The following is a 72,089-nucleotide window of genomic DNA, read 5'->3' as shown; positions in this document are numbered from 1 at the left end:
AATTGAATAGTCATGGGGGACTGGAATTCGATAGCAGGAAAAGGAAGACAAGGAAAAATAGTAGGTGAATATGGACTTGGGGAAGGAGTGAAAGAGAAGCCGCCTGGTAGAATTATGCACAGAGCATAATTTAAACATAGCTAACATCTGGTTTAAGAATCATGAAAGGAGGTTGTATACGTGGAAAAGTAGAAATACTAAAATGCTCGAACCACGATGGAATAAGAGAAATATTGAGGTTATGTAATAAAATATATGACAGTGGTGAATGGCCTGAGGACTTTCTGACAACAGTAATGATTCCATTACCGAAAAAACAAGGAAAGAAATGCAGCGAGCACAGGACAATCAGCCTCATTTCACATGCAGCCAAAGTGATGTTAAGAATAATTAATAAAAGACTTGAAAAAGTAATGGAGGAGAATCTTGGCGAGGAGCAGTTTGGCTTTAGACGGAATACTGGCACCAGAGATGCAATAGGTCTTCTACGAATCTTGGGAGAAAGTTTTATTGAAAAAGGAAGAGACCTATATATGTGCTTCATCGATCTAGAAAAGGAATTTGACAATTTGGTTTGGGACAAGCTGGCGACTATAATGAGGGAAAAGAGAGTGGACTGGAAAACCAGAAGACTTATAAACTCATTATATCTTAATCAAAAAGTTTCAGTTAAAGTGAGAGGAGAAAGTAAAAACTGGATCAGACTAGGAAAAGGAGTAAGACAAGGATGCTGTTTATCACCTACTCTTTTCAACCTCTACTTGGAAAATATGATTGACCAATGCTCATTAGGTGACAAAGGAGTAGAAATTGGAGGAAGAAGAGTAGGGTGTTTGAGATTTGCTGATGACATGGTCCTTCTAGCCACAGGGGAAAAAGAATTACAGGATTTGGTGGACACCATTGCAACTAACGGAAAAAAATATGGAATGAAAATTAACACAAATAAAACAAAAGTATTGGCACTAGGAGGAAATAAGGAAATAAAAATTATGCTGAATGGAGAAACACTAGAACATGTGCAAAATTTTAAGTATCTTGGAAGCAGGATAGACACCGACTGGAAGTGCACCACAGAAATTAAAACAAGGATAGCAATGGCAAAAGAGGCGTTTTATATGAAAAGGATAATCTTCTGCAGCAGTCTGGCCAGAGAACTCAGAAAGAGACTCATAAAATGTCTTGTATGGAGTGTTCTTCTATATGGCGCTGAAACATGGACTATGAGGAAAAAAGACAGAGAAAGGCTGGAGGCTTTTGAGATCTGGACATGGCGGAAGATGGAAAGAATAAGTTGGATGGAGAGAGTAAAAAATGAAGAGATACTGAGAAGAGTGGGAGAGAAAAGACAGTTACTAGATGTAATAAAGAGAAGAAAAAGAAATTGGATTGGGCATATATTAAGAAAGAATGACGGACTGATAAAAACAGTTTTCGAAGGTTATGTAGAAGGGAAAAGGAAGCGAGGAAGGAAGAGATTCCAGATACTGGATGACATGATGGATGGTACAATATACAGCTGCCTTAAGAAGGAAGCAATGGATCGCAGAAAATGGAGAGGCAAAGGACCTGCTAATATAGATAACTGATGATGACGTGGAAAAGACGTGGAGATACTGGATGATTCCAGGTTGATTTCATAATCGTTAAGACAGAGATTTTGGATCAGATTTTAAATTGAAAGATATTTCCAGGGGCAGATGTGGATGCTGACCACAATTTATTGGTTATGAACTGTAGATTAAAACTGAAGAAACTGCAAAAGTGTAAGAGTTTAAGAAGGTGAGACATGGATAAAATTAAAGAACCAGAGGTTGCAGAGTGTTTCAGAGGAAGCATTAAGGACTGATTGACAAGAGGAGAGAAAAGGAATACAGTAAATCAAGCATGAGTAGCTTTGAGAGATGAAACAGTGAAGGCAGCAGAGGATCAAGTATGTAAAAAGACAAGGATTAGTAGAAATTCTTAGGAAACACAAAAAATACCAAATTTAATTGATGAAAGGAGAAAATATAAAAATGCAGTAAATGAAGCATGCAAAAGGGAATACAAACGTCTTAGAGATGAGATTGACAGGAGGTGCAAAATGGCTACGCACGAATGGCTAGAGGACAAATGTAAGGATTTAGAAGAAGATCTCAGTAGGGGAAAGACAGATGTCGCCAACAGGAAAATCAAAGAGACTTTTGGAGAAGGGAGATCCACCTGCATGAATATCAAGAGCTCAGATGGAAAACCAGTTCTAAGCAAAGAAGGGAAAGCACAAAGATGGAAGGAGTATATAGAGGGACTATACAAGGGAGATGTACTTGAGGGCAATGTTATGAAAATGGAAGAGGATGTAGGTGAAATTGGAGATATGGTGCTGTGTGAAGAATCTGGAAGTGCACTGAAAGACCTAAGTCAAAACAAGGCTCCAGTAGTAGACAGCATTCTCTTACAACTACTGATAGCCTCGGGAGAGCCAGCCATAACAAAACTCTTCCATCTAGTGAGCAAGATGTATGAGACAGGCAAAATCCTCAGACTTCGAGAAGAATATAATTCCAATTTCAAAGAAATCAGAGGCTGACAGGTGTGAAAATTACTGAACTGTCAGTTAAATAAGCCACAGTTGCAAAATACTAACACGAATTCTATACAGATGAATGGAAAAACTGGTAGAAGCTGACCTCGGGGAAGATTAGTTTGGATTCTGGAGAAATGTGGGAACACACAACGCAATACCGACCCTACAACTTCTCATAGAAGATAGGTTAAGGAAAGGCAAACCTACATTTATAGCATTTGTAAACTTAGAGAAGTTTTTGACAATGTTGACAGGAATACTCCTTTTCAGTTTCTTAAGGTGGGAGTGGTAAAATACTTGGAAGAGCAGTTGAATGAAGTGGACAGTGTCTTGAAAGGAAAATATAAGGTGAAAATCAACAAAAGCAAGAAGAGGACAATGGTAGATAGTTGGATCAAATTAGATGATGCTGTGAAATGACACACTTAATGCAGTAGATGAGTTTTGCTATTTGACCAGCAAAGTAACTGATGATGGTCAAAGTAGAGAGAATATAAAATGTAGACTGGAACTGGCAAGAAAAGTGTTTCTGTAGAAGAGAAATTTGCTGACATCGAGTAGAGATTTAAGTGTCAGAAAGTCTTTTGTGAAAGTATTTGCATGGATTGTAGTCATGTATGGAAGTGAAACATGGATGATAAACAATTTAGACAAAAAGGAATCGAAGCTCTTGAAATGTGGTGCAACAGAAGAATGCTGAAGGTTAGATGGGTAGATCGTGTAACAAATGAGGAGGTATTGAACAGAATTGGGGAGAAAAGAAATTTGTGGCACAACTTGACTACAGGAAGGAATCAATTGGTACGAAACTTTCTGAGACATCAAGGGATCACCAATTTAGTACTGTAGGGAAGTATGAGCCAGGTGGGGGGGGTGTAAAAGTTGCAGAGGAAGACCAAGAGATGAATACAGTAAGCAGATTCAGAAGGATGTAGGTTGTAGTAGCTACTTGCAGATGATGAGGCTTGCACAGGATAGAGTAACATGGAGAGCTGCATCAAACCAGTCTTTGGACTGAAGACCAAAATCACCAGTGTTACATTCTAGATGCTGTGTGTTAGTAAACATTGACTTACACGGGTCTTTGAATACTTTGCACAACACTGGACCTGTAAGCACACTGCCAGTAATATTAACAGTTTACAGACCAATTCCAAGACAAGCTTTAAGTATCAAGCAGTTAGAGAGTGTTTTATTAAGTTCATAGACTTGACGATATACACTCCTGGAAATTGAAATAAGAACACCGTGAATTCATTGTCCCAGGAAGGGGAAACTTTATTGACACATTCCTGGGGTCAGATACATCACATGATCACACTGACAGAACCACAGGCACATAGACACAGGCAACAGAGCATGCACAATGTCGGCACTAGTACAGTGTATATCCACCTTTTGCAGCAATGCAGGCTGCTATTCTCCCATGGAGACGATCGTAGAGATGCTGGATGTAGTCCTGTGGAACGGCTTGCCATGCCATTTCCACCTGGCGCCTCAGTTGGACCAGCGTTCGTGCTGGACGTGCAGACCGAGTGAGACGACGCTTCATCCAGTCCCAAACATGCTCAATGGGGGACAGATCCGGAGATCTTGCTGGCCAGGGTAGTTGACTTACACCTTCTAGAGCACGTTGGGTGGCACGGGATACATGCGGACGTGCATTGTCCTGTTGGAACAGCAAGTTCCCTTGCCGGTCTAGGAATGGTAGAACGATGGGTTCGATGACGGTTGGATGTACCGTGCACTATTCAGTGTCCCCTCGACAATCACCAGTGGTGTACGGCCAGTGTAGGAGATCGCTCCCCACACCATGATGCCGGGTGTTGGCCCTGTGTGCCTCGGTCGTATGCAGTCCTGATTGCGGCGCTCACCTGCACGGCACCAAACACGCATACGACCATCTTTGGCACCAAGGCAGAAGCGACTCTCATCGCTGAAGACGACACGTCTCCATTCGTCCCTCCATTCACGCCTGTCGCGACACCACTGGAGGCGGGCTGCACGATGTTGGGGCGTGAGCGGAAGACGGCCTAACGGTGTGCGGGACCGTAGCCCAGCTTCATGGAGACGGTTGCGAATGGTCCTCGCCGATACCCCAGGAGCAACAGTGTCCCTAATTTGCTGGGAAGTGGCGGTGCGGTCCCCTACGGCACTGCGTAGGATCCTACGGTCTTGGCGTGCATCCGTGCGTCGCTGCGGTCCGGTCCCAGGTCGACGGGCACGTGCACCTTCCGCCGACCACTGGCGACAACATCGATGTACTGTGGAGACCTCACGCCCCACGTGTTGAGCAATTCGGCGGTACGTCCACCCGGCCTCCCGCATGCCCACTATACGCCCTCGCTCAAAGTCCGTCAACTGCACATACGGTTCACGTCCACGCTGTCGCGGCATGCTACCAGTGTTGAAGACTGCGATGGAGCTCCGTATGCCACGGCAAACTGGCTGACACTGACGGCGGCGGTGCACAAATGCTGCGCAGCTAGCGCCATTCGACGGCCAACACCGCGGTTCCTGGTGTGTCCGCTGTGCCGTGCGTGTGATCATTGCTTGTACAGCCCTCTCGCAGTGTCCGGAGCAAGTATGGTGGGTCTGACACACCGGTGTCAATGTGTTCTTTTTTCCATTTCCAGGAGTGTATATTACTTGTGAAGAATTTTAAAATTAAATTTCTGTCTGACAGTACTGATAAGGAACATGTAGCATTATTGACATTCTATGTTGGGTTATTTTCTACATTAATTTTCCCAATGAAGATTAACAGTTAGAGTATAACAATAGCTGAAGACTTGTTCAGTCCAAGAACTCTCAGTTATTTAGATGTGAAAGTCACAGTAAGCAGTTCCTCTGACCAAGTCAGAAGCTGGTAATAAAATATAAGAAGTTAAGTCCAGATTAGAGATGGGCAAACTCATTCATCCTTGGGAACTAGTTCACTGCTGATGGTTCTCTTTTGGGAACCGTTCATTTTTACTCGTTCACCGTTCATTTGTGCTGGGTATATGGTTCTTATGAAGAACTGAAAACTAGTAGTGTAGGTGACTGAAGGATAGAGGGCACCAAGAGGGGGCACTTGCCTCCCCCCTGGAGTATAGAGTTTTTATTCATTACAGAATTCTTACACACTTTTAGAAGTAATTTCTGTGATTCTGCAGAACCTCTCGTTTAGCCAACTGTAGCATTCAGGGAAATAATATACGGTGGCGCACGGAAAACCGGCCCGGAGTACAGACTGCTCGCCAATTACGGATGATGTGTTGCCCGTTACGAGCAGATACAACAAGCAGACAAACATGTAATAATTAGGCAGTGAAGAAATAACAAGCTAATGAAGCAACAATGGCGAAACAGTCGATGACGATGTGTAGAGAGATGGAGAAGAGAACATGAAAATCTCACGCAACGCGCATGGGCTATAGCACATGTAGTCTTGGAAACCTGTTGGTGGCTGTTTCTCAACTCAATAGACCACAAGTGTCTTGTATAAAATTCTTTGTTTCGACTTCCACTACATAGCTATGCTACGTTGTAAACAATAATCGTTTACACCCTATATATACTTCACATTGTCTCTGAGTTCGTAGGTGATGTAGACTTTATGGAAGCATAAAATAAAATGTGATTTTCTCATCATACTCGCGTCACACGCTTAGTAAAAATTAGGTTTTTATGTTGCATTATTAAAGTTAATGCAGCAATAATAATAATAATAATAATAATAAAGTTCGCAGTTGTAAAGTTTTTGTTTGAAAGCTCCTTCTAAACGAATGTTTTTGAGATAATAAGTAAACACGATTTTATGGCAATCTATGTCTTTTCAAATGGCGAGGCACCGCTTTTCTTACTGAGCCAAAGTGACCCCCCCCCCCCCCGAAGCAGGTAATGCAAATTGCAAACAACCAAACTTAAAAATAATTAGAGCCTTCCTAAATGTAATGTTTCGTATATGAAAGATACACGAAAATCTTTTTATATGAATTTTCTTACACTAAAAATTAAGCAAATTATTGAAAGTTAGTTGCTAAATCTAGGCGAAGAAACCAAAAAATACATTAATATCAAAAAAACTTGCCTTGTTATAAGTATGTCTTCTGCTGTTCATCGATATAATGAAGTGCGCTGATATGCCCTTTTGTTACCTGAAAAGATGTACCTATTACATACAATGTAATTTTTATGTAATTTATGTAAATATAAAATACTTTTTGATATCCAGTTGTGGACACTGAATAGCCAGACCCAAGTGCAAGAACAGTTTGGAACACATGTAAAATGGGTGAGCGCAGTGAACGAAACAACAACTGGATATTGAACTAACTAGGAGCAGTCGGCAGTGGAACTGCGACAGGTGGTCATGTGAAGAACGACGGGTGCGACCGAGGGACCAAGGGAGACCGAGACTGAGATGAGCACGCGACTGAGGCTGAAACGAGAACTGCCGAAGTGACCGTTGCGACCGAAGTGAACTAGTGAACTATGAACCAATCGTTCCTCTTTCCCGGGAACTATAAGTAGACCGCCATGACTGAAGTGAACTATGAACCGATCGTTCCTTGGAATTCGTTCCTCGGTCCTTTCGTTCATCTTGGTGAACCGTTCCTTTGCACCCGTTCGTTCGCTAGACCAATCCCTTCTTCTAGTCAAGTTGTGCAACAAACTCCTCTTCTCCCCAATCCTATTCAATACTTGCTCATTGGTTACATGATCTACCCATCTAATCTTCAGCATTCTTCTGTAGCACCACATTTTGAAAGCTTCTATTCTCTTCTTGTGCAAACCATTTATCGTCCACATTTCACTTCCATACATGGCTACACTCCATACAAATACTTTCATAAACGACTTCCTGACACTTAAATCTATACTCGATGTTAACAAATTTCTCTTCTTCAGAAACACTTTCCTTGCCATTGCCAGTCTACATTTTATGTCCTCTCTATTTCAACCATCATCAGTTATTTTGCTCCCCATATAGCAAAACTCCTTTACTACTTTAAGTGTCTCATTTCCTAATCTAATTCCCTCAGCGTCACCCGACTTAATTCGACTACATTTCATTATCCTTGTTTTGCTTTTGTTGATGTTCATCTTATATCCTCCTTTCAAGACACTGTCCATTCCGTTCAACTGCTCTTCCAAGTCCTTTGCTGTCTCTGATATTAAAACAAAAATATTGTATAGAAGAAATGTTGTGACTTCCTCTGATAGTGTTGATACTGATATGTTCAGCAGTCATGCTGCCACTGTTATCACCAGCAATGCCCTTTGCTGTTAACTAGAAACTTAGGGTCAAAGAACACCACCACATCAACTACATTGCCCTAGATGTGTTCTTCGGGCCTTAGATCAAGACCGATAACTACAGCCAGCTACTATTTGGGTGTCACCAGGAAGCCATTCTTACTGTGGCTATCACTATGGATCTGTCTATAACCACACAATGGTTCTGGTTGGACTTGTTCATGTATCATGTTGGTGACTAGGAAAGTCCAGGATGGAATAACAACAATATTATGAAAAGGATACATTTCCTACTCACCACACAGAGGAGGCAGCATGCAAATAGATACAATGAAAAGACTGCTAAACATTTAAGCCTTCAGACAAAAAAACCCTTCTTTGGAAATAGAGACAGGACACACATTCGTACAAGCACAACCCATCAACACTGGCTACTGTGGTTTGAAGAAAACAGACACACATTCATACAGCCACAACTCACACACACACGGACATTGTCTCCAGTCATTTTGGCCCAACAGTCGGGCCACAGCTGCCAGAGAGAGTGGCCATGTGTATGAGTTGTGGTTATGTGTGCACGTGTTTTCTTTTTCCAAAGAGAGACTTTTTTTGCCCAAAACCTGAAATGAATAGCAGTCTTTTCATTGTGCCTGTCTGTGACTCAGTACCCCCTCTATGTGGCGAGTAGCAATCTATTCTTTCCAAAGTATCGCTGATGGTGACTACGTTACTCTACTGTTATTGGTATCAGATGTATTCTGATTCCTGTTCAACTATTGTGTTGCACTGATACCAGTACAGTACTGGTGACTGGGGGCTATGAATCCACTTGGTCTAACCACACCAACACAGAAGCTCTCACTTGATCCTACTAATTCTGTTTCATTTAAACAGCGACACTTGTTCTACTATTGATTTCTTTGTAGTATTTCCATCTGTAGTCATCTCTGAAACTATCAAATCTCAGACAAACCCACCATTCAGGTGTTATTTCTCACTACATCATTATCTGTCTCTCAAACAATTATTCTGCTCTCTACGTAATCCAACTTTCATCCAGTACAATCTCCCCTAAGCTCTGTCTGCATACCTTTCTTTGTTTTACACAATGGGTATTGGGGAGTTAGTTGCAAGAAAACATTGACTCATTGTCATATCTATTGGCAAGCCAGTTACTCAGATCTCAATCATCTGATTCACTCCACCATGACCTGTGTTTCCAACCAAGTGGCAAAAGTTTTTGCTCATGGCCTATGCCTACTGCACATGGGAATAAATTCTTGTGGACTTTACAATCTCCTTCTTTAATCATATGTGGCTTATAATTATTGATCTAAATTCTCATTTTCCATATGCATGTAAGATGGCTACTACATCCTCCGACAAAATAATCACGGGGTCTTTTCCAAGTTTTCACTATCAAAGGCCTTCCCAATTGTACTGCAATGAGTAATGGTCATGATTTATACCTCATGAACTCTTCATACATTTTGCAAACAATAAAGGAGCGCCTATCTTCTCATGGCACATTTCCCTCACATGATCCCCAACTTTAAAACTACAATGCAGACTCTTTTAAGCTCTAATACTATTTCTATGGGAATACATCTTGCAGGGACAAGTGTCTGGCAGAACTCTTACATGGTGCCAAGCCCACAGACTGCTGCACCTGCTAGTGCTTACCACGTCTGCTCCTATCATCATCATTGCAATGATGCTCTTCTGTGCTGTATATTCTGATCTGAATCCACCACTACAGCAGGCACCGAGAATAATTGCCACGAGGGGTCCTTGAATTTTTTCCAGTACACATCAGACTTGGAGGAGCAACCAAAACCAGTAACTAACTGACTAGTTCTGACTTCTGGACACATTTCAGGCCTCACCTAGTGCTTGCACCAACTTCACTGTACAGCTTACAGCGTAGACTGGAGGTCTCACCTTGCTGCCACAAGTCGAGTTGCCTTATAGAGTAGATACCCCAACCTGCAACGTGTCCATTTCATGGTGTTTAGAGGTAACATACAGATATAACACTTGCAATAATTTTACTAAGCCGATGGTTTTGCTGAAAAATTTAAATTTTTCTTAAACGTACTCATGTAACACTTTCAGCTCTATTTTCCCCACATGCAAATACTGGATGAAATGAAACAGAGACAAGGGATTGATAAAAAGTGTGTTTAATGCATTCAGTGCTAAGAAAATAAATCTGTATCCAATTAATTTGTAACCAAGAGACAAACACAATAGTTTAAGTTCTCTAACAACCTCTACCCATACACTGAAAAAGCCAAAAATGTGCAACATCCACAGAAAATAACATGTTGTGATATAAGACAACAAACAAACAAAAACAGTGTTGCAAATGAAATTGTGTTCCCATAGACCTTTTGCATAAATGTTGAGACACTGAAATCAGTGACCGCAAATTTCAAACATCGCCACCTCATGGTAGCAGCACCTCCTAATAACCAATAAAAAACAGATGCATTACTTACTCTGGTTGATTTTCTTTACACCACCAACAGATACTAGTATTAAACTTTGTACATGGAAACTCAAAATGAAGAGTCAGTATCGGACCTGCTCCTACCCTATATTGCTAACCATCCAACAATGGGAAACCTGGAATTGAAGATAGGATGGAATCAGGCCTTAGTGCCTGGAGAAGACAGTGTCCATGTGTATGTGAATTGCAGAGGTGTGTGTGTGTGTGCACGCGCGCGCGCCCACGTGTGCATATATTTCTAGATCTGCAGGAGGACTTTGATAGCTTATAATATCTAACAGTGTTCTTCCAACATGTCTCTGCCATTCAACATCCCCCTATGTGATGACTAGCAGTCTATCTTATTTCATTCTGTCACTAACCATCTAATGCATGTAAGGATTTGTTACTGAGAGAGACAGGCACAGTTCTTAAGACATTTGCATTTGGTCCAACAGTGGCTCAAATCCTCATCTGAGCATCCAGATTTAAGTTTTCTGTGATTTCAATAAAGCAATTACACCAAATGCCAGATGGATTTTTTGAAAAGAATATGGCCAGATTCGTTCCCAAAGCTGAACTTGTGCATCATCTCTTGTTACATTAAACTCAAATCTTCCTTCCAGTTTTAAAGACTGTTCAAAAACTGTGGTGTTTGCGGACGACACAAAAATTATAAAAAAGAAATCGGAACAAGCATACCACAGAGATTCTAAATGATAGATGATCTAAACTCATTATCAAAAGTACAATCATATGGGGTATTAAGGGAAATTTGTGACTGGACTGAGGGGGGTTAGGTAGGGAGAATGCTGCAAATTATGTTGGACAGAGAATCATTGAAAGATGTAGAAGTAGAAGTAACTTCCAGTGGCCCCCAGCGAAATGTGTTAGGACCTTTTCTGTTTGTATTGTATATTAATGTCCTTGAAGACATTACTAATACATTGGTCTACAAAAATTAAGGACAGAAGTAACTTTCACATGAAGTGACATTGTCTAGCAGCATAGCTCGATAAAAATTGGACCATAAATAGAAGGAACTGCTACATTACAGCACATAAGGAAACTGAAAGAAATACACAATGAAATGAACAGAAATGACACTTTTATTCAAAGACAATAATTACACTGAAGTGACTGCAATCTATGATGTTACCCTTGGCATCACAAAAGGCAGGATATGGCTCTTAATTGGGTGTGCAAGCAATACGAATGGCAATGCATTCAATGCAACATGCTTCCATGCTGATCACAAGGTTGGTAAGAATTTCTTGTGGTAGGACATTCCATTCCTTCACCAGTGTAGTTAACAACTGCCAGTGATTGTTGGTACGTGTGGACATCATGCTGCAATAGATCTCCCAAACACGTCATATTTATGGATGGCAATGCATAATCACATCAAACGGCGCAGTTGGAGGTCTTGTAATGAGAGGACATTCGACAAATGGACTAGTCCTACCCATTCTCCCAGCATAAATCCCATTGAGTAGTTGTGGGACGTGTTGAGGAGATTTACTGCAGCATGTTTATATGTATCAATGATGATCCAGTGGTTGTCAACTGCACTGGTGGAGGAATGGACTGTGCCCAACTGTAAGAATGTCTCACCAACCCTGTGGCCAGCATGATGAAAGCATGTTGCAGAGCACACATTGCCATCTATAGTGATCACTCACTCTATCAAGAACAATGTCCTGCCTTTTGTGATGTACAGGGGCCATCACAAATTATGGCAACTTCAGTTTAATTATTGTCTTTGAATAAAAGTGTCATTTCTGTTTGTCTCATTGTGTATTTCTTTTATTTACCTTCTGTACTATATGTTAGCAGTTCTGCCTATGTATCATCCATGCTTCGTCAAGCCATATTATTTGGCAGGGACACATTAAGTGAAAGTTACTTAATGTAAGTCTTCCACATAGACTTCCGCATTGTCACAACCCCATTAGTTTGTTCACAATAAAAACTGAGTTACATAAAGTTTACATTGTGCATTAGGTATCCTGTGTCATCTAAGCACTGCCACAAAGTGAAGAAGTAATTTTGTTCAATGGGGAGTGGGAGTTGCTTTACTTTTTCATATTGGCTGAAGGCCATTATTACATGCTGGAAAAAAATTTCATTGGAAAGCCATTACAATACCAGTCACAAAGGTGCCTAAGACTGCAACATTCCTAGAGAAGAGTGGAAATGAAGACAGGCATCATCTTGACACCCAGGGGACTACTGCACTAGTTTTCAAAGTAGACATCGCCAGTAATTTGAAGTGTTTCAACTCGATGCAAAAAGAGAATCTGAACACAGATATGGTGAACAAGGCTGAGGCTAGAATGAATTTTGCACTCTACAGCATAGTGTGCAATGATATGAAACTTTCTGGCAGCAGATAGAAATTATGTGCAGGACTGTAACTCGAGCTAGAGACTTTTGCCTTTCCCAGGCAAGTGCTCAACCAAATGAGTTACAGAAGCACAACTCATGACATATCCACACAGGTTTACTTTCACCAGTACCTCGCCTCCTACATTAAAAGCTCCACAGAAGTTCTCCTGCAAAACTTGCAAGACTAGCTCTCCTGGGAGAAAAAAGGGGGGGAAAAAATGCGAAGTCATGGCTTAGCCACAGCATGTAGGATCTACATCTACATCTACATCCATACTCCGCAAGCCACCTGACGGTGTGTGGCGGAGGGATGTTTCCAGAATGGATTTTCCACTCTGCAGTGGAGTGTGTGCTGGTATGGAACTGTCTGGCAGATTAAAACTGTGTGTTGCGCTGGGACCTTTGGCTTTTGTGGGCTAGTGCTCCACAGACTGAGCTTCCCAAGCATGATCCGCTTTCACATCTTTACTTCTGCTGGTACCTCATCTCTTATCTTCCAAAAACTTGAGATTAGTATTTCTCAAGGAAAGGATACAGCAGAGAAATGACTTAGCCACAGCCTGGGGGATGTTTCCAAAGTGAATTTTTCATTCTGCAGCAGAGTGTGCACAATATGAAAATTTCTAGCAAATTAAAACGAGGTGCTGGTCTAGGACTCAAACCTGGGATCTCTGCTAAGCCATGTCCCTGCATTATCTGTTCTTCCAGGAGTGCTAGTACAGCAAGTTATGCAGGAGAACTTCTGTGAAGTTTGGAAGATAGGAGATGATGTCCTGGTGGAAGTAAAGCTGTGAGGAAAGGTTGTGAATCATGCTTGGGTAGTTCAATTGGTAGGGTGTTTGCCCACGAATGGTGAAGGCCTGTGGCATGCAGTTTCAATCTGCCATGAGGTTTCATGTCAGCACACATGCCACTGCAGAGTGAAAAATTCATTCTGGAAGTATTTCCAAGGCTGAGCTAAACCTTGGCTGCAATATCCTTTCTTCCAGGAATGCTCATCCCACAAGTTTTGCAGGAGAACTTCTGTGAAGTTTGGAGGGCAGGAGATGAGTTACTGGCTGTGAGGATGGGTCCTGAGTTAACCTTGGTAGCTCAATCAGTGAGCACTTGCCCACAAGTGGCAAATGTTCCAGGTTTGAGTCTTAGTCCGGCACACTGTTTTAATCTGCCAGGAAGTTTCAAGGTATGCTTTCCAATACAAATTAAACACATTGAAAAATCAACTTTATAGTCATTGAACGAAATAATCAATTTCCCAGAACTTGAGGTAGTCATTTGTGAATTGGTACATTTCAGTATTTGAAACACTGCAACAATCATTTTCAAACGGATTCAAAGATTTCACACAAATCATGAGTGATTTAGAAGTATTTGTCCAACAGTTCTCACTTTTAGCTGCTAATTTGCTCAATTACAGCCATCTTGAACTGACAGACTTACAGTAGAACACCCAGATCAATCCTAGAAATCACAAGATTTGTACAGTATAACACCTAGCTCAAGGGCCTATATGTTCAATCCTAAAGCACAAGAGTTTTATGAAATACTATAACAAGAGCAATATTTTCAGGTGACTGTTAAGCTGCTTAAGTCATTTGAACGTGATTTTTTTTTTTTTAACTGAAATTAACCTACTCCTATCAACACCAGGTTTCTTATAGTTTAACCTCCACAACTTCTTATACTGACTGTATCAAGTATTGTTCAATTCAAAGATTTATAAACATACAAATATCATATCACAGTGTTAAAAGCCTACATAACAGTTTTATCTAACAATGGAAGTATCCCTCTGCTCATCACATTATCATTTCTTTACATACTACTTCAATTAGGAGAGAAATATACTGCACTAGCACAAGCATAAAATGTTTTACACACACGCATGTGCGCATGCATGCACGCACGCACACGCGCGCACACACGCACACACACACACACACACACACACACACACACACACACACACACACACACACCTACCTCTGAATAGTGGTGACCACATGGTGAAAATGGAAGCCTATTTCACTTAAATGCACGCTGCTGTATGTTAAGGAGTTGTTTTCTCTGGAGGCTCTTCTCTTTCTCAAAAAGTCTTATTGACAATTTCTTTAGGCACCTGAGAATACAACTACGTCTACATAATTACTCTGCAGAACGTTCACTGGACCATCTTCATCTTCAAGACATTTCTCTACCATTTCACTCTCAAACAGCACACAGGAAAAACAAGCACTTAAATCTTTGCATGCAATCTCTGAATTGTCTTATTTTGTTATGATGATCATTTCTACGTAAGTAGGTGGCCACCAACAAAATATTTTTGCAATCGGAAGAGAAAGTTGGTGATTTGAAAATTCATGGGAGGATCCTGCTACAATGAAAAACATCTTTATTTGGCTATTACCACCCCAATTTGCGTAATCATATCCACGTCACACTCTCCCCTATTTCAGAATGATGCAAAACGAGTTGCCTTTCCTTGAATTTTTTTGATATCCTCAGTCACTCTTATCTGATGCGAGTCCCACACTGCGCAGCAATACTCCAGAAGATGGCAGACAAGTGCGGTGTGAGCAGTATCTTCAGTAAACCTGTTGCATTTTCTAAGTGTTCTACCAATAAATCACAGTCCTTGGTTACATCATTATGTATTTAGCTGAATTTATAGCCTCCAGATTTGTGTGATTTATTGTGTAACCAAAATTTAGTGGATTTCTTTTAGTAATCATGTGAATGACTTCACTCTTTTCACTGTTAACCCTTTGATTGTGACTCACTACTACCGCAGTCCAACCACGCCGTGTGCTGGGTGCGGCTCACTGCCACAGAAGTTCAGCGCTGCCCTGCCCCAGGTGCTGCCGACTGCCGTAGAAGTTCTGAGACATTCGCTCGCCTATTGTTAAGCTGCTCTTGAATAATACATCTGTTTGTTTGCACCACTTCTGGCAGAGTCTTGCCAACCACAACAGATGGTGTTTCAATATGCGGAACACGATTACATTTGGAGCCGATGTCGGCACTTCTGGCAGACCCTCACAGTACTTGTGCGAGTAATTTGCTTCAGATACAACAAATAACGCTACCGTGATTTCTGTCGAACTGTAGTTTTGCGCCTTTCTTGGTTCAGATATCAGTTGCCTATTATTCGCTTGTGTTTGCATACTGAATTTACGTATTGCAATGGCATGTAAAAAGCTCCTCACCTCCGGAGAGATAATACAGATGTTGATGGAGAGTGCCTCTGAAGAATCACTGTGCTCATCAATAGACAGCAATTCAGATGAAGAAGATTCTCTTACGAACAATTTACAGATGTTGTTGATTCTCATTCTTTTCCATCTGTAATCAATAGTGCAAAGCCTACGACATTGAGAGGAAATCCGCAGCTGGGTACTTCTATTAAAAGCTCATCATCTTCAAATGAAGATGCACAGCAGTCCACAAGAATGTCAGAAAACAAATGGAGATGTGAAAACATAAATCCAAAGAAGCATCAGTTCGACAAATCCTCATCAAGAATGAAAGCTCACATAAGTGAAAATGAGAGCTGCCTGTGTTTCTTTAGACTTTTTGTAAAAACAGGCACTGTTGAAATGATTTGCCAGGAAACAAATAAGTATTATACGTATCGATCAGCCAATTGCAAACCAAAGACAAATTCTAGAATAAACAAGTGGAGTGACACAAATGTGTCAGAAATGTATGTTTTTATAGTGTCTTCCTTTCTGACGGCTAGAGTGAAAAAGTTAAAACTGAGTGAAAATTGGTCGACAGATCCTTTGCTGGAAACACAAATTTTTTCCAAAGTAATCTCCAGAGACAACACTTTGCCCCTAAATGGTAGAACATTTTTGGAAAATGTTCAAGGAAGCTTTTTATCCTTATGAGAAACTCTGTGTAGATAAATCTCTGATGCTGTTCAAAGGCTGTCTGAAAGTAAAGTAAATATTCCAGCAAAGAGAAGTAGGTTTGGATCAAAATTTTTGTACAAATTATGTACTGGATTTTATCATTTATGTTGGAGCACAGACAGACATTGATAATCATGGTATGGGAGTGTCTGGAAATACAGTAGCTACATTACTCCAACCTTACTTGGAGAAAGGACATATTCTGTTTGTCGACAACTCCTGGTATGCCAGCCCAGATCTATTTCGTTTATTATATGATAGAGCAAACACATGTGGTACAGTTCGGCAAACATGGAAGGAAATGCCAGTAACAGACAAGAAACTGAACAAAGGAGAAATAACTTTCAGATCTTCAGAATCAGGAATGCTAATCGATCGGAAGTGGCAGTACAAGAAGGAAGTCTGGATGCTATCATTGCATCACAAAGCTGAAATGCACCTGACTTCAAAAAGAGATCAGAAGAGTGGTGATCTGAAAATGAAACCAAGTGTGGTAATAGATTACAATAAATCAATGGGACTAGTCGACCAAAGCAACACGCTAACGAAAACAGTGAAAAGTACATGGAAGTCGTGTCAGTGGTACAGAAAATTGTTTTTCCATGTTTTGTGGGATTTATTGTGGCTTTTGCTTATGCCGGAAATATGGGACGAAAATGAAGTACAAAAAGTTTCATCTCAATATAATTATAGGAAGTTTGGCAACTTTTTACATCGATCGCAAGACAGCAGAATGGGAAAAGTACAAAACATGCATAGTCTGTGTCTGAAATGGTGTTAGGAAACAAAGTTGTGCTGTAGGGAATGCAATGTAACTCTTTGTTCTTATCCATGCCTCAAAACTTATCACAAACATTTCAACAGTAAAAAACTGTTAAACCTTGTTTTGAGAAAATGTAGAAGTATATCACTATTGTAAACATCTTTCTTAATATATATGTTATAATAAAAGTGCACCTCACATGAAAATGAAGTGTAAATATTGTAAATAAATACCCCCAACTCTTCCAAAGCCAGTCCAAAGACCAGAACAAAATAGAAAGTTGAAAAACAGTGAGCGTGTTGGAAGCATTGCGCATGGAAAGTGCACCAGAGGTATTCAGCAAACAGTGCACGGTGAGCGGTGTGACAATGCAGCACAAGGTGCGACTGCTAATGTTGTGCAAAGCTGTCAAAGGGTTAAAGTCAGTTGCCACTTTTTGCACCAAATACAATCTTATCTAAATCGTTTTGCAGTTAGTTTTGATCATCTTATTACTACAACATGGTAAATGAAAACATCATCTGCAAACAGTCGAAGACAGCTGCACAGAGTGCCTCCTAAACAGTTTATGTAGATCAGGAACAGCAGATGGCCTATAAAACTTCCTTGGAGAATGCCACATATTACTTCTGTTTTACATGATGACTTTCTGTCACTTACTACAAACAGTGACCGTTCTGGCAGGAAGTCATGAATGTAGTCATACAACTGAGGTAATATTCCACAGATACACAATTTGATTAAAAGTTGCGTGTGAGGAATGGTGTCAAAAGTCTTCCGGAAATGTAAGAAAATGTATCAATCTGATATCTCCTGTCAATAGTATTCATTAATTTGTGAGAATAAAGAGGTAGCGGTGTTTCACAAGAACAATATTTTCTGAATCCTTGTTGATTATCTGTCAATAAATTGTTTTCTTCGAGGTAATACAGTATATGTCCCAAAATCCTACTGCAAATCAACATTATTGATATGGGTCTGTAATTCAGCAGATTACTCCTATTTCCTTCCTTCGGTACTGGAGAAATCTGTGCACCTTTCCAGTCTTTAGGTATGGATATTGCGACGAGCGAGCAGTTGAATATGATTGCTAGGTATGGAGCCATTGTATCAGCATACTTTGAAAGCAGCCTGACTGGTACACAATCTGAACTAGGGACCTTGCTTTATTAAGTGATTTAAGCTACTTCACTACACCGAGGATATCTACTCCTAAGTTACTCGTGTTGGCAGTTGTTCCAGATTCGAATTCTGGAATATTTACTTTGTCTTCTTTAGTGAAGGAATTTTGGAAAACAATGTTTAGTAACTCTGCTTTAGTGGCATCATAACTGTTATCACATAGTGAAGGTATTGATTGCGTCTTGCTGCTGGTGTATTTTACATATGACCAGAATCACTCTGGGACTTGCTTACCACTGTTTCTCAGTATACATTATGCTGTTTGTAATAAAAGAACCTAATGCAAAATTCTTGGAGGTACGACACCAAGCACATGAACGACTTCCATTATGAAATAAAAACAATTTGCCCCTCACAGGAGTTCAAAGCTTAAGAAACATTTGTAGGAACACTCTTTATATTCTACTGACAAGTTTTTGAATGTAAATATGCCAAATAAGTTGTTATCAAGCAATTTCATAATTATCAAGTTTTAATTGAAATTTATTGCAAAGGTTATCATCATTTAGTCACGGTGCCATTTTTATATATTTTTACTGTACTCGTACATATAGGCTTAAATGTATGATAACAGTAACTATAGTCAGCCTCATCTTAAAATTCCACATATTAAGTTTGTTTTGTTATTACAGTAGTATTTTCTCGGGAAGGCTGTTGAGTATATAATTAAAATATGGTACACAACAAATATTTGCCACTACACTCTCGAAATATTCCATAACATTGATGAGCTCACTGCACCATGGAGCTATGATCCACATTTAAAATTAGAAATATACATGATTTTGTAAAGCTGTGACAGTGTTTGTGGAAGTAACTGATTATTTATAAATTTCTGTACATGACAAATATAACTTATTAACATCATTTTTATCAGATATGGAAGTTTTAAGTATTTTCATTTTAACTCTCAACAGTAATTAAGATCTTTTAAAATGGATAAAAATTTCTTACAGTCAATAACGTAAATTTTATTCTAAAATATAACACTCAAAAGGCATTATTCAGGAACCAGGCCTCAAAAAATTAACCATAATATAATAAGAGTAAATATATTTATTTTGTAAGTACCTGTAACATACATCAATATTACAAATTAGGTGTTTTTTTATTTATCATTTAACTTGCAGCAGATATGTACCAGTTAGTTCATTGAGGTAGTGCTGTTATTGAGAAAAATATTTAAACTTCATATTAAGCCTGTATGGAACATATTAAAATAGTACAACAGTTCAGTTTTACAAACAACAAAACAAGCACATATAAACTGCAACCTGTATATAGAAAATATAAATATCTTTTATGAAAATATAGACAGAACCATTAGTACAGAAGCTTTAATTAGGAATGATATTTCTTGTACTTATTTGACTAGACAAGAAACTTCAGCTTGTCAGTCCCATGGACCAGCAAATTTCACACAAAACTTTGGGAAATCTGCACAATCAAATAAATGTTTATGTACTTTTCACAACTAACAGCTTACATGTAATCAGTCTTCTTTCAAATAGGCTCCTCATGCACCACACTATGCCTCAAACTCTGTCTTCTCACTGAGGGATCTAAGATTTGCTTTTAAAATGCAGCAGGTAGGTCAAAGTAGAGGTCTAATACAGAGCATAGGTGACATTTCTTTCTTTTACAATTACATTTAACATAGTTAATCAAACACAAAAGGGATGGCAGAAAATGGTAGTACAGGACAAGTTGACTCTCTCTCCAAGGCTGCAGCAATGCAGTCAGTTGCGGACTGGAACTCACCCAATGATTCTAACACAAGGCTCATGTAATGCCAAGTTTTGTAGGAAGAGGGATCAATTTTCAAAGCATCTCTTAATGTTTTCTCTGCTAAATTATAGCTCCCTAGATAGTAGTACACAAGTCCAAGATGCTGAAGACTTTCAACATGTTGAGGATTTATGGATGCTGCGTTCTGGAAAAAATGTACAGCTTCAGAATACTCTTTCTTGTGCTCATGCAACAAACCACGTACATACATAACATTGTGGGACATCGGATAAACATTCTGTGCTTCCTGAAGACATGCTGCAGCATCTGAGATACTGTCCAGTGAAATATAAATTTCTGCTAGTAACAACCACACCTTAAGTTGAAGAAGCCACAAGCTCTGTGGACCTGGACGGGGCACAAAGGAACTCAGTGATGTTGCAACATCAGATAATGTTTGCTCTACATGAGACGGAGCAATTGACATCTGCAAAGACGTCGAGTCTTTATCCGACAGGACAGACTGATGCATCTTAAAAGTGCTCTGGTTATCACTGTGCTTTTCTGATCTTCCTGTATTCTCCTTACTTACATGCTCCTTATACAAATTATTCCAGAGATGAAGAAGACGTCTAGCAGTTAATAATGCTTGAGATTTTCCTTCACTCTGCAGTTCCAGTTGTGCTTTAGTATATAAGAGGTTTATGCAATCTGGATACTCCTCTAAGGTGGCAGTAATTAGCTGCAGAGCATCTTCACTCTGTTTCTGTGCAGAAAGAAGAAGAACTAGTAAATGCAAAGATGAGAGGTGCTCAGACTGCAAGTTCAGAGCTCTTTTGACATGTGTGACTGCTAATTGTAACTGATATTCCAGAGCATACTGAAACCCCAGATAATATTCAGGTAAGTGGTCATTGGGATCTAACTTTTGTGCTTCATGGAACTCCTGAAGTGCCTGAGTTTTCAGTGCACATTTATTATGTTCACTTACTGCAACTAAAGCCTGCATGCTGTAACCAATACCAATGAAGAGATGACAGCGTGCAGTCAAATTTTCTGAAGAACGCAAAGCTTGAGACAGGGCTATGTGACTCCATTCCGTTCCTTCACACGGCTGGTTAAGATGTTCATAACAGCACCGTGCAGCCAGCAAGCAGTGGAATGGATCATTTGGAATCAAACGAGAAACTTCTTTCAGCACTTTAAGAGAGTATGTGTGTTTTCCCAAACAAGCAAGTGATAATGCTTCTTGGATCCAGATATGTGGCTCCTCAAATGAAAATTTCATTGCCCTTTCAAATGATTCATGTAGTATATCAAAACACCCCCATCGTACAAGTAAAACAGTAAGCAAATCATAAACACATACTACTCTGTTGAAGGCATGGACTCTTGCCTCCTTGAATTCAGGTGATTGGCTTAAAACCACTTCGTGAACAGCAGTTGCCTCACTAATGAGAAGTAACAAGATTATTTCCTCATAATCATTGCATGGAACAAATAAATTATTTTGTTGCTTTGCCTGAGATTCTATTTTAGGAAGATTTCTCTTATCATTATTCAAAGCAGATCTATGATTAGTTTCCGTTCTTCCACGAAGCAATATTTCTGCCAGCTGACGCGTAAGATCATGGCGACCTGATTGTGAAGATGATGACTCCCCTGTATTTTCGCTATTTGATATTGCTGTTCGCAAGCTGTCAACCTTAGACTGTAGACTACTTGTTTCTGGCATGGCAGAGCCCAAATCAGCTGTCTTCATTATGTTATTTGGTGATAGATGACTCTGTAGAAGTTGGGCTGTTTTCTGAGCTGACATATTTCTTTCTGCCACCACATTGTCAGATAGTTCTAAACATACTGTTTGTAGAGGATCCCAATCAGACAATTTTTGCTTGGTAGCTGGAAGTGAAACGCTGTTTATAAATATTTCCTTCATGCTTGCTTATAACTTGTAATTGTTGTTAATGAATTGTTATCTGCGATGGTCGTTCAACCTGAAAATAAAACACACTACTTACATTAAGTAATAAATAATAAGGCTTGATACAAAAAATGATACAAAAAAAATGAAACACAAATTTCAGATGTTTCCTTAATATTGCAGTGTGTTCAAGGCAGACACACAAAAATGAAGACTACATTTACACTTCACAGACCATGTTATAGCACGTGGAAGGTAGCCTTTCCTGTTCCATTTGGGAATGGTACAAGGAAAGAACAACTATCAGTAAGCCACAGTATTACCTCAAACTTCAATGATTTTTCCTATGTGGTCATTTCACGGGATGTATGTGGGATGAAGCAATATATTGGTTGGCTCTTCTTGGAATGCGTGCTCTTGGAATTTCAAACCCCCCCACCTCCCCCCTCCTCGTGATTCATAATGTGTTTCTCAGTAAAATTTATAAGCATCTTCATAATGCTCTTACACTTACTAAACGCACCACCCTTTTTTTTGCATCTTCCCTACCTTAATCAAGAATCGCTTGAATGAAAGTTTTGTAAGCTACCCCTTTTTTCTATAAAGATTACATATCCTTTTATTATTTATTATTAATTCCTTTAACTCCTTATGTGGAGCATGGGGCTGCAACAAAGGATCGCCATCTTGTTCTGTCTTCTGCTAGTATCTTCATCTCTTCCCATCCTATTCCTTGCTGATGGCCTTCTGCTTCAACTGACTGTCTCCATGTCATTTTGGGCCTGCCTCGTCTCCATCGTCCTCGCGGGATCCAGTCAAGTGCTTCTCTCACAATATGTTCATTTGGTCTTCTAAGAGTATGTCCTAACCATCTGCATTTCTTGCTTCTGCTTTTCATATAACTACTTTTACGTAGCTGTTCCACTTTACGCCATTCTGAAACATGTACTACAGTACATTTTACTGTAGTTGTTATCCACAATGATTGACTAACAGCTGTCAAATCAAATAATAATTTAATTTCATTCATCATAATTGATGTTTTTCAAAAGTCTCCTACTGTGTCACAAGTGATTTAAATAATTAAAACCATTCACAAAATGTAATTAGTATTTCCTCCTGTTTATGAGCTACACGTTATCCTTGAGTATGGCTGGGTCAACTGCCAGTCCCTGTATCGAGTGCCAATCATCTGCAGGGCTTCATGCATTTCACTGCAGTTTTGTGGCATTATGACTTTTCTATATATTTTAACAGACTCATGGAGCTTCTGACATTATCTAATGTATAATTTCCACACACTGTGAACAGTAACTACCTATAACTGCCCTATAGCACTTCCTTGAAGTAAGCCTGGAATTACTTTTACATCCTACAATTCCACTCTGTTAATAGTGAAATGTTGAGGACTATCTGCTAGTAAGTCCTGAATCCATTCATAAGGTTACTCCAAAATTCTGTCAGCTCTTATTTTGTTCATTAAGCAACAGAGCAGAACTAAATAAATTGCCTTCCTGAAATCAAGCAACATGGTATCAACTTGGCCACTGTTATCTACTGACTTGTGGGACCTAATAGGCAGAAAGAGCAAGCAGAGGTTTACCATTTTGTTGTCTGTAGAATCTCATACTGGCTCCTACAGAGAAAGTTTTTGTCTCCAAAAATATCATAATACACAAAAAAGATCATAATACACAAGATTAAAATTGTTTCCATAACAGCATAGCTTCTAGCATCAGCAATTTAGGACTTTAGTTATGTGTGTATGCCTAATTACCTTTCTTGGAAATGGGAATGACCTGCACTTTTTTGCAATTGCTTACAATCTCCAACAAATTTTTGTTAAAATGGGAGCAAATTCTTTCCCATAACCTACCTCATAATGCCCAGTTCTTTCCTCTGCTGAGCAATTTTAACTGGTAGTGATGATTAAACCCCCCTCCATAGCTGAGGTCGCTAACACATGCCTAGTGATCAACTTTGAGGTAAGGCGATTTGCATTCTTGTGGCAGATGAAATTTTCACTGTTAGTACTGAGCTGGGCAGAAGAGGAGAGATAGCGGCATGAAGTTTCAGATGGCCATTCTCTGAGCCAATATCCTGGATTAAGTTCCAAACCTATCCCCATCGTCTCATGAAGTGAAGGCATGTGACACTGTTGATGGTCATCCATTCGTCAGGTGACGTCATTAAGTTCAGCAGTCCCGTTGGTGCTTTTCGAGAGGAGTAGGCTATGAGCTAGAACTGGGTTGCACCCTCTCCCTTTCCTTGATCCACAACAACAAAAAACAAAAAATGCATTATACAAACACTCATCACAGTCCTCCAAGCAACACAGATACACATTTGACCCTTCATAACAGGTTGGCGCAAGGCTACGGCAAACTAACTTACGGCAAACTAACTCCACTAGGACCTCGCCGTGAGTGACGGTGCAGGATCCCTGCATCTGTTCCCCCTACACTCATTCCCTGAGTATGGGACTATTCTCTCTCTATGATTACATCAATAGCCACAAATGGAAAGATTCAACTCTTCAAAAACCTGGGTGTGAAAATCTTTAGGGAAGTGAAATTGAATGTTGCTTAGGCTCAGTCCTAGGCAAAACAGGTGGTACACTTCAGCTCACTGACAGGGAACTGGGGAAATGCAACCAGTCTACAAAAGAGATTTCTTATAAAACACTTGTGCAACATGGGTTAAGTTTGCTGAGCCCATACTGAATTTGATGAACAAGGGGATACTGAACACACACAAAGAAAGGCAAACTCTTGAAAAATTAAACTAACAGAAGTGTTTAAACAATCACTCTTCCTATTCACGAATGGAACAAGAAGACCTCATAAGTGGTGCATTACAACTTACATTCGGCCATACACTTCATAGTGGTTTACTGAGTATGGATGTACATGTAGATTTCAACCAATTAAATACAAGCTGTGCTAGATGTCAGGCTGTTGGGACGAAAAGTGTGGGGCAAACAGAATGTCCATGCCACAGATAAAGAGCTACTAGTCAAATGGAAGCACCAACAAAACATGTGGCCTGTTTGCTCCCTAAATTTGAATCCCATGGAACAGGTCTGGGTGCATTAGGAAGACGGGTTGCATCATGTCAGCATCCACCAACCACTCTCCAAAACTTGCGAGCAGCCCTCTAGGAATAATGGGTGTTACTGCCTCAACATGAGAGTGATGATATCACCCACAGCACGTCCCATCATTGTCGGGCCTCTATTGATGCCAGAGGTGGTCACCCCCCCCCTCCCCCCCCCCCCCCCCCCCCCCAATGAACACTTTAACCCGTTGTCAGAATGTGTGTGCAAATCCATCACATTGGAAAAAATGAAGAACATTTTGCTTTAGCATTGTTCATGTTGCAGTTGATTATGTTCTGTATTCTTTAAATTGTTTCTACTTTACTATAACCCATTTACACTCTTCTGTGGCAAAATAAATGCAACCTTGCAAAATTTCCATTTGTTGCTTTAATTTTGGACATCAGTGTATATGGGATGACCAACACTAGAATTGAACCAGCAATGCAAAAATTACCAGTCTTGAGCACTACCCATTTCTTTTTGGCATCTCTATGTATAACATGCATCTTTATTTAAAAATTTGCATTGGCTGGGAATTGAATCCAGGCTATCCTGACGGCAATCAAGCTGCCCATTGATAAACTGTCCTAGCTTTATTGAATTACACATGCAGGGAACACTTCAAAGTCGATTTCTCGAGAATTCTTGAGAATCACATCCAACAGCTTTGGGTTGATCTGCTCATCCCACATTGATCCTGTCACATTTTATCCTGAAAACAAGTAGACTCTCCCTGCTTTGCTAGTAATCTGAAGTTCTTTGAAGGGAGAGAAACTCTGATTTTTGTACAGGTTGCTCGTGATGAGAAGTTACAGTACCCTGCATTTTACTGGATACGGATGACATACTACAGTCCCTTGCTGAACTCCTGTCCCTTCTATTTCTCTGCACTTGCACTCCATGTCACACTCATATCTTGTCTTAATTAGTAATCATCCATGTTATGTCTGCCTATTCACTTAATGAGCCCTTCAGGCAAGTAAAAATATTACTTTTTTACCATCAAAACGCAACAGGTCTGTTGCTTATACCAAGTATCCTTGATCTTATATGGCTAATTAAAGCTCTTGATATATCCTTTTCCAAACTGCTTCTGTGCAACACCATGGCAATGAGTCTGTTTTCCTGGCTACTGCAAAGAATCTGTCTTTTTGTGATTCTGAAATTATTCTCCTACATGTTAGCAAAGTTTGACTTTTCATTTGCAAGTATAGGGAAGCATTTAGGAAATGAAGCCTCAAGTGACAATTAAAGAAAAGCTGCTCCATTTGCTAGTAAGAACTTTATTAAGTTAGTGACCCATTTCAGCCTTTACATCAGACCATTTTCAAATGTATCTGATAGGACCAGTAATAATAAATAATATGATGCACATATATAAATCTTTTGCATAAAAAGAGAGGAAAAACAAAGCTTAAATATGTACAATATAAGTACAGAAAGAATATATAACTTACAATGTCCTGTAAAGAAGCAACATCAATTGATATTAAAAAGGTAAAGTCAGGTGGATTTAAAAAGTTAACTGCCCAATGATGTCCTGAGAACAGTGGGCATGTCAAGATTACAAAAACTATAAATTTGATACACTAAAGGTATTGTCATACTTTAGTTTTAAGAAGAATTATATCCTGATGTATTCGAAATATCAAACTGCATGCCTTACCAATAAACTTCAGATTTAATAAAAGTTTAAAATACATAGACAGAAAAAAAAAATCGCAACACCAAGAAGGAGTTGTATGTCGTAAACGAAAGTTGTTAGGTGTGTTTCTACATATTAAAGATGATGTCTATTCAAATTTCGCACCAGTCACATACGAGTGGCAGTAGTAGTGCCACTATGAGGGTGCAAATTCGGTTTACTTTAAATAAACGTTATAACAATTTTTATTCTTTACAGCCCAGAGCATAATATATATTTGATAACAATATGATATCAGAGTAAATGCACCAAATAGCTGTTTATAATAAGTAATCTTTATTCACAACAGACAGTTTTGGCTTTATCACACATTTGCAAGTACATCTAGATTACATCATTAGTGGACTGTTTCATAACTGTCACTGTTTTATCAAGACGGTCAATGATGTCAATATCTTGTAAATGAAATGTTAATTACAATGTGACAGTAGTTTGATAGTTCCACTCTTATGACTATATACAGAGGGATCCAAAAAAACTTATCCACCGTTTGAAAGTCCATAACTGGCAAAGTAATTGACGGAGTTGTCTCATCTTTGGTAGTGTAGTTCCGGCAATTGCCACACAAGCATTGTATTGCGTTGTTTTGTTTTGTCAGATAGTACAGATAGTCGGTGTTTTGTTCTTAGTTGCACCTAGTTACTCAAGTAAACATGGCTGGCGCAAGGCTTACATTCGATGAAAGGAAGTCAGTTTTGAAGTGGTATTTTAAGTAAGAAAACATTAATGAGGTTCAATGGCAATGGCGAAATGAGTATCAAACAGAGCCACTGACATGTTTAATGATTCGTCACATTCGAGACAAATTTGAAGCCGAAGGCTGTGTTAAAGATGTACACAAACAACGATCTGGATGACCTATAACAGTAACAAGTCCAGCTAATTCCTGTCGAGTGTTACAACAATTCCCTCGCTCACCACAGAAGTCTGTGAGACAGTGTGCCCATGAAACTGGAGTGAGCTGCTCATGTGTTTGGCGAATTTTGAAGACAGCAAAGTGGAAGTGCTACATCCCACGATTGCTACACACAATGAATGAGGACGCCCTATTCGTAGATTGGAGTACTGCAAGTGGTTTACTAACACAGTGTGCAACAATGAAGAGTTTACAGAGATGATTGTGTGGTCTGATGAGGCACAGTTCAAACTCAGTGGTATAGTAAATTGCCACAATTGCATCTACTGGGCTGCCAAAAATCTGAATGTCCATGTAGCCAAAGCTGTGAATTTGCCAGGAGTAAATGTGAGGTGTGGGTTGCCTTACCGGGGCTTGATTGGGCCATTCTTCTTTGACGGCACAGTTACTGGTGAGGTGTACCTTCAGAAGCTTCAGACATCCATTTTATCTGCCATCCGAGACTTGTATGGAGACGGAAGAGTTTACTTTCAACAAGATGGTGCCCCAGCCCACTACCAAAATCGTGTTAGGGCGTATCTCAAAGAAAATCTACCAGGAAGATGGATAGGCTGTAGAGGTGCTGTGGAGTATCCACCATGTTCCCCAGACGTAACTCCTCTGGACTTTTACCTGTGGGGAACACTAAAGGACGTCGTTTATCGACAAAAGCCATGCACATCGGATGAACTTCAAGAACCCATCATACATTCATGTGCAAATATCCAACTGAACATGTTGCAGTCAGTAGTTCATGCTGCAGTTCGGCGACATCATTTGTGTGTGGATGTTAATGGTGACCATTTCGAACACCTACAGTGATATCTTTAAGTTGGACTTTAAGCTACACTTTCATCAAAAATGAGACAAGTCTGTCAATTAGTTTGCAAGTTATGGACTTTTAAACAGTGGATACATTTTTTGGACCCATCTGAATTTATAGCTAGACACAATGGACCTAAACCTGGAGCTGACGCCTGGAGTTCGATTTTGTATGTCAACAGAAGCACTCTTGTGGTTCTCCAAGCACCATGATTGTGGATCTGTATGTCAATCTGGTAATTCAACCTGCCGTGCTGCCATTCATGTACAGCATTTCAGAGGGTGTTTCCCAACACGATAACACTCGCCCACATACTGCTGTTATAAACCAACATGCTCTACAGAGTGTCGACAAGTTGCCTTGACCTACTAAATCACCAGATCTGTCTACAATTGAGCACATATGGGACATCATCGAACGGCATCTCCAACATTAACTGCTCCTGTATTGACTGACCAAGTGCACCAGGCGTGGAACTCCAGCCCACAAACTGACATCCAACACCTGTACAACATAATGCATGCACACTTGCATCCTTGCATTCAACATTCTGGTGGTTCCACCCTCTATTAATGTACCAGCATTTCACATTTCCAATGGCTTATCTCATGATTACATTTATCTGTGATCTTACAATGTTACTCACTTAAATATACGAGGTGTGGCTAGAAAAAAACCGGACTAGTACTGGTGAAACAATAAAACGAATGCAATAAGGCTGAAAGTCGCGTGGCCTGTCACGTGACTCTCGCTCCGCCTACTGCTCGAATTTCATCTGCCTCCTGCACTCAGTCTGCCCGTGGCGTCTGTTTTAAGTAGTTGACGTTTTGTCTGTGTGTCGGAAAATGTTGAGTGTACAGAAAGAACAGCGTGTTAACATCAAATTTTGTTTCAAACTAGGAAAATCTGCAAGTGAAACGTTTGTAATGTTACAACAAGTGTACGGCGATGATTGTTTATCGCGAACACAAGTGTTTGAGTGGTTTAAACGATTTAAAGATGGCCGCGAAGACACCAGTGATGACACTCGCACTGGCAGACCATTGTCAGCAAAAACTGATGCAAACATTGAAAAAATCGGTAAACTTGTTCGACAAGATCGCCGTTTAACAATCAGAGCAGTGTCTGAGTTAACAGGAGTTGACAAGGAAAGTGTTAGGCAGATTCTTCATGAAAGTTTCAACATGAACAAAGTGTGTTCAAAAATGGTTCCAAAGTGTCTCACAATTGAACAGAAGGAACGTCGAAGAATGATTTGTTCTGACATCCTGGAAAACATTGAAAGTGATCCCACCTTCTTACAAAATGTTATTACTTGCGATGAATCATGGTTTTTTACTTACGATCCCGAAACTAAACGCCAATCGATGCATTGGAAAACTCCTGGTTCTCCACGACAAAAAAAAGCACGAATGTCAAAATCGAAATTCAAGGCAATAATGATTGTTTTTTTTTGACATCAAAGGGATTGTGCACATTGATTGGGTACCATAGGGACAAACAGTGAATCAGCATTACTACATTAGCATCCTGGCTACCCTACATGAGCGAGTACGGAGAAAACGGAACGATTTGTGGAGAAAAAAGTCATGGATCCTTCACCAAGACAATGCCCCAGCTCACAGTGCGTTGTCAGTGAAGACGTTTTTGGCAAAACACAACATTCCCATCTTAGATCATCCACCCTACTCACCTGATTTGGCCCCCTGTGACTTTTTTCTTTTCCCTAAAGTCAAGTCAGCTTTGAAAGGAACTAGATTTGAGACTGTTGAAGCAGTAAAAGAAAAAGCGACGGAAGTAATGTATGGACTTACCGAAAATGATCTGCAGCATTGCTATGAACAGTGGAAAATTCGTTTGGAGCGGTGTAGAGACAGAGGAGGAGAGTACATTGAAGGAGATAACATGAAATTGTAAATAATTTGTAAATAAATGTTTTTTCCAGCATAGGTCCGGTTTTTTTCTAGCCGCACCTCGTATTACCTAGGCAAACGTATTCCCAAAATTTCATTACTCTACATTAATTATTGCTTGGTTTTGCAATTTTTTCCATTAATGTAGCTGCATCTAATTTGAATGTATAGTTATGTCTTCTAGTGTGCAGGAGTTAAAAAACAAGTAACAGTAAAGGATTCTAGCATAGCTTGGATGCATCGTGGACTGCTTACAAGAAAGTTACATCTCTAGCATAGCTTGGATGCATCGTGGACTGCTTACAAGAAAGTTACATCATGTCAAATCAACACAGAAAAGCATAATTTTCAACCTGACCATCTCTGATTTTTATAAAAATTGGTGTGCTCATTGCAAATGTTGAGAAAATGACAAAATTCCAAATTTGAGAATTGTAGCACAAGTACAATCCAAGTAATGACTGCCTGAAGATCTGAATATGTGTAGAAAAATTGACAAACACTGCACACAAAAATGGCTGTGACTTCTATTATAACAGATAGAACTGTGAAACAGGTAATTTTGGAAAGGGCTGGGCACAAGCTTTCAAATGATATCCAACATGGCTATATTAAAACAGTGTACACAATTAAAGGCAAAGACTTTGACCTCGAATATCTTAAAACATGACATCTTAAAAATTATTGAAAAAATGTATTTGCTTGTTTGTGTTACACTACAGATCATAGTTAAAAATCAAGTTTCGACATCATTTCATTTCAATTAGTTTGTTTTGTTTTGTTTCAAGCCGCAAATACAACTGGGGTCATACGTGCCCAAGTCAAAACTATAGAACATGAAGAGAGAGAGGAGTTTAAAAAAAACAACTACACATCAATCCCAATCAACATAAGAGAAGACAGTTATAAACGAGACCTGGAGAAAGGGCTATAAAATACACCATAGAGAAATGGAGGTCCAGAACTAACAATTAAATGGCCTTCAGCATATTGCTACAATGGATAATAAGTAAAACCGCAGTCAGCAACTCGCTTGTCGTTTGCTAAAATGGCCGATAACTCAGATGGTAAACCCAAGTGTGAACGTAAATGGTTAAAAAATGGGCATTCCATCAGGAAATGGCGGACAGTTAAAACTTGGGTGCAAACTGCACAAAGTGTTGGGGGAGCACCACTTAGCAAAAGGCAATGGCTAAAAGGGCAGTGCCCAATACGCAACTTAGTTAAAATGACCTCCTCCCGGTGGGAGGGCCGAGAGGTCGTCGTCCAAGCCACCGGGAGAGGCTTAATAATCTGGAACTTATTCCCATGAAGGGAGGACCAATGGCGATGTCAAAGTGACACCATTCCCGACAGATAGCAACACAGAGATCGTCAGAGGGAATATGAGCTAGTGGGCCAAGGTACAAGGACTGCAGCATTAGCAGCAGTGACAGCAGCCTTGTTTCCTGGCAGACCAACATGACCAGGAACCCACATAAACACCACAGTGGTTCCATCAAGAGTGAGCAAGTGACAGTTTTCCTGGACCCGTTGCACTAAGGGATGAGAGATGTACAGTGCACAGACTTTGAAGGGCACTGAGTGAGCCTGAGCAGAGGACACAATTGAAAAGTCGGTGTCGCTAGATGTGTTCCGTGGCTGATACAGGGCGAACAGCTTGGCTGTAAATACTGTGCAGTGTGCTGTAAGCCAATATCGAAAGACATGGGTGCCAATGACAAAGGCACACTCGACTCCATGGTCAGTTCGGGAGCCATCAGCGTACGCAAAGGTACTATCACGAAGTTCCATATGCAGGTCGTGAAACTGAAGGCGATATATCGAGGCTGGAGTAGTGTCCTTAGGAAGCAAATGTAGGCCAAGGTTAACATGGGCCACTTCACGAAGCCAAGATGGTGAAGAGTTCACACCCACTGGGAAAGTTGCAGGTAGTGTGAAGTTAAGCCGCCATACCAAGTGTCGAAAGCGGACTCCAGGAGGTAACAGAGAAGAGGGATGCACCCCATACTGGGCATCAAAGGAGTCATCAAAGAAAGAGCATAGAATCGGTGGCCATGCATGGCAGGTGAATGGCATGCATACCTGCTGAAGAGAATAACACAGCTGTAGGACAGTGGTAGTTCAGCAGCTTCGACATATAGGCTCTCAACCGGGCTAGTGTAAAAGGCGCCAGTGACCAAATGGATGCCACGATGGTGGATAGTGTAGAGACGGTGTAGAAGGTACAGACGTGCAGATGCATAAACAAAGCCCCCATAGTCTACTTTCGAACTGACAAGGGATCAGTACAAACGGAGGAGGGTGGTTCAGTCTGCATCCCAGAAAGTACTGTTGAGGACATGTAGGATATTGAGGGACCATGTACAGCGGGCTGCCAGGTAAGACACATGGGAGGACCAAGAGAGTTGCCTATCGAGCACGAGCCCCAGGAATTTTGAAGTTTCAAAGAACGGAAGAGTAACAGGCCAAAAATGTAAAGATGGTGAGAGAGACCATTTGTGTCGTCAGAAATTCGTTCAAACGGTTTTGTCAGTGGAAATACAAAAGTCATTTTCAATGCTCCATGAGTGAAGATGATCGCGACATCGCTGAAGAATCCGCTCAATGAGACAGGCCCATGGAGAACTGCAATACATGGCAAAATTGTCAACGAAAAGGGAGCCGGAGATGCCCAGTAGAAGACAGGCCATTATAAGGTTAATGGCAATAGCAAAGAGGATGACACTGAGGACAGAACCCTGAGGCACACTGTTTTCCTGGATAAAGGTATCTGACAATGCAGAGCCCATATGCACCTTGAAAACTCGGTCTTTTAAAAATTCCTCAAGGAAATGGAGAAGGCGGCCACAAAAGCCCCACATGTAAAGAGTACAGAGGATACCAGTTCTCCAGCAGGTGTCGTAGGTCTTCTCCAAATCGTAAAGCATGGTCACAGTCAGCTTTTTCTGCAGAAAACCATTCTTAAAATGGGTGGACAAAATGATGAGATGATGGTCAACTTCAGAATGGCATGCTTGAAATCCAAGCTGTGCAGTGGTTAGTAAATTGGGAGACTCAAGCCACTATAGCAGCCAAGCATGAATCATACGTTCCATCACATTGCAAACATAGCTGGTGAGAGAGATGGGGCGGTACCTAGAAGCAAAGTGTTTGTCCTTACTGGGCTTAGGTCTGGGTATGATGGACATTCACGCCAGCGTCCGGGAAACGTGACCTCTGCCCAGATGTGGTTGTACGTATTAAGAAGAAAGTGCTTGCCCGCAAGAGAAGGTGCTGCAACATCTGAATGTGGACAGGATCTGGCCCTGGTGCGGAGGATCGGGATGAACTGAGAGCGTGATCTAGCTTCCTCATAGTAAAGGCGGCATTGTAGCACTCACAATTCTAGGAAGAGAAGGGTATCGCCTGAGACTTCTCCACTCGTTTCCGATCAAGTAAGGTAGGGTGATAGTGGGAAGAGCTCCAAATATCCGTGAAATGGTGGCCCAACGTGTTGGAGATAGCAATAGGGTCCACGATGACATCATCTGCTACTGTCACACCGGAAATTGGGAAATAGATCTTGGTCCCAGAGAGCCATAGGAGGTTGGCCCACATGACAGAGGAAGAGGTGGAACTGTTAAAAGAACTAGTGAATGAAATCCATCTAACTTTTTTGCTATCCCAAAGAATGCAACGGCATTGAATATGAATCTGTTTATAACAAATGCAGTTTGCCATTGCAGGATGACAGTTAAAAACATGGAGAGCATGTCTCTGCATGCGAACTGTGTTACGGCATGCCTCAGCAAGGGCCTGGGACATAGCGAGGTAAAGAGGAAGTGCAAGGAATGGAACATTCTGCAGCAGTAAGGATAAAATTTGTAAGACATTCCATCTGGTCATCACAACTGGCGAAATCTTGTTCTGCATAGGCCGCTAGCGAGGAGTAAAGCTTCAGCCTTAGTAAGCTGCCATTTGGGTGCACTGGAAAGTGGGGTAGGAGTCAGCAAATGGATGGCACATTGGAAATGGTCGCTCGAGATGTCAGAAAGAATGGACCACTCGAGACAATGTGCAACCTGAGCAGTGCAGAAGGACAGGTCCAAATGGGAATAGGTGTGCAAGGAGTCGGAAAGGAATGTGGGTGCTCCAGTGTTAAGGCAGAAGAGGTTAAGTTGATCAAGAAGATTAGCCAAGAGGGCACCTCTCCGACAGGTTCTGGGAGAACCCCAAAGGCGATGATGCGTATTAAAGTCACCGAGTGGCAGAAATGGGTGAGGCAGCTGCCCGATAAGCTGGAGGAAGTCTGCCTGATGACATTGAACGACGGAGGGATATAAATGGCACAAAGGGAAAAAACCAGGTGAGGAAGGAAAAGGCGAAGAACTCAGGTGTTGGTTGAGAGGAGGGACGTTCGAAGACTTCTCAGGCATACTCCTTCTATCCGTTCTGGCCCACTAGTTGTGTAGCTGGTGGCTTCTCCCCTTGAAGCAAGAGTTTGATGGCTTGTTGCACAGCTGGACCAGGGGATGGTGATGCTACCTTGACAATGGATGATGTCACAACCTCAGAGCTGAATTTAAGGTCGCATGTCTGCATGGCCGTGTCCTTCATGGAGCGAAATGTAGCAAGAACACAACTATAGGTGCCAGACAGTAGAACGCAGAGTTTGCAACAAGCCAATAATTTGCAAGCAACTGGGTAAGGTACTTTTTCCTTTACCCAGGTCTCTTGGCCAGCCCACTCATCAAGATACATGGAACAATCTTGAGAGGAGGCTGCATGGCCGCCATTGCAGTTGATAAAGAGGGCAGAAGGAGGCGGGCAATTGCCCTCGTGCGCATCACTACCACATATTACACATTTGGCTAGGTGTCGACAAGAGGTTCTAGTGTGGTTGAAACGAATACATTGGTAGCAGTGCATCGGGTTCGGAATGCACAATCGGACTGTGATAATTTCATAGCCCGCTTTGATCTTGGACGGAAGCACCACTCTATCAAAGGCGAGGAGAAGAATGTGTGTGGGCACTAAGGAGGAATCTGCCTTTTTCATCACCCGATGGATGCCAATGACACCCTTATCAGAGAGGTACGACTGGATTTCGGCCTCGGTCAAACCATCGAGTAGCCTAGCGTAAATAACACCACAGGAAGAATTCAAAGTTCTTTGAGCCTCAACATGAACAGGATAGCTGTGGAGAAGTGAGGCAGCAAGCAATTGTTGCGCTTGATAATTGGAAGTAGTCTCCAAAACCAAAGTGCCATTCCATAAAGAAGAGCAGGATTTCACAGGGTCAGTAACTGCATCAACACCTTTCTGAATAAAAAACGGATTTACCGTTGTGAAGAACTGATGATCTTCAGTATGTGAAACCACAAGGGACAGTGGTGCAGCTGGAGGGCTCTTTGAATCGTTAGCCTCATTCAGTTTACGTTTCATAGAAGTTAATTGTGAATATGATTGGCTCATCGCAAGTAAATTCCCTGTAATTGCCACCGTCTCCGATGGTATGCTCCATCCAACTGGGGGCCTCCTTCACAAGGGGGCGCACCAGCTTTAGGCGATTGTTCACACCTCCCAAACACCTGACAGAGGGAACAATTGGCAATTGGGGAAGGTAGCAGCTCAAGCAATCACCCCTCCCTGGCCTGGCCTATACTAGGGGGTATGCACTAACCCCATCTGTCGACCCAGGGCTGGGAATTATGTGTTACCCAGTCACCTGTTAGGCATCAGACACAAGGGTTGGCCTTCAGGAGCACAAAGGGAGGAAGAAGAAAAAGAGGAACCACAAATGCCAAAGTGGAGGAAGGATAGGAGAAGGGAAACCTCAGAGTCTGGTTAGGTGCACATCTTTTTGTGAAAGGGTATACATTTGATTTGTTGGTGGTGTCACATCAACCTATGTAATAATGTCTTTCTTGTCCACAATGAACATGTACAGTCTCTTGGAGTATGCAAATGAAGGTGAAAGAATAACAGGATGTAGGAAGCTAATCGTAACCTCTTTACTAACATTCAAAACACATCCAAGCCACCAAAGGTCTTTGTACAACTGCAACAAATCCTGTGGTATCACTGAGGTAAGAGTCTTGTTGGGTATGTGTTAGATGTTCTTTCTGATGTCTGGTTAATTGGAGAAAACTATTGCTTGGATTTTCTAATGGCCAATGGATATAACACAATGTAACTATGTGCAAACCACTACTGAGTGAGAGCTTCTTCTTCATTATACTCACTGTTAGTTGTATAATGAAAGTGACAAACTGCAAGATTCTTGGAACACCATTCAAACAACAGTCTGTTTGACATTATCTGAGAGATGTAGATGCACTACAGACTGACATAGGCAGCAAGTCTCTTGATGGTACCAGCAATACCATTACAAGGTCTTTCATTGACAGTCAGCATCACATGTCAACTCTTTCAATCCAGAACCATTCAACATGTACTGCACATTTTGTTGGATACTGCAAACACACACACTATGGGTATCGGCTGCACCAGCTAGAACACAGTTCTTGGGTCATAACTGGCAAAATTTGGATAATCCTATTTTTAGTCCTGGAAGAGTATCTTTGAATGATTTATACAGCTCATTCAGACTTTCTAACACCAGTCACTTTTGTTTGTGAACTCTGAAACCATTTTCCTTGACAGAAACAAAATCCTTCTTCCCAGGCAAACAGCAGCTTATACCTTATTGATTGTAGAACTCTATGAGAGTTCCCAACGTGCTCAGTCAGGACATGTCTCAGGTGATGAGTTGCTAAGATAACACATTCTTTGAGAAACTGAGTAGTAGAATGCAAGACAGAGCTAACCCACACACAAATGGAACTCAAATATTTTGTGTTTCTTACCAATTCAGAGAGATTCCAAAATATTTCTTTTGTACTGTGGAAGAGTAAAGGTGGGTAATGTTTATTCATATATATGGTATAATGAAAATATATTAGTAGCATATGAAAATGTCAATAGCTCATTTTTAACAATTTGTGAATTAGCTTCTTCTAGCATTTTAGCACTGTTTTGGTTTTCTCACAAAATAGTTTTAACCTTCAAATTCAGTTTCAATCCTTTGAAATGCTCCAACTTTTTGAAGACATGTCAATACTAGGATCCTCTCAGTGCTTGTGGTGCTAGAACTGAATTTCTCTTTCAATTGGATTATAATTTCAGATTCCATGGACTGGCTGTTGTGTTATCTTCATCATCACTGACATGCAAATCAGTGAAGCAGTGTCAGCTAAAAAGACTTGCCCCAGGCGATGAGACTTCCCAACAGGAGGCCTTAGCCACAAGCAAATTTCACACCAGTGTCTCACCAAGAGATACCAAACTGTCATTTAATGTAACTAAAGTCATATTTGGGGTTGCAGATGTGTATGACTCATCTGAGGAGTTGTGAAGTTTTGTCATTCACATCTGTTTCAATGTAGTTGATTTAGCCACATGTAGTTAATTGTTCCTACATCTATCACATATTTTGTGATCTGTCATTATGCCACTGATCGTATCAACTTTTGCACTTTACATAGACATTTCTTGTATCTGTTTTGTCCATCTACCCTGAAGGGATTACAGCAACATGTGATCCTCTCAAACTCCATCTTCATCCGGCGGATTTGTCCGGTCACAACACACAACTTTTGCTACAGCTTCCTCTGTATAGTTGGCATCCACATTTCCATTCAAGCTATGAAAGCAAACATTTCACTCACATGATCTCCTATTTTCTCACTTACTCTCAGATAACAGAACTTAATAATATTTGTGTGCCATTGCCATGTTCTTGGTGTACATAATGATGCTACACACACACAGAGTCATGTGTGTGTGTCCATTATGGGTGAAGGCCTTAACAGGAGAAAGCTTTAATTGTAAGAGTCTTTTTATGACTCACCATCTCCACTACATGGTGAGTAGCAACTTTCCTTTTCATAATATTGTTACATTCCAACCTGGATTTTCCATTGTTTGATTTTCAACTTGATAATTTAATATTCTGATTGGTGTAAAATGAAGAAGCAAATATAATTTTTAACCTTTGAAGTTTACACGTTTTGAAATAGAAGGTCGTAGGTCAAAAGTCAAGATCACTGACCTTAATTGTGTAATTTGTTTGAATATGGCCAAACTGCACATAACTTGAAGGCTTGTTCCCAGTGATCTCCAAATTACCTGTTTCACAGTGCTATCACCATTATAACAGAAGTTACAGACATTTTTGTGTGCAGTGTTTGTAGAATTTTCTGCACTTTTCAGATCTTCCGGTGGCCATTACTTTTGTCGTACCTATGTTACAATTCTGTAAATTGGCATTTTTCATTCATCATGTGCAATGAACACACCAAATTTGATAAAAACTGAAGATGGCCAGTTTGAAAATTGTACTTTTCTGTGTAGTTTTGACATGAAATGACTCAAATGCATTTTTACAAGTCTAGATACAGCTACAAATTCATGGAGTAGCTTTACAGGAAGTTGTCAATAACAGGGTGGCAGATGTCAAAAAAGCTGCTTTTGCTTCATGTGCACTGCTCATTGAGCATCTTCTCCTTGGATTTTTTTCTGGTGGGTGTAATTTTTCTTTCTTTCTTTTTTCTTTTTTTTGCATATGCCCATAAAATATCGGTTCTTCATTGTATGAAGGATTATGAGTTTGTACAGTGGCACATACAAAATTTACTTGCACGATACTGTGTATGGTCTACAAGATTAATTTATTTAGTTAGCTGGTTTTTACCTTACAAGGCCATCATTAGGCTTTTACTGACTATTGTTATAAAACAAGTTACAATATTTGTAAACAAAGCTGAAAAAGATTTTACTCATCTAGACTGAGGCACAAACACACCATAAATGTCAAATATTTGATAATACAGCAGTAAAGCAATTACAGAAGTAAAAAGTTGAACAGTATATAAATACAGAGAGAGCAAACAAGTGAAAACATCAACACTAAACACAAAGACAATGCCAAAATAACAGATCAGATTAAATTAAATCACCAATTCCAATAAAATAAAATTGTCCACATCTTTCATAGGAAACAAAAACTGAAAATTGTACCCATCCTCTATGCTTCCCCTGCTCCTCCTCCTACTGTCTGTAGGAAGTGATGTACGATACCATACCTAGGACATATACCACAGAGACAGCAAAAACACTGAAATCCTGCAACTATACTACACAAGGAACATAACAGCACAGCACTTTTTCAACAGAAAAGATAAGACCCAATTACTAGGCAACAGTGAGGTATACACAATTACTTCCCCTGACTGTGATCAGTTTTATGTTGGTCAATCAGGCACACACACAGCTACAAGGTTGGCTGAACATGAACCCAGCTGGAGGTTGTAGAATAATGACTCCACATTTGTTGAGCATGTAATGAGTGAGGGCCACAGCTACCAGCTTCAGTCCCATGCCACTTAGCAAACAAAGGCCAAAATGCAACCTGTTGGGAATCCTCGAAATCAGCAAACATCTGGCCCATGCTCCAGATTTAATATTAGACCAAGCACAGCTCGCTTCCTCTCCTAAACTTCACTTAATCCTCAAAGTATTCCAAATGCTTCCCACATTGTCTGTTCCTTTCTATTCCTCCATTTTCCCATATTTATTTATTTATTTTATTGTGAATGCTTATGTACTCTACAGATTCAGTTGCTACAATTGTCAATTCTACCTTATACTCTGTTTATGAATCAATTTTCATATGTAATACCACTTGTCAGGTACCACTTTCATTTTATTTGGAATGTTAATTTAATTTAAATTGTTATACTGGTGCTGTTTTTTAGTTAAGTGTTTATGTTTATTCTATTTTGGTTACTTTATATTTATTTGCTGTTCAACTTTTCAATAACATTATCACTGTACTGTCAAAAATGACATTTACTGTCAAAGATGACATTTACTATGGGTTCATGCCTCAGTCTAGATGAGTAACATCCTTTCCAATATTACTTACAAATACTTTAACTTATTTGATGATGAGATTGAGTTAAAGTCTGATGAAGGTCTTGTAAACCAAAAACTGGTTAACTAAATAAATTAATCTTGTAGAAAATTGTGCATTTCACTTATTATTACACTGTTTTCCAAAAAAAAAGAAGAATAAAGTATCAAAAATATCTTTAAATTCTTCTATCTAAGCTTTGTTTTTCACCTCCTATTATGTACAATATTTATATATCCATCATATTATGTATTATTAATGGCTGTATCAGATCCACTTGAAAAGGATAGATGTAAAGGCCAAAACTTGTTGTGGACTTAATAGAGTTCTTACTAGAAACTGGAGAGGTTTTTCTTTAATTGAACATACAGTTGTGAACTAAACACCCTCAAAAAATGGAGAAACTGATAATTTAAGAATCACTGGTCTCACAACTACATAATTTTAGGGAGTTTCTTGTCCCTGTTTAGCTAAATGCAGATATGCTTCTGCCTGCTCATCTCAGAAAGACAACACAAACACAATCAAAATCCATGTAGTTCAGACTGTGTGGATACAACGTCTCCTCCTAAATTAAAGCAATAATGTAACATTATATGGAGCATCTGGCAACAGCAACAAATACCAGATTCAACATGAGTAATCAAGTGCAAATACAACAATAAGCAGAATGAGATACAAATGTGATACAGTTAATAGGGAACATATCAAAAATTCTGAAAATCGCACTTCAGTAAATACAGAGATGCTTATATTACTAGTAACCATATTTGGATTTGAGATGTGGACAATGGAAAAATATGGCATGACCTTTTTTTCCCTCTCTTTAATAGAGAATATGCTACGGACAGTCACTTTTCCACAGCTCCTTACGCAAATGTAACAGGCCAGAGAATAGCTATTACTAGTACAAAATACCCTATATCATGAATCGTGTGGGGGCTTAAAAACAAATGTAGATGAACATTTACCGTAGCCTGGCACGCAGTTTTAAGCTACTGCCTATGTTAAGTGATAAATCGTGACAATTCTTTTAAATGCTGGCTTGCAAATGGGTTTCAAAGTCTTGTGAACTGAAAGAGACACAATTAAAATAGATTTAGTCAAAATAAATCCACAGACAGAGATCAACATACTGCAGAAGAAACACAATACTTTCTAAACATCATGACAAATGAAAGTCAGAAACATGAACAAATAAGCAGTGAAAAGAATGGACGAGCAAAGGCAAAGACGACCTGTAAAGAAAAGGTGATTGGTTGGTTGGTTGAATTGGAGGAGGGGGCCAAACAGCAAGGTCATCAGTCTCATCGGATTAGGCAAGGGTGGGAAGTTGGCTGTACCCTTTCAAACAAACCATCCAGGCCATGCGCTCAGTATAAAAGCGGCCAACGCACGCCAGCAGAATCATTCCGCTGTGAGCTATATCTGCAACAGCATTGAAGCACTGTGCCTCGTCGACGTGTCTATCATCAACGTCACCATTGCATGCCAGTCTACAAACACATAATAAGCCTGGAGAATAAACTTGGCACAAATGGAACTGCACAAAGTGTCATATTGAATGGACCGATTTTTTTCCGTGGATGTAGAGTTAATTTCAGTCTTGACGTTGCCACAGGTATTTAGGGAAATCACAGAAAACCTAAATCAGGATGGCGAGACGTGGGTCAGAACCGTTGTCTCAAGAATGACAGTCCAGTACCTCACTCAGTAAAAAGAAAGTGACTAGTTAGTGATAGATACTAGTATGTTGTAGAAATAACTAGGGAATTACAAGTTACACAGAAGGCTCTGGAGGGACATTGTCCATTATGTCTTCGGAAATTACAGGCTCTCCATGGATCATAGTGTAAATACATGAATGATGAAATGCACGTCACCATAAGGTAATCTATAATTCTGTAATGCATACTCATGTGTAGTACTTGGTAGTGTACATCGCCCATCCAAAAAGTTCTGACACTGATTTTTCGCTGGAATAGAAGCAATGCCAATGCAGTAACTAGGGTGGCAGCTTGAACTACCAACCAGAAACAAAAGATGTGCATTCGAACAGTCAGTTGTGAGCAGTTAGTGTTAATAGTGGATGTGCAGCCATCATATGTCAATGATGTGTCACAAATCATAACAGAGCAACTTTTCTAAATCCAGACATTCTCCAGATTGTTTTAAAGAGGAGAAACGTGTGCAAAGTTGTCCTGCACATCTTGACTCCTGAACAACAACAATGTGTGTACTCCTGCCGCAACTTGATTGAAATAAAAAACACAGGTGATTGTTTTCTGGGAAAAAACAATCATTACTGGTAATAAAACTTGGTGTTATCAGTAAGAATCTACTGCAAAATGACAAACTGCAGAAATTTACAACACTTTGATGACATAACCAATATAAAAGCCTTGTGATGTACTAGTTGAACATTGCCCCAGACAAGGTCTTCTCTGACAGTTTCACATGATTGTATGAATGTTCTGTGTATTATACTCAAGTAGGGTGGGGGTGGGGATACTATGTAGAACGCCCGAAGCTTTAAAAACAACGTTAATCCAGTCTTGAACTTTTGGACTGATGTGGTGTTTCCTCAAAACAACAGGCATCAGTGTAGCCTGGCACAGATCTTTAACTTGTCAGAATGGTCCATCACAGCATGTGGTAAGAGCAAAAATATGGTACCTCAGTAAATTCCCCGAAGCTGTGGTTGACTTCTCCTCTATATCCTTGCTCTAGAGGGTACTGGTGCTAGCCTCATACAGCTTTGTGGGATGGCCTCTAGAGTTTGCAAGGTATGGAGAACTAATAGAGTCTGAGTCAGACTATGAGGCATGCCTAGGTGGCTCAGTTGGTAGAACACTATCTGCAAAACACGGGTATCTAGGTTTGATTTCTGTTCTAGCACACAGTATTAACTTGAAACATCACAGTGTATACTTCACTAAAATGCAGAAATTACATCATCTTATAATACTCATATTGCACATATAAAATAATAAAAATTGTTAATGTCTGTATGTTGCTACATCATCATCGTTTCTAGCTAGCTTCCACAACAAAATAGTTTTTAAAGAGAGCATTTCTGAACAGAAAACTCTGTAATGTTCAGATTTCCAATACATTAAACTGTGTAAATGGCACTATTGACTACAAGCAGAGTTGCTAATATCCATCGTCCTCATCATAATCATCAGTCATCTGACATCCACCACTGCGTAAAAGCCTCAGCCTCAAACTGCACCATTACTTTTGTGTATCTGCCTTGGCTTATCTAGTGGAATCCAACAATGAACTTGGTCCAGTTCAGCTGCCTGGATTCTTGTCCCGTCCACCTTCATATCATTTTCATTACAGTTGTATTTATGTCTTCCATTTCAGTTTGTTACCTCATTTCTTACGAAGGAGAATAATTACAGCACTGTTCCAGTTTTGTGGATTTATATTATTCCATATTTATTCTAAACATAACTGTGTTCTTTACTATTGAATTACTTTGCTTTCAGCTTTATTATTTCTGCTGAAACACCATCTTCTCCAGATGTCTTCCTTTTCTTCATGCCTTGAACAGCTTTGTACAGCTTATCTGACATTACTTCCAGAACGTTATTATTTTCATTATTAATTTCTCTGTGTTACTGATTCGCCTCTTGAATTGCACAGACATTTAAACGAATCTTTGAAAAGTTGCACAATTTTCTCTCTGTTGTTAGTTAGTGCACTATTTGCCAGTCAGGTCATGAAATGTGATGTATGCGCAACCTAAGTTTAAGACCGGTGTTCCTTCTCTTCTTTCTTCCCTGCTGAATTATAAATAAGTGTGTCTTCCAGTACGTCACAAAATGAATACTGTAAAATTATAAACTTGTTACTTTCCTGTACATAAGCATTGATATTGGGAAACTATTCACTGCACAGAAAATAAGTTAAGCAGTGCAAAGGCAGACACATAACCAAAAGAAAAGTAATGTAATCCATTTACCAAACTGCTATGTTGTTTTAATTAGTGTATGTTGTGACTAAATAACCAAAGGTCACTGTTCCCACAAGTGGCTGTGAACTGTGCATATGTAACTAATATTAGCAGCAGCTAGATCACTTACGTCTCAACTATCATGTTATTCAATCTTTTTAAATCTTACAGATGCTTGTTCCCCATATATGCTCCAAATATGCCAGACATCATCTTTAGAAGTCAACAGATCATGAAATACCTGAAAGATTAACAAGTGATGTACATTGTTGTGCAAAATGGAATTAGTAATCATGTGGACATATAATTCATGGCAGCATCTGGTTATTACATAATGCATATCACTCAATATTAAGATATATGAATAAGAGCAAACAAAAAGGAGGAAGAATTGGTGATGTATTGGGCAGTTACAAATTTGTGTGCATGGCATAACAAGCACACCTGGTTGTCAGAAGGTGATAAGGAGATCCCTGGTGCTTTTGAAACTCAGGAAGGTTTGCTGAAGATGCAACTCTGGAACTTGCTGTAGCCAGCAACTCACACAGCTAGACTACTTACTTGTTCCAACAGCTGACAGTGCCACATATGCACAGCCAGCGGTGAGCACATCACGATGAGTCTGAGACATGCCCTCCTCCTCCTCATCATGGACTTGCATTCAGTCTACATGCTTCTACCATATATGCCGGCTACCCTGCTGTTGACAACCTATGCTGTCAGCTTGGACTATATTCATGTTTGACTCCGGCTGGATTTCTCACGGCAGTCTGATGAACCTTGGCTTTATTCACAGGCTTGCAGTTTTTCTGTGATCATTCTTTGCATAAACACAGCAAGCCAGAAGTTTCTGTTGTGTGCCAAACCCTCAAACTGTACAGAACTTGTAACTAGTGGTTGTGTTCCAATAAAGGGAACAGAAGAAGCACCATTCCAACAGTGGCAATAAGGTTCTACACATACAGGGTGTCGTATGATGGATCCTGGGTTCCTAGCATTCAAGAAATCTCTGGAGAAGGTTGAGCTTATGGCTGCTCTACAGGGAGGTTATCAGCGGCCTCAGGAGAAATGATAAACAACAGATGAAACTGCAGGCAGAACAACAATAACAACAACAGCAACTCACTGCTTTGATACAGCAACAGGTAACAGCATGTCTAGCATCGAACTCAGTAGAGTTGGCTGTGTTTTCATTCCCATTTTTCCAAGATGTAAGGATAATTGGATGTATAATCTGAAGGCTACACCACTAATTCACAGCATCTAAAGTTAATGATTCAGAAATTCAAAAGTCTCTCTTTTGGCCAATTCCTCTCAAAACATTTTGTATTTAGCTCTTCATCTCCATCCATTAGACAATAGGGACAGATTGTCATTTTCTAGAATGTGCGAGCTTTTGTCAGCTTACTATAGTTGCAACGCCCATACAGGGTTTACTAGGCTTCAATTTTTTCAGTGTCAGAGATCAGTTTCCAAATTGTACCAGGAATGGATCACAGAACTAAAAGGCCCAAGTCGGAAGTGTAACTTTGTAAGTACACATGAGACATGTAAAAAAAATCTTACACAGACACTCTCATTCAGCACTGAGTAACATTATTCAATATAGGTTAGCATGCAGGTTTTAAAAAGTTCTGAGCCTTCTTTAGAAGTCCTCAGCATTACAAGTTTTTGAATTTACACAGAGAAATGAACATTTTTGGCAAAAACATTCTGCAGTTTCCTCTTTAAATTCAGCAGAGACTGACAAACAAGCAGTTCACTCACAAGAGTGTAGCCAGAAGTATGTGTTGTTACCAGTCAATAATACTGTTCCCAACAAGACTCATGGCAGCATACACAACCAATGTTCCAGTGATATGATTCCAAGTCAGTGTCATACTCTTCTAATTCTAGCTCTCTTCCTACATTACCCTACTGCAAGTGGTAGTTGCTGCTCAACCCAGATTCTTTTGAGCGTCACCCTCACCACCAATGCCCATGTGTGATGAACACCACTCTCAAAACCAATGTCCCATGTGTGATGAACAGTGGTTTCGGTGTTGGAAATAGACCATACAAGTAGCATGATGCAGTAAATAAAATCAGAACCATTTTAAAACCTGAGACAACCATCAAAAGTAAGTTGCTAATTGAACTGAAAATTTTCCAGAAACTGATAGCATTTCAAGATGGTACAGAGGCTTTAGCTTCGCTTATAAACTCTAATAAATAAATCAAGTTGGGTTTGCAAATCTTCAGGTCATTTACCCCTTATTCTGTATGAGGACATTAAAAACAAATTAAGTAGCTTCTAACAACCTTAAGTGATGACAGCTACCTTGTCTAGTTCATGGGAGTTCCCTTCATTAGTTGTACACAAACTGAACAGCTCACTAACTGTGTGAAGACTTTAAGACAATTCCCAAGTTGTGGTGAACAGCTTAATTCCACACATCCAAGGCCTCTACTCAAAATTAAAATTTGGTAAATAAATCTTTCAGAGGTTTACTTGCAACCACATTTGAATCCAGGCTCCAAATGAGTGATCATTTTCAAAACCCCCTCTATCAATAGCGGCAGCTCCCTTTCAGCATTTCTAGCGCACCTGTCATTTTTCAAAGGTACTTGAAACAGTTGAGCTGAGAGATTCTGTATGTCATGCTGTAACTATCTTTACAATGTAATCAACACAGGTTTTAGCAACCATGAGCATCTCAAAAACCTACACTCACTTTTTCTGCCTTACAGAAAGCTGGCCCCTGAATTGCTATCCCTAAAAGTGTCTTTTTATTTATTTATTTATTCCAAATATTCAGGCAAGAACCTGGGTTTCAATACGAAGAAAATGGGATACTTGCTACCAAACATAATGTATAGGCCACTGACAACAAGTCCCCACATTGGAACTTTAAAGAACTACAGTCTTTCACCGATTGCGCAACACTTTAACACACTCCAAAAGAAGGGGACCATTTGGTCATCCACAAGTGACAATCCAGTCCACACTCTTAAACAAGCCTTGCAAAAGGTAACTTGTTGGATGCCCTACTGTTCCAACGAACACTTGATTCTTGTCACAGATGGTTCCCAGCATGGTATTGGCTACAGCCTTTCACACTAGGAAGCAGAATCAGAACACCCAATACCTTTCAGTTCCAAAATGTTTAATAAGGCTCAACAAAACTACAACCAGATCAAGAATGAGGCCTTTGCAATCATCCATGCACTGTACAAATTTCACATCTACTTCTATGGCATGAAATTCCAGCTAAAGACTAATAACACGACTTTGTTCACTTTATTTGGTCATTGCTCATTGTTTCTTGGCAACACAGTATAATGCATACAGCAGTGAACCCTGTGTATCAATACTCCATTACATACAAATCAACAAGCCAGCATATGAATGTGGACGCTTTTTCCTGGCTGGTCCTGATGCAGAATTTGACGAACATGAGATCAAGTGCTTCCAAAATGATGCATAAGCACTTTTCGTTCTAATTAATTTTCCAACCATGGCGTCCACCACTGTGACAGAACTGTGAAATGACCTCATGTTGCACCATGCTTTTAAGTGGATGAAGTCATGTTGGCTGGACAACTTGCGCGCATCATCGGGCCCAACAATTTGATGCTACGTTTCTTTCAAACCTACTTGCTTATGAGAATGAGTCAGCCACAGTGTTGATCCCACCCTTACTCCCCATAAGGGTTCTCGCCCTGCTTCATGTGTCATTAGGACTTCATTTGGACAAACACCTTGGTTCGCCACTCGCTTATTGGTAAGCTATTCATCAAAGACATTGAAGAGCTTGCGTGTCCATGTTCCAGGTAAAATCCCCAGCTGGAATCACTTCCAAATGTTTTGTCATCCTTGCTGCTCACTGACACCAATTTCACATAGACTTTGGGAGTCCTTTTCTCAACCTGACCTTTTCTCTACCTATGTGGCCAATCGTCATGGACTCTAGCTCATAGTTTCATATTGATTCTTGTTGTTAAGATCTTCAAACAAATTAAAAACTAGAAAATATCAAGCCACACTTTGTAGGTAACAGTCTTCATCAGGGTTGTAAATGTAAGTATGAAATGAGAAAAATGTACATGCATAAAAAAAAGATATTCATGAAATATTCATTAACTCTGACAGATTACAACCAAATTGTTGCCTTATAATCTAACCCAGATCTCAGGTTATGCTACAGAATATTTGAGTGCAAGAGTTGTAAATTAACTACAGAATGTGCAAAATTTGTAAAAAAAAAAAAAATCCATAACAAATTCATTGACTTTGATACGTTACAACCAAACTGTGCCATACAATCTACAGGCTACAGATCTGTCGGTCACCACTACATACGTTAAAATAGTAGGTTTTTAGTCACAACACATTTGTTAGCTTCATCAAATCATAAGTATCACATTTCCACATCCCTAGACCAAATGTTATTCTACAGCTTATGATGTAAACACAACTTTCACTTTAAAAAAAGTGCGAATGATAATGTCATTGATCAACGGTGAATGACAAACCACGATCTTCTGTACACTTGCCACCTCCACTAGCCCTCTACAGGCCTAGTTAACATCATAATCGAATAACCAGTCATACAAACTAAACGACTTCTTGTGAACTAAATGAACGAACGCCAGCTACAATTCAAAGGTACAAATGAAATAAACGAAGACGTCATCTATACAGCACCAAGTATAACACCGCTGGCTCCTGGTGTGCACTATATCAAACAAAAAATATCAACGAAAACCAGTCAACTCTACGCCCTCTATGCAACAAAAGCAGGGAACCTAGGTTCGGATCAAAGTGTGCCACAATTTAGATTAGTCACGATATATTCAAGAGTTCATTAATCTATGCCGAGTGTAGTTTGATAGGTAAGTATCAGCATTCAAATTCAAAGGTCTGTGATTCAAATACGAAGTCGGCAGCAGAATGACTTATGTGTCCGGCTGGTTCTCTACTCCAAAAGTATTTGCAGTTGGTTGGTTACGTCATTTCGAATGTTGGAGGCCGTGCCTACTACAGCACCAACCTTCATGACATCTACACAATAATTGATGAGGTTCATTTTCAAGTCGTTCTCATATATTCCTGTTCTACTGTAAAGGGAAATGACATATATTTTAAAGTCAGACAACAGAGTATCCGATTTCCACAGGTTTATTACTATGTCATAAATGTAAAAACTTACTAACGCTGTTCGCTGCTCATTAGACAACTGCTTATTATCACATTACTTTAAAACTGTATGCTCGCCGAACATATTCATTCATCCTGCTCATTCTAATCAACGAAACAAAAGATTCTTCGTAATATAGCATTCTTGAAAACATTCAAACAATTACGAACTGAAGATCATAAACCAAACAACATGCTGTTCGTTTCTAGAGCAAAATCAGCCACCATCTACAATCAACAACTATAAATAATTATGATGACATCTGTGGCGATGCCGGCGGGAAAGTGTTAATCTCACAAACAGTTTACTTCCGTTTCCCATGAAGCAATGTAATCACCTGCAAACCAATAATTTTCAGTCATGATATTTTGCTACACCATTTTCACTAATTATTTGCAAACAACACTCGTCAAATCCAAACACAACAAAACGCATAATACAACTGTCACTTTCCGCTATTCAAAGATTATCTGAGTACAGATATTTCAATTTATTTAACATTGACAGGTTTTGTATATCTCTGGTAGCAGAAAATTACCATTGACAGAACAATGTCAACAGGGCAGTGTCTCGTGCCAATAAAACACTTGGTTGCGCCATAAACATCCATGGAGTGAGCAATCGGATACGTAGAACGAGAGTTTTGTCTGTTGCAACTCGAATCACGTGATTTTGGCACAGCGCATTTTAGCCCGTATTGCGCTTAACGATTTTGCATGTTATTACTTCGCTGCTACAGGTAGAAGACCTTCAGAAGTACTGAGAAACTTTGTATTCGTGTTTTAAAGACATCTCAACAATATGATACCAGGACCTGAATTTGGCTTATTTATTCTTACTTGTGAACTTGAACTGAAGTGATATTCTGACGAGTTAATGAACTTTAATTATTGGAGATATTATTGTTGGACTTAACCTTCATGAAGGTGAACAGTTACAACGAAGAATGGACATTGTAAATGTAAATGTAAATTAATGCAGATGAATAAGAAAAAGAATCCAGTAATGTCTGAATACTCCATTAGTAGTGTAGCGCTTGACACAGTAACGTCGATTAAATATTTGGGTGTAATATTGCAGAGCGATATGAAGTGGGAGAAGCGTGTAATGGCAGTTGTGGGGAAGGCGGATAGTCGTCTTCGGTTCATTGGTATAATTTTGGGAAGATGTGGTTCATCTGTAAAGGAGACCGCTTATAAAACAAGAATACGACCTATTCTTACGTACTGCTCGAGCGTTTGGGATGTCGGATTGAGGGAGGACATAGAAGCAATTCAGAGACGGGCTGCTAGATTTGTTACTGTTAGGTTTGATCACCACGCGTGTGTTACGGAAATGCTTCAGGAACTCGGGTGGGAGTCTCTAGAGGAAAGGAGGCGTTCTTTTCGTGAATCGCTACTGAGGAAATTTAGAGAACGAGCATTTGAGGCTGACTGCAGTACAATTTTACTGCCGCTAACTTACATTTCGCGGAAAGACCACAAAGATAAGCTAAGAAAAATTAGGGCTCGTACAGAGGCATATAGGCAGTCATTTTTCCCTCGAACTGTTTGGGAGTGGAACAGGGAGAGAAGATGCTAGTTGTGGTATGAGGTACCCTCCGCCATGCACCATATGGTGGATTCCGGAGTATGTATGTAGATGTAGTATCGAAGACTGCAATGCCTGATTAGGCTTGTGGTGGAAACATTAATACGACCACATGAAGATAATACAAATATGCCGATTGTAAAAGTTGTCGTAATTGTCACGATCACCGAACTGAAAAGAATCGTAATTGATCTGATCCAACGGTGTGCGTATGATGAGATGATTATAAACTAACTGCTAAGAAGGAACAATAAAAATTGTTCGTCAGTAATGGAAGTCTCACGTGTTGGTTCCATCATTAATTGAACTGTGTGATAGTTGACGATCAAAATTAATTAACTGTGAACATTTTAATTGAAAGAGTGACTTGATGAACATTGAGCATTGAAAGGAGTGTTTTGCTGAAATAATATTACGACATATGAAAGCAAGACAGCATTATAGATTATCTCAGGATTTCCGTCGTTCCGTAGTGAACAATTATGCCTAGTAACATAACAACAACTACTGATACTGAACCGCAAATGAATTTTTCCTCGCTTCAGTGGTGTGAAACGATGCCGGTGATGAATGATTCACTCAATACTGCAATAACTAACTAACTGAGCATAGCAAATCATCATAAAACCTTAACAGACAATTAAAATCAGCAATTTACATCGCTGAGAAGACTGTGCAGACTCGCAAATGGGCTTTCATACATTATGCAAGGAGCAATTTCCTTTAGGGCTTTTCAGGTGCTGTTCCACGTCATCCAATGGGGACAACCATCACTGCGCATCGCGTCTCTATTAAACCAAACGAGATATAGTAGTAGTGGCTCAACATCAAAAGAGAAAACAAAAGGGGACGTCACAAATTCCAGATCATGCAATTCATTATTTCTGTTTTTAAGTTTTGTCATTCCTTTATATTCCAGTCTCATCAGTTCCCTTTCAACTAACTGAAAATCCCAGTCAGCAATTAATTTAGAATATCTATCTTGCAAAATTATCTCAAACTCATTATTAAGCTCCATACAATTTTTTTCTCCAAATCTAATATATAAATACTCATATTCAGTAATATTTTATAAAACATTTATCTCTAACTTACTTAATTTTTTAGTCCCTTTCGAGACACTTCCGCTGTGGAGTTTTTTGATTTGAGTCTCCATTCATATAGAAAAGTATTATTAGTTTTTTTTTTAATTTTTAATATCCAAATGATAACGTGACTATTTTCTTTTCCAAATTTTCTTGTCATCATGAGGACTCAACACTTTCTTGTTTATTTCAACTGTAAAAACTTCATGTTTTTCACTGCAAAACATATACATTTTTCTATACTGTTCTCTATTATCAAACAAAACATCTTTATAATCTTCTAAACTTCTTCTATTCTAAATAATACATTTAGTTACTCTGTTTTATCAGAAAAATTTATAAGCATACATGTTTTCTCTCAAACCACAAAATTCTTTCATTATTTTTCACTCCATTCATCTTTCTTCATCCTAGAAATTTCTTTATTTGTGCAACACCATAAATATTATTTTTCAGGTAATCACTTGCGTCATCGTTTTCATGTCTTCATAAAAATATTTAATTTGTATATTGTAAGTGTAACTGCCTGTATCTAAATAACATAACTCAATATTTTTTCTGTATTTCGATATCAGTTTTCTACAGTGACCATCATACATTAGTTCTTTAGATAAATCTAGTATACTCATACCAACCTAGATTGGTTTATTGAATACAATTATTGTTTTATTCATTTGAATAGCAATAAGATTTTCATTAACTTCTCACTAGAGTTTGGTCTAGCTGTAAGTTTATCTCACTTATCTCCATCTGACACTAATTCTCCATCCCCTCTGTTTCTTATGTTTTCCTTCCTTTTTCTCAACAGTGAATTATTCACTGATTTATAGAAACCTCTTCCAAAATCATTTTTGGCTTTAGTTCTGGCATCTGTATTTAAATCTATACATTCCTTCAATCAATCTGAATGACTTAATTTTGAGATTCTATATATTTTTGTTATTTTTATTTCAAGACACAGATACTGTTTAAGATTTCTATATTGAACTACATTATCACCTTTGTCATTCAGAGTAGACAAGAACTTCCTTACTTTAGTTTCTGGTAGTAATTTCTAGGAGGTAATGGTCTTTATTCACATCATATAGATCTCTTGGATATTTTTAACCTACTTTAAAAATATATAGAATTTCAGCAGTATCTGTATCTCACTTACATTAGTACAATCAAAATTACTTGGTTCATTTTTCAAATCCACCATATGGTGATTATTGACATAAATGACAACCATACAAATTATTCACTTCTATATATGGTAAATAATTTCATACCATTTTAACATCATAATCTTCCATATATTTATTTGTTCCTTTAATGTATATTTTACAACACTGTGATATACCTCCTCCTATTCCCATCCAACCATTACAATCACATCACAATCATGTAAGAAATCAAAGAATTGTTTAGTCATTTTCAACATTGAATGCCAAGATAAACCACATTCTGTAAACTACCAAGATGGTTCAAGATTACATAATTTTAAACAAGTTTTTTAATTTTTCAAACACATCATCCAATAGTAAGACATCAGTTTTAAGATACAGATCATGATATTCGCCAAGATTTTTGATATTAACTGTTTCCCAAACTAAATTTGCATGTTTGTAATCTTCATCACTTATTACAGCCATTCAGTTTACTGTAAAATTCTACCTTTAATGGTAATTGGGTCTCATCTAATTTTTTTTAAGAATCCATTTAATCATATGGTTATATAGACAATTTATGATTACAAGACTGAATAACTCATCGGAGAAAAACTTTTTAATACTTTTCATTTGACCCTTTTTCAAAATTTGATGAAAGTTTCTTGTTTTTTAAACACATCACAAGAAAATGGAAATAGTTCTTTCAATGGTTTAGCTTAATTGTTTTGAAAAATTTGTATCAATGCCTCCAAATTTATAATAAGGTAATTGTTTCCAAACATGTCTGCCTCACATTGCATGATATCTACTAATAAATGTAACTAGATCAGCTTTACTTAATTCACTATAACCCCAGAAATAATTGCTTTTACAATAATCACGAAATTGAACAACTGTAACTTTCTTCATTTTTCCTTTCCATGTACAGAAAATAAAATTCATTAGATTAAAAAAAATAACTTTCAAAATTTCAACTAGTCAGCATATTTATTTAATAGACATTCCAATATTAAGTATGAGATAATTCTCTTTTCTTATCTTTCACATATTCCAAAGTACATCTATACACAATTTTAATACGTTTGTCCCTATGTGATGGATTAACATAGAAACAATCTAAATGAGTAATCTCTTGACAAAATTCAACTTTTTTTCGAACTTGAATCAGTTTCTTTTTTTCATCATTATTCATCAATAATATTGTTTTCGCAATTCTCTGTAACTGATTTATATAATGATATTTAGAAATATTTTTTTCGTATACTCAAGGGATTCATTTACTTTTGCAATTTCTTTCATTTACAGACTGTCCACACATCATTCATATCCATCTTTCATATATTCCTGAGCTTCAAGCGCTATTAGAAAGCACAGAAGCTGAAATCGTTATAGGTACAGAAAGCTGGCTAAAGCCTAAAATAAGTTCTGCAGAAATTTTTACGAAGTCTCAGAAGGTGTTCAGGAAAGATAGATTAGGGGGAATTGGTGGTGGAGTGTTTGTGTCTGTCAGTAGTGGTTTATCTTGTAGTGAAGTCGAAGTAAATACTCCGTGTGAATTGGTATGGGTGGAGGTTATACTTAACAGCTGAACTAAGTTAATAATTGGCTCCTTCTACCAACCCCCAGACTCTGACGATATAGTTGCGGAACAGTTCAGAGAAAATTTGAGTCTTGTAACAAATAAATATCCCACTCATACGGTTATAGTTGGTGGGGACTTCAACCTTCCCTCGATATGTTGGCAAAAATACTTGTTCAGAACCGGTGGTAGGCAGAAAACATCTTCCGAGATTGTCCTAAATGCTTTCTCTGAAAATTATTTCGAGCAGTTAGTCCACGAACCCACGCGAATTGTAAAAGGTTGCGAAAACACACTTGACCTCTTAGCCACAAACAATCCAGAGCTAACAGAGAGCATCATGACTGATACAGGGATTAGTGATCACAAGGTCGTTGTAGCTAGGCTCAATACCATTTCTTCCAAATCCACCAGAAACAAACGCAAAATAATTTAATTTAAAAAAGCGGATAAAGTGTCACTAGAAACCTTCCTAAGAGACAATCTCCATTCCTTCCGAAATGACTATGCACATGTAGGCGAGATGTGGCTCAAATGCAAAGACATAGTAGCAACAGCAATTGCGAGATTCATACCTCATAAATTGCTAAGAGATGGCACTGATCCCCCATGGTACACAAAACAGGTCCGAACGCTGTTGCAGAGGCAACGGAAGAAGCATGCGAAGTTCAGAAGAACGCGAAATCCCGAAGATTGGCTAAAATTTACAGACGCTCGAAATTTGGCACGGACTTCAATGCGAGATGCCTTTAATAGGTTCCACAATGAAACATTGTCTCGAAATTTGGTAGAAAATCTGAAGAAATTCTGGTCGTATGTAAAGTATACAAGCGGCAAGACGCAGTCAATACCTTCGCTGCGCAGTGCTGATGGTACTGTTACCGACGACTGTGCCGCTAAAGCGGAGTTATTGAACGCAGTTTCCCAAAATTCCTTCACCAGGGAAGACGAATGGAATATTCTAGAATTTGAAACACGAACGGCTGCTAGCATGAGTTTCTTAGAAGTAGATACCTTAGGGGTCGCGAAGCAACTTAAATCGCTTGATACGGGCAAGTCTTCAGGTCCAGATTGTATACCGATTAGGTTCCTTTCAGATTACACTGATACAATAGCTCCCTAGTTAGCAGTCATATACAACCGCTCGCTCACCAATAGATCTGTACCTACAGGTTGGAAAATTGCGCAGGTCGCACCAGTGTTTAAAAAGGGTAGTAGGAGTAATCCATCGAACTACAGACCTATATCATTGACGTCGGTTTGCAGTAGAGTTTTGGAGCATATACTGTATTCAAACATTATGAATCACCTTGAAGGGAACGATCTATTGATACGTATTCAGCATGGTTTCAGAAAACAGTGTTCTTGTGCAACACAGCTAGCTCTTTATTCGCACGAAGTAATAGCCGCTATTGATAGGGGATCTCAAGTTGATTCCGTATTTCTAGTTTCCGGAAAGCTTTTGACACCGTTCCTCACAAGCGACTTCTAACCAAGCGGCGGGCCTATGGGGTATCGCCTCAGTTGTGTGACTCAATTCGTGATTTCCTGTCAGGAAGGTTGCAGTTCATAGTAATAGACGGCAAATCATCGAGTAAAACTGAAGTGATATCAGGTGTTCCCCAGGGAAGCGTCCTGGAACCCCTGCTGTTCCTGATCTATATAAATGACCTGGGTGACAATCTGAGCAGTTCTCTTAGGTTGTTCACAGATGATACTGTGATTTACTATCTAGTAAGGACATCAGTTGCAAAGCGATTTAGAAAAGATTGCTGTATGGTGTGGCAGGTGGCAGTTGACGCTCAATAACGAAACGTGTGAGGTGATCCACATGAGTTCCAAAAGAAATCCGTTGGAATTCGATTACTCGATAAATAGTACAGTTCTCAAAGCTGTCAATTCAACTAAGCACCTGGGTGTTAAAATTACGAACAACTTCAGTTGGAAAGACCACATAGATAATATTGTGGGGAAGGTGAGCCAAAGGTAGCGTTTCATTCACAGGACACTTAGAAGATGCAACAAGTCCACTAAAAATACAGCTTACACTACACTCCTTCGTCCTCTCTTATTACGATATAGGGGAGAGAGTGTGGCAGATATGATACGCGAGTTGGGATGGAAGTCATTAAAGCAAAGACGTTTTATTTACGAAATTTCAATCACCAACTTTCTCTTCCGAATGTGAAAATATTTTGTTGAGCCCAACCTACATAGGTAGGAATGATCATCAAAATAAAATAAGAAATCAGAGCTTGAACAGAAAGGTTTCGATGTTCGTTTTTCCTACGTGCTGTTTGGGAGTGGAATGGTGGGAGATAGTATGATTGTGGTTCGATGAACCCTCTGCCAAGCACTTAAATGTGAATTGCAGAGTAGTCATGTAGATGTAGATGTAGAAATGAAATTATCAAATGTGTTTTCATTGTGACCATATGTACCAATGATGGATCCGACACAAAAATGCTCTGGCTATTGTTGAACTGCTGCATTCATATAGAAAAAACTTTTATAAGGAAAATAAAAAAAATAATAAAAAGTTTTCTAATAAATGGAGTTGATACTAGACTTAATCAACAACAAGCTTATATATAATCAACAACAACCTTGTAGAAAACAATCAGCAAGTGTGTATGATTATTAATGGAAAGAATAATCCATGGCTTGAAGCTCATTCTAGAAAAGCAATTTATGACAATGTAGTTAAAGAAGATAAGAAAATCTGTAATGAAATGAAAAATATCCCAAATATCGGTAAATATATACAACCTCATACAGTGTTCATTAATAAAAAAGGAATAATTTCATTATTAGAAAGAGATAGAAAAATTACTTCAAAAAATGAGCTAGAAAAGCTCATCAGTGACGTTGATTTAACATTAAATATTGTATTATGATCAAAGGAACTAGCTTTTATTGGAATTATCATTAATTGTTTCAATAATGAAAAATCTGAGACACAAATTTCTGTTGGAAAGTACAGGATTGATTTATATTTTAGAGGATACAGAGTTGCTGTTGAATAAGATGAAAATAGCCATAATGATCGAAATAATACAGGACAAAAAAATCATGTAATAGCAATTGAATAGTAAATTTATTAGATTTAATCCTGATGAGAAAATTTTTAATATTTATGATGTCATCAATAGAATACATAAAAAAATTTCAAAATGAATGAAGATGCATTAATGAAATAAAAAGACTAACAAAAGAATTTTCTCACAAATTGAAACAATTACAGATATCATAGATCTATTCAACACAAAATTTAGATGTAAAAAAAACAAGTGTTTATGATTATTGATGAAAAGAAATATCTGTGGTTTAAAGCAAAAGAAGTTGCTAAACTTTTATAATTTACTGACACAAGGAAGCCAATTGGAGATCATGTTAGAGAAATGCATTATGATATTTATATAGAATCAAAGTGGAACTGGCTGTTTTCCTTGAATCCTGAAACAAATTTTGTTAATGATCCTGGATCGATTTCATTAATCATGAAATAAAAATGGGGATTAGCAGTAGATTTTTAAGATTGGGTTTATGAAGACGTTATACCAGCAATTAGAGGACATGGAAAATATATAAATAAAAAGGAAATAAAACATATACATAAAGATCTAACAACTCATTAAGAAAATTTAAATAAAATTTGATAGGACAACATTCAAAATTTAAATGGAGTAATTGGTATAGCTGTAAAAAGTTTAGATGAGAGAATCTAATAAGTAAAATACATTACTACCTCATGTTGTTCCACATACAGTTAATGAAAATTTAAGACCAGCTTTTGTTCATTTAAAATTATTTTATAGTAATTGTGAATATACTTATTACGTAATTAGAACACAACCAAAAATTTCCAAACCCAATTGTACAGAATCGAAGAAAGACATTCAAATTGTGAAGAAAGGTAAAGGCTTAATTACAATCCTACTTCAGTAAATCTCTAGGAAAGAATGAAAGAAGCTTTAAGACTCATTTGTTGACACCATTGTTTTAATATTTCGAATAATTACACACAAGAACAATTGATTAGGGAGATAATAAATCTAGGTGTGGAAAATTAAGATTGTTTTTTGAATAACGTTTCAACAAAATGGACACCAACTTTTTATTTTAACCATTCACAAATACAATCATCATCAGAAGCATATTTAAAGTATGTTTTTAAAAATTGATGATTTTCATTACTTAAACATATAGATTTTTTTAATCTTAAGGTTATTTTATTATTTCACTCGTGTAGATATTTTTGTATAAATGATTCAGATAAATTTTCAATAATTTAAAATGTACTACCAATCTAATTTATCTTGAAATTTAACTATAATTCTACAGATAATATTCGTTTACCTGATATATAATGCCTATTTACTTTATCTTTTAATTCTCTAAAAAATTTTCAGACAACACATAAATTTGGCATTAATGATATATACATCCAATGTAAGTGGGTGTGAGATTCTCTCAGCATGTCTTCAGATACGTTTTTGAGTCGTTGTGACACCCACACAACACACACACACACACACACACACACACACACACACACACACACACACACATATATATGTATATATATATATATATATATATATATATATATATATATATATAAAAAAAATCTTTTTTATTTTGAAATTCTCTTATGAAATATTCAGGTAGATTTTTTGACTTGATACTGCACACCAATTTAATTTGTTCTTCAGTTCTCTTATAAAATTTTCAGATGTGTTTTTTTTTTGTTTTGATATATCCCCTCAATTTAATTTCTCTTAAATCTGTCTGATAAAGTTTTCAGAAAATTTTTGACAGCTTGATATTTTATCAAGTAAGTTATCTTTACTTCCTATAATGTACAGGTATAACTTTCCTTTAAATTGTCTGTTTAAATATTCAGTTAATGTTCTGTTATAACTCCCGAAGATAATTTGTCTTAACTTACGACATGATAGTATATTTCACATAATACTTTCAGATAATGTTTTATATATCAACAAAAGATTCCAATCTAATATATCATGCATTTCTCTAATAAAAACTTTAGACAATTTTTTTCTAGTATTAAAATAGTTCTACAATCCAATTTAACACGAAATTCTCTAAGAAAATTTTCAGATAATTTGTAATGTCCTGATATATATATTTCAACGGAATTTCAAAATTATCATTAATCAATAGCAAGAAGTTACTCGTCTTCCATTCAGATTACCCTTTAATTCATAATTCTTTGCTTTACAGTATAATTTTACGCTTCACTGTTGATACACATCTCTTCACTATTGTTATGATTATTAATGAGATCAATAAGTTGTTTTCTCAATTTTGAAAAATGGTTAATTCCTAATTGTTTTGCTTTAGCTCTTAAGTTGTTGATTTTAGACAAATAAATTTTACAAGACTTCTAAATAAATAAATAAATTTTTAGTCATCTACATAGATAAAGATTTATGATATTTCAAGTATGAAAATATCTCACGCCATAACTCAAATTTAAAATTTGACATACTGTTTTTAAAATTCCTCCCTGAAAGTTTTAAAATAATGAAAAATATAAAATTGATTACTAATGATATTTTATACTTTGTGAAGTATAGCGTTTCATGGTTTACAAGGGTTTATGCTGGATTAATATACATTTTAAGTAACCAAAGGTTTAGACCCTTATGAAAATTTTGGTTTTCATAAACATAAACGTCATTTTAAAACTTTTCTACAGAAAATTGATTTTATTGCTATGGACGTTTTAAAATTTAAGCATTAATGAATTTCAGAGTCTGTCACTATGGGAGCTGAAAAAATTTGAACAATAAAATTACATTTTATAATTTTTACAGAGGAATCCAATTATCTCTTGAAAATTTTAAACTGTATTCACTACGGTACTCTGTCAATTTTGAACAAACGAAATTTTATACTTTATTTACTAACATGTTCGGGGGCTAAAAATTTACCCACATGCAAAACTTCTTATTTTCAAGAGGTCATATATTTGACAATTACAAAAAAATCACAAATTATTTACATAAAAAAGTTAGCAGTCAGATATTATGGCTACTGAAAACATAGCTATCAATTAATTGGGTTCTTGGTTTAAAGATATTTGGTTTCCTTTATTCATTGAGAAAAATGTATTAATTACGAATGATATTTTATCTTTTCTGTATGGATGTCTGGTATGCAAATAATTTGGATAGTTTTGAGGAAAGGTAGGGGCTATTTCTAAAGTAAAATGATATTTTTTGTTTTTTTATTCATGGAACAGCGCATCCAAAGCGATTCACTAAAATTATCAACTGCGATTGTATTTATTTTAATATAATAAATAAAAATCTAATTAAAATTACTTTACAGTAAATGGAGCTATTTCAAAGGACATCTGTTACATCTAATGCAGTATCGCTAGTTCAGAAACATCTATTCCGAATATATCTGAATATATTAATTAACAAATTATCAAGTGAATTTGGGTTCATGGTTTAGAGATATTTGTTTGTCTTTATATGAGAAAAAGAATGTGTTGATCAAAATTCAAATTTTGTGCTATATTAATTATATTTAAGTACCACACATGGGAGTCACTGACTTTTAAAAAATTAAAAACATTACAGCAACTGAGGCGGCTGCTTTACGTTCACTTGGAATGGATCCTGATACTGTTATTTTACCTGCAGACAAGGGTAACGCCACCGTTTTGTTGAACAAGCACGATTACATTCAAAAGATGCAGTGTCTACTTTCTGATTCGGCATATCGCAAAATCGGTGCTGACCCTACAAAGAGTGTTGAGAGAAAGACAAATAGCCTCCTGAAGAAAAGTTCTTTGTCACAGGTGACTATCAAGAGTCTTAATTCTTACTGTGCTGTACCACCTAGATTATATGGCCTCCCTAAGTTCCATAAAGAGGCTGTCCCGTTGAGGCCTATTGTTTCTAATATTGATGCTCCAACATATCATGTAGCTAAACATCTTGCTAGTTTGTTGAGCCCACTAGTAGGTAGGTGTGAAGACCACATTAAGAACTCTGCAGATTTCTTACATCGGTTGCACGGATTGCATTTGAATGACTCTGATATTTTAGTCAGTTTTGATGTGGTTTCTCGTTTCACTCGCATTCCTCTCTCTGATTCGTTGCAGCTAATTGAGGTTAAGTTTGGTGTCGAATTAACAAATTTATTTCGTCATGTGCTGACTTCCACTTACTTTTTATTCAATGGTCAGTACTACGAACAGACTGATGGAGTTGCAATGGGAAGCCCGTTGTCACCTATTGTGGCCAATTTGTTTATGGAGGACTTTGAGGAACGTGTATTGGAGTCAGCGACCTTGAAACCTGCGTGTTTTTTCAGATATGTAGATGATACTTTTGTTGTGTGGCCTCATGGTAGTGAGAATTTAAACCAGTTTTTGGAACATCTGAATTCAATCCACCCGAATATTCAGTTCACTATGGAGGTGGAAAAGAATGGTTGCCTTCCCTTCCTTGATGTGTTGGTCAAAAGGAAGACTGATGGTACGCTGGGACATTCTGTTTATAGGAAGCCCACCCACACTGACTTGTATCTGCGAGCTGATAGTTGTCACCATCCAACTCAGCATGAAGGAGTACTTCGCACCTTGGTTCACAGGGCCCACGTTATCTCAGACCCTGAAAGTTTGGCAGCTGACCTAGCACATCTCGAAGTCACCTTTCGTCAGAATGGTTATAGTGAGAGGCAGATCAAACGTGCGTTGCGCCATCAGCCTTCTGTGCAACGGGTGAGTGACGATAGCAACGAATTGGCACCTAAGTCTACAGCCTTTTTGCCTTACGCAGGAAGCATTTCCAACAGGATTGGCCGTATTTTACGGAAATATGATGTGAAATGTGTTTTTCGACAACCTGTTGGCGTCCGTAAAAGATGATCTTGGTTTGCGTAAGGCTGGGGTCTATCGGATTCCTTGCAGTTGTGGCATGTCATATATTGGTCAGACAATCAGGACTGTGGAAGACCGGTGTATTGAACATAAGCGTCACACACGCTTACAACAGCCGAGCAAATCCGCTACTGCAGAACATTGCCTTGACACCGGTCATCCTATGGAATACAACAACACGGAGATTCTGGCTTGCACGTCAAACTATTGGGATAGTGTTATTAAGGAAGTTGTTGAAATCAGACTATCAAACAACCTTATTAATAGAGATGGTGGATTTTGTTTAATTGCTGCTTGGAATCCGACTCTGTCTCTCCTCAAGAAACAGAGGGACAAAATTATTGCTACCTCACCTGTTGATCAATAGTAAAGATCGATATTTCTGATGTTGGTTATCTTTGGTTGTGTTGTCACTTGTTCTGTGTGTGGTATCTTCCTTGTTTCTGCTCTATGAACCGAGGTATTAAATTTGCTTGCACAATTTTTCTTCCTTGCATTTGTGCCTTGAGAATGACAGGGTATGCTCCTGTCGAAATATCGGCTGTGTCCGACGACATCACCCGGCAGCAAACCTGTAAGTTATTTGGAATTTGAGGACCGTCTGCCATCTGAACTATTTATAATTATGGATGAATATTCACAAGAATAATTGATTAATGATGTAACAAATCTTCACAGACGAAGCTTTTATAAATTTATATTATTTTTATTTCCACAACAATTACGCGAATTATCAAATCCTAACCGTTTAACATACATTTTATCCTCTTCCTTTCTCAAAACTTTTTCAACAAGGTGTACAACAGGATATTTTGTTTTCTGTAATTCATACTCATAAAAATTTCCTTTTATTTCTTCATGTTTTAAATCTCATAATTTATATGTCATTGGAATAGAATTAATAACAGATACAGTTTCAAAAATTTCTGTTCACCATTTACCTGAATATCCTTTTTAAAAAATTCTCTTAAGTTAACTGATTCTAACGTTATCTCCTTTTTTTATACTCGCTTTTCCATGAGATACAGCAGTAGTTGGTTTATAATTCTTCTCATTACCTTCTATTGGTTTCATTGTTATAGCTGAATGTCTTGTGTTATTATATTCATCAACTAATTTCTAAATGTGTACAATCCATTTATAATTTCACTGAAGAGAAAATTTTTCCCACATCATTCACCAACAGATGCTTTTAATTCTGCAAAACCTAATTAATGATTAATATTAATTATTTTATCAATTCTTTGCGATCTTTATTGTAAAATTCTTCACCATTATCTGTTTATAGTTTTTCTGGATTTCTATCTCTCAATATTTTTTCATGACCATCAAGAACAATGTTATCTGTGTTATCTTTAACTGGAATAGCCCAAGCAAATTTAAAAAAACATAAATAATAGTTAATAAATATTTATATCCTTTATTTATTTTTGAAATTGCTTTCAAATTACCTGAATCGATTTCGACTATATGAGCTTGCCATAAATCATCATTACTGAGAGACACCACGTTTCTCCTTTTAAAATTATTTCTCATCAGTTTACGTATTTCATTAATAATTTGTTCGTAAATACTTATACCTTCCATACAAACATTTTTTAACGAATTTACTCTTCTTAGTTTTACATCTTGTACAAAGAACCGCAATTTTTTATCTTCCAGAAACAGGGGTAGTTTCAACTGATTGATGTAGAGTTATAATTTTTTTCATATTTCATTTTCCTTTCAGGTAATTTATTATTGAAGTGGATATAAAATTTATCGTAATTATGTCTTTTTACCTCTATTTTAAAATAAGTAGTTCCCAAAAGATCATCTATATTGGCAACCAAAATAGTAGTTTTCTTTTTATTAATGTTGTAGTCAAATGAATATTTCAATATTTCTTCACCTCTATCAAAATGAAATTTCAGTTCTTGTTTGTCACTCATTTTTTTCTGAAGATTACTTAACTATTTGAGCACAGTGTAAATCAATTACTGAGTTGTGTTAGAATACTTGTCTATACAGGTGTTGTTCAAAAATGGTTCAAATGGCTCTGAGCACTACGGGACTTAACATCTATGGTCATCAGTCCCCTAGAACTTAGAACTGCTGAAACCTAACTGACCTAAGGATATCACACAACACCCAGTCATCACGAGGCAGGGAAAATCCCTGACCCTACCGGGAATCGAACCCGCGAACCCGGGTGCGGGAAGTGAGAACTCTACCGCACGACCATGAGCTGCGGACACAGGTTTTGTAACATGATCGTTTAATTCATGTTATAAGTACAGTTTTGTAACGTCATCATAACCATTTACTCGATCATTTATATCTGCTATTCTTCTACCTTTAAAATCAGTATATCCTTTAGTTGCTTTAAAAGTGGTATTTAATTTCTTATGAAACTGTTTAATTATACTTTCAATTTTTTGATTAATTTTACTTCTAATTCATTTTTTATATCTTCACAGTTTATTTGACCATAATATGGACTTTTAGGATGCAGATTATATCCAAATAAGTCCATTTATTAGATTCAAAATATCATTAAATCTATAATTAACTGATAACAGTTTTAAAACCAACACACCCAGAGGACCATATATCACTTCACTGAAGTTTTGTGTTCTCTCAATATTGTAGCATCGATCAATTTTTCCCAAATAGTTTATTATTTGTTTTGGTATAATACCAACAAATTATATGTCTATTCTTATAATAACAAATACAATGAATACCAGAATGATTAAAAATACCTTTATTTACTACTACAGATTAAAATTTTTTGTTATTTAGGTAATTCTTCAATCATATATGCTCTATGTAGTGTTAAATTTTTAATTATTTAGCAAGTTTTCCTAGGTCAAAATTAATTAATGGATTAGAATACATATGGACTATCTTTTTTGCATTTATTTTACTCCACTTCCTTTCTTTTCCATTGCTAAATTATTTCTTTTTTTCTTCTAATTCTTTGCCAGCTTTTTTCTTTTTATGACTGCATTTGCGATTGCTGCAGAACCATCAGCATGTGAGCCAGTAGTAGATATATATAGTAATGCAGCTAATAAGAACCTGCTTTCTTTTTTGTTAGATATTTAATAATTTTTTTCACAACAGAAAAAATACCTAGTGCAATAAGTAAGTTTATTCTCTCTCTATCTTTTTTGTGCCTCAGTTAAAATTTGATCAAGCCTATGTAATTACTAATGAAGTATCATCAAAGTAAGTGTGGGTCTCAGAGGGAGTGTGCCAGAGACAAGTCTCTCTTGTCTCACTATCTTCTATGTCCTCAGTGGGTGAGTCAGTTAGAGTGTCTGCCACTTAAGCAGGAGATCCTGGGCTCGAGTCCCAGTCAGGACACACATTTTCAACCATCCCTGTTGATATTTATCAACGCCTGTAAGTAACTAAAGGTCTGGATTTCATTGTAATTTATAGTCATATTTACCACTGTCATCTTCAGACCAATCATGTGTTTGTTTAATTGGTGATAAATCTCGAAAAACTTCTGTATGAGGGCAATATGGAATCATTTGTTTATCAACTTCTCTATTTCGTTCAATAGCTTTTAGTATATTATCACTTAGTCCTTCGATTCCTTGTTTCACTTGTTCAATAACATTGATAACAGAATGATCTTCCTTTTCGTGTTTTTCATATTCTATTTTCATATTTTTCATATTCATTTCATGGTTATTCTTTGAAAAGCCTTAATTGTCCTTTCAGTTCTTCAGTTTTCTTTTGTTTCTTTTAGCTTTCTTAACAACCTCTGGGTCGTATTTTGGAAACATATCGTACAGAAGAAAAAACAATGATGAATTCTTTTAATAGTTTCACATTTATGTTTAGTTTTTTTAACATTCAAGACGAGCTACTCGTTGAGGTTATGTTGTTATGAAATTCGGTATTCTATTTGTGAACTTGTCATCATTCTGATTGTTAGTCATATCTATCATAAAATATCTAAATTAATTATTCCAATATTTACTACTCATTTCTATAAAACCATCAAATTTTAAATCACCACCAACAAATATGATTTACATTTGTGCAACTTGGCAAAATATTTAAAGAATTAAGGTTGTTTTGGCATTGTTAAGTTATCTTGAGCTAAGGAAAATCTATCTATTCCCTTACATCTTCCTCTTGTATAATATTCTCTAACGATATCCTAATTTTCAAGAATGAAGTCATCAGATTGGACTACTGAATTATTTAGACATTGCTATAATGGAATGATTTCTTGATTATTATCAGTAATCTTCAATTTTCTTTCACCTTTTTATAAATTCTGAGTATTTTGGTTGATCTAAACTTTTGGAGTAAACATACTAATGATTAGTAAAATTCCAGTTCAACCATCCTTGAGTTAGAATATAATTATCAATCATTAGTTTAGTTTTTCTACATCCGTCCTGTTATTGCACTAGGAATAGAATTTGGTAAAAGTTTTCATTGTTCTTTTTTATTTCTTTTCTGGAATCCTTGCTTTTGGTTTCCAATTTGTCATTTATTTAAATAAATTTTTCTTAGTATAAATGGTTCATCTATTTCATTTGTGTGATATGTCCTGTTCTTGAAGAAGGATTAACTGTTCCAATAAGACAAACATAAAATTCTGATATCAGTTGGTTTCTATGCAATTTCATTACCTCCAAATATTACATCGAAAAATAATAAACTATATTGCGGATGGAGAATTTGAAATGGGAAAGATGTTTGAAATCCTCGGATAAAATATGTATCAAGAAAGATGGGTTATTGACAATATGCATAAGAATAAAGAAGCAACAAATAGAATGGAAGAGAGAATATGTTAAAAAGAATGGTATATAATGATGCAGTCTTTGTCCTGCACTACTCAACTTTGACACTGAAGAAGTAATGAAGGAAATAAAAGAGAGATTGAGATGTGGGATTAAAAGTATGTCAATGATTAGATTCACTGATTACATTATTATACTCATTGAAAGTGAGGGAGGATTACAGGATCTGTTGAAGATTGCATTGATATACTGTGTCGAGAGGAAGGTTCGATAAGAATCATTGGCTCTGGCAGGAGACTTAATGTTAATGGCAGCTGTCATGTCATTTTTCAATGCCTATATTCACAGTTATGTTGTTAGTTGACAAAGCCAACAAATGTTAAGTAAGAGGAGGGGAGGGATGTGGGGGTAACTTTTTATAGTGACACATAATCTGTAGCTTAGCCCAAGGTATAGGCTAGGTCGGAAGATTTTAGTTTGATTGTGAGTTTGTGAAGTCAATGAGTATATTACTAAAAAAACCTGGTTGCAGTGATTGATTTATAGCTTTATCCAATATCTAGATTAGATTGGAAGGCGACTGTCTGCTTGTGAGTTGGCGAAGCCAATGACTCTGATACTTGAAAAAAACTTGGTTGTAGAGGGAGACTGATCTGTAACTTAGCCCATTTGTAACTGTAAGCAACATGTCATTTGCAGCACAGCTAAAAAACCTAAGGGTGGAATCATGTGAGTAACGCAAGAAATCTGTTCCTTGTATTAAAAAAACAGGTTTTGAATATTGAACTATACAGATTGCATATGGAACGAGCAAATCACATAAAGTATCCACCATTTTTTGATGAATTAATGTACAGATTTGGAACATACATAGATACCATAATAGGCAGGAAACATACATCCAGCAAAAGAAACTCACCAAAATGATAAACCACGAAAACACCTACAAATCCCATCACAAATACAACAAACACACATTTCACAAAAGAGTGATAATCTAAGAGACATAAAATTATCTGACTAAGAAAGCAGCCTGCTTGAAAAGCGTCCCAAACATAACATAAATACAATGGTGTCACACAGGACAATAGAAAATATGATAACAGAAATTGAACACATCATAAAGCAACAAGAAAAATAAAACACACCTGAATTCAGTGCAAATCTAACAAGAGAATTGTTGCTGAAGAAGTAAGAAACATAATCAAAGAGAACAAAACCACCTTAAAAGGAAACACCGCTGAAGAAAATACCTATAGAAAACTACACAACTAATTAACACATGAAAGTGCCATTATCACAAAATACGACAAGGGTAGTTCGATCATAGTCATAAACAAACAGGAATTCATTGTCAAAACATTAGAATTCTTCGAAAGCAACATCAGAGACTTAAGAAGTGATTCAACAAACCGATACCAAAGTAACTTACAGAAAGCTCTGAAAAACGTAGACTCAATTTTTACAGAAGCACAGATTGACAAATGATACAGACAAGTCCCAAGGCCCCCACGCTAAAATCATTGCCTAAAGTTCACAAACCTGGAATACCTATACATCCATAGATAAATTGTACCAAGACATCAACATACTACTTAGCAAAACACACACACACTCTGCTACAGACAGCATACAAATACAATGAAAACAGAAGTCTAAAGAACTCAAGTGACTTAATGGATAAAATAAGAAATGAAAACATACCGGACACAGGAACATTAATTTCATTTGACATAATTTCCATGTACACACATATTCCATAAGAAGACACCATCAAGTTTAGAGAACGTAACCTCCAACTATAAGGAAACATACCCACAACAAACGTACAAGAAATATAAGCCACACTCAAGCTCATCACAGAGGTAAACTAATTCACATTTAACAACACATTTTACTACAAACGAGGTGGACAACCCGTGGGATCCCCAATCAGTGGCCTCGTAGCTGACATTTTCCTCGACAGATAGAAAAAGTAATCTTTGACGAAATAGTAATACCAAAACAGTACAAAATAATATATGGGGAGAGTATTGTAGACGATATAATTTACATAAAAGATTAAGCACAGCCTCGCATAAAAGAACTTCATGACAACATCCACACCATCCAACCACAAACACAGTTCACCAATGAAACACAAAAGATGGTGAACTTAATTACTTAGATCTCACCATATACAAGAGAAACAACAAACATGAATTCACACTTTACAGGAAACCCACAATCATCAGCGCCATTACTCATAACCAAGCCAGCTTCAGATAGTTACTACACAGACTGAACAAAAGACCCATCAACAAACATGATCACACACAAGAACTCAACACAATAAAATAATATAAAGATGGTATTTGTTCCCGAAAGAACAGATTCCACTGATAACTGTGCAGCTTTTCTAGAACGAAATGATAATTAAATCTAAACCCTTAGCTGCCAACAGGTGTTGTTGATACACATCGATGGGGACAGGTGAAAATGTGTGCCCTGACCAGGACTCAACAACACGTGTCGGCAGCTAAGGGTTTCGATTTAATTATCATTTGATTCTAGAAAAGCTGCACAGTCATCAATGGTATCTGTTCTTTCGGGAACAGATACCATATTTGTATAGTTAAAGGTTACCCAGTCATTGACCTTCTTCTGTGCGAATGCGCAAGCTTTGCCCAAACTCTTATGGGACTCATCAGCGTAGTCTGGCGCGAGTACTGAGTGAATGGTCAAATATCTATTAGGAACTCTACGAATGTAGGTTGTGGACAGTTGAGAATGTGGGTCTCACGAGAAGCGTGCAAGGGATAAGTCCCTGCAGTCGCACTATCCTCTGTGCCCTCGGTGGCTCAGATGGATACAGTGTCTGCCAAGTAAGCAGGAGATCCTGGGTTCGAGTCTTGGTCGGGGCACACATTTTCAGCTGTCCCCATCAATGTGTATCAACAACACCTGTCGGCAGCTAAGGGTTTCGATTTAATTATCATTTCATTCTAGAAAATCTGCACGGTCTTCAATAGTATCTGTTCTTTCGGGAACAGATACCATCTTCATAGAGTTAAAGGCTACCCCGCCATTGACTTTCTGTGCGAATGTGCACGCTTTGCACGAACTCTTACGAGACTCGTCATCTTAGTCTAGTGCGAGTAATGAATGAATGGGCAAATATCTATTGGGAACACTACGAATGTAGGTTGTGGACTTTTGGGAATTTGGGTCTCAGGGGAAGCATGCAAGAAATAAGTTCCTGCAGTCTCACTATCCTCTGTGCCCTCGGGTGCTCAGATGGATAGAGCGTCTGCCATGTAAGCAGGACATCCTGGGTTTGAGTCCCAGCCAGGGCACACATTTTCAGCTGTCCCCATCGATATGTATCAACAACACCTGTCAGCAGCTAAGGGTTTCGATTTAATTATCATTACAGTAAAACAAACTGCACAGGAGAATGGATATGAGGCAAAGAGAGTAGCAAAAATAAATCACAAAATACATAAACAAGCAACACAAACCATGAAACACAAACACAAACGAACACAACGCAATACACAACAAATCGACAGACAGTAAGCAAGAAATGGCACATTATGACTTACAACAACAAAGTCACACACAGGGTGGGTAGTATACTGAAGAAACAAGGACTCAGCATAGCATACAGAACTAACACAATACAAAGCAGGCTGGGAAGAAATACCACCGACACTGACAAATACAGCCAGTCCGCTATACACCAACATACTTCCAACTGCTATCAATCTGTATATGTGGGTCAGACATGCAGGAATTTCAGAATCAGTTATACAGAACTTTTCAGAGCACTGAAAAGCAATAGCTCACACTCAACATTAACAGATCACCTGATAGCACACAATCACCACCCAACAAACATTGAAAATGACTTACAAATCCAAAAAACTAGTAGCAGCTTATACCAAAAATTAATTATAGAAGAAAACTTTCACATCCAAAAAGCAATAACCCAAGTAAAGAAACTACTAAATGAATACACATCACTGTGCAATAAAACCCTCTTTGTCACAATTGAAGGACTATACAAATAACACACACACCAAAACAACTTATGAAAAAAACCCTTTTCTCTCTCTCTCTCTCTCTCTCTCTCTTTGCCCCAGTTCTGGACACACACACACACACACACACACACACACACACACACACACACACACACACACACACACATAAACCAAACGCCACAAACGACAAGAGCCTCATCCAAACACGCCATCAAACAAATTAATACTCCATACCTA

At 38.1% G+C, this 72,089-nt stretch overlaps 1 protein-coding gene across 10 annotated transcripts; it reads right to left on the bottom strand.

Moving 5' to 3' along the window:
• Positions 1-19,005: 19,005 nt before the first annotated feature.
• On the bottom strand, positions 19,006-50,206 carry LOC124776900 (tetratricopeptide repeat protein 7B-like). 10 transcript variants are annotated; one of them, XM_047252091.1, is made up of 4 exons: positions 50,079-50,206; positions 44,692-44,802; positions 43,274-43,454; positions 19,006-22,276 (listed from the first exon to the last, which is right to left on the bottom strand). In XM_047252091.1, the coding sequence occupies exon 4, from the start codon at positions 22,216-22,218 to the stop codon at positions 20,212-20,214; it is 2,007 nt and encodes a 668-aa protein (XP_047108047.1). In that variant the 5' UTR covers positions 22,219-22,276; positions 43,274-43,454; positions 44,692-44,802; positions 50,079-50,206; the 3' UTR covers positions 19,006-20,211. The 10 variants fall into 10 exon arrangements, with proteins under 10 accessions (XP_047108047.1, XP_047108048.1, XP_047108050.1 ...); XM_047252092.1 differs by having other exon boundaries at positions 43,274-43,450; XM_047252094.1 differs by lacking the exon at positions 50,079-50,206 and adding an exon at positions 49,754-50,022.
• Positions 50,207-72,089: the final 21,883 nt, after the last annotated feature.

The sequence above is a fragment of the Schistocerca piceifrons genome, chromosome 2 (assembly GCF_021461385.2).
Source record: "Schistocerca piceifrons isolate TAMUIC-IGC-003096 chromosome 2, iqSchPice1.1, whole genome shotgun sequence".
In the NCBI taxonomy this organism is placed as follows: domain Eukaryota; kingdom Metazoa; phylum Arthropoda; class Insecta; order Orthoptera; family Acrididae; genus Schistocerca; species Schistocerca piceifrons.
This window is presented reverse-complemented; position numbering and strand designations above follow the sequence as displayed.

Excerpts from the sequence above, each read along its gene's own strand:
- LOC124776900 (XM_047252091.1), bottom strand. The coding sequence starts at position 22,218 with ATGAAGGAAATATTTATAAACAGCGTTTCACTTCCAGCTACCAAGCAA.